The sequence below is a fragment of the Syzygium oleosum genome, unplaced genomic scaffold, assembly GCF_021117445.2.
Source record: "Syzygium oleosum isolate NSW1041296 unplaced genomic scaffold, Sole_v2.1 Sole_v2.16, whole genome shotgun sequence".
Lineage (NCBI taxonomy): Eukaryota > Viridiplantae > Streptophyta > Magnoliopsida > Myrtales > Myrtaceae > Syzygium > Syzygium oleosum.
Genome location: NW_026607500.1, coordinates 888,774 through 955,558, shown reverse-complemented (window position 1 = coordinate 955,558; position 66,785 = coordinate 888,774). Strand labels below are relative to the sequence as shown.

General features: G+C 40.9%; 3 protein-coding genes and 1 long non-coding RNA gene across 5 annotated transcripts; 1 reads left to right on the top strand and 3 right to left on the bottom strand.

Moving 5' to 3' along the window:
* Window positions 1–13,957: 13,957 nt before the first annotated feature.
* Window positions 13,958–15,276, top strand: LOC130140111 (extensin-like). The gene is made up of 2 exons (XM_056318648.1): window positions 13,958–14,072; window positions 14,648–15,276. The coding sequence occupies exons 1-2, from the start codon at window positions 13,958–13,960 to the stop codon at window positions 15,274–15,276; spliced, it is 744 nt and encodes a 247-aa protein (XP_056174623.1).
* Window positions 15,277–16,083: 807 nt separating this feature from the next.
* Window positions 16,084–19,830, bottom strand: LOC115686937 (uncharacterized). Its single transcript, XM_030612370.2, has 3 exons — window positions 19,593–19,830; window positions 19,194–19,485; window positions 16,084–16,797 (listed from the first exon to the last, which is right to left on the bottom strand). The coding sequence occupies exons 1-3, from the start codon at window positions 19,704–19,706 to the stop codon at window positions 16,430–16,432; spliced, it is 774 nt and encodes a 257-aa protein (XP_030468230.1). The 5' UTR covers window positions 19,707–19,830; the 3' UTR covers window positions 16,084–16,429.
* A 5,959-nt stretch (window positions 19,831–25,789) lies between these two features.
* LOC115686926 (isoamylase 1, chloroplastic) lies at window positions 25,790–39,924 on the bottom strand. 2 transcript variants are annotated; one of them, XM_030612349.2, is made up of 18 exons: window positions 39,375–39,924; window positions 38,425–38,607; window positions 38,042–38,134; window positions 37,558–37,710; window positions 36,439–36,530; window positions 35,296–35,437; window positions 35,111–35,218; window positions 34,129–34,214; window positions 33,332–33,403; window positions 33,094–33,220; window positions 31,924–32,010; window positions 30,595–30,687; window positions 30,282–30,440; window positions 28,496–28,579; window positions 27,286–27,366; window positions 27,127–27,209; window positions 26,924–27,041; window positions 25,790–26,207 (listed from the first exon to the last, which is right to left on the bottom strand). In XM_030612349.2, exons 1-18 carry the CDS (start codon window positions 39,837–39,839, stop codon window positions 25,944–25,946), a joined length of 2,490 nt encoding a protein of 829 aa, XP_030468209.1. In that variant the 5' UTR covers window positions 39,840–39,924; the 3' UTR covers window positions 25,790–25,943. The 2 variants fall into 2 exon arrangements, with proteins under 2 accessions (XP_030468209.1, XP_056174749.1); XM_056318774.1 differs by lacking the exons at window positions 25,790–26,207; window positions 26,924–27,041; window positions 27,127–27,209 and adding an exon at window positions 28,331–28,415 and having other exon boundaries at window positions 27,322–27,366; window positions 28,497–28,579.
* A 20,554-nt stretch (window positions 39,925–60,478) lies between these two features.
* LOC130140189 (uncharacterized) lies at window positions 60,479–61,876 on the bottom strand. The gene is made up of 2 exons (XR_008818202.1): window positions 61,654–61,876; window positions 60,479–60,699 (listed from the first exon to the last, which is right to left on the bottom strand). It is a non-coding gene; the product is annotated as an uncharacterized LOC130140189 (long non-coding RNA).
* Window positions 61,877–66,785: the final 4,909 nt, after the last annotated feature.

The window sequence follows — 66,785 nt, the reverse complement described above, 5'->3', positions numbered from 1 at the left end:
TGTGCAACGGCGACGTCATCCTCCTCCTCCTCTCCCCCAACTCCCATCTCCTTTCCTGTCGTCTACCTCGCCGTCATGTCCCTCGGCTCCATCATCACTACTAACAACTAGTTGTCCCTCGTTCTCTTAATCTGAACATATTCTTGCTATAATTCTTTTTCTCAGCATTTGAACCTTTATCATAGCTCTTTGCTACTATCCATCCTCAAAATTCCACTGTAAAAATCGCAATTCTGGTGACACAAAATCACACAAAATAAGTAGTAGCTGACCTCTATTGCAAGTTTCATTTACTAATTTTGCCCCATATCAATGGTTGGGAGATTAAGTTTTGAGGAAGAGGCTGAATTTTTCCACAAATCATCCATCGTGAGGTTAGGGTTTGAAAAAGAGGCTAAATTTGGGGCAATCATGCGTTAAACGGTGTTGTTTTTTTTTTTTTTTGGGTAACCGAGGTATCCGGGCCAGCTTGCGTGCACCTCGACTATTCATTGGGGGAGACTAGCACAGCAACCCACCGCCATGGCCCCCACTTAAATCACAAGTGCTCAACTGGGGAATCAAACCTGGGACCAGTGCGTTTAACCACACAATCCCAAGTACGGCCTAACCAACTGAACTACCCATGGATGGGTTGTTAAACGGTGTTGTTTATGTCAATTAATGCTGACTCACGTCGGTCGGAAGAAATGTTAGAATATTATCACGTTGGATTTTTGGCATCCCAAATCGAAGTCGACACTTAAAGTGATCATTCTTTTTTCCAAACTGGCACTGAAATAATCCGTCGAAAAGTTTTGATATTGAAGGGAGTGCCGTACGAAAGTTATAATACTTCTAGTGTCCTTTTCCCCCGCCACGTCTTCCCCTCTCCACCACAGGTGCTATCGTTGCTCCTTTGTAGGTCGTCGCCATCCTCAAATTCGAGGCTGTTGATGGATGCCGTGCTAGCTCAAAGGCAGATTGTGGTGGAAAACCTCTGAGCTTTGCTACAGATCTTGCGCAGCTCGCTAGTCTATCACAGAAGACTCGCAGCTGGCCACGACCCTCATTAGTTCGAGCCCAACCTTGTACGACCTTGGCGACCATGAGCTGCGGGCTTAGGTCGAGCTCGTGTGGCCTTTACCGTCGTGAGTCGCGAACCATCTTACCACAGATAGAGACAAGGATGCGAGTGTAGGGTTCATTAACAGTAACAACGCAGCGGAATATAGAACCCTAGACAGAATCCATGCGTATATTGAAATCGAAAAGGAATTTCGGTACGTACCTTTTGCAGATCAAAGAGAAATCAGCAACCGATTGTGTCTGGATGAACGCCCTAAGTGTTGCGCCTCTACCGGTATCCACACACACGAACGGAATTCTCCAACGATCCACGTGCTAGCGAAAGATCTTGAAGTTCCTTTTCTTGAACGCCTTTTGATTTTCGATACTCTATCGAAAAACCCTAAACAGAGAACGATTCTCTATCTATTTATACAGCCTCATTATCTAGCGGAATTAAAAGAAGTGGGCCGGGCTATTTAGGCCCGCCAAACTGTCCACCTTCAATCGTACGTTTAATCGTTATCTCATAGCGCGTACGACCGCATAGATAATTTAAATAGGAGAATAAATTAAAATCTACTTCTTAAGTAGATCAAGGCGCATAGACAATATTAAGTCCGTTCGCTATTGTGTGCGACCCTGTAGGTTCACTAAACATTAGCAGTGTGCCCAAAACTCTTTTGGCTCACAAGTCATAAGCGGTCTCTAGCAATACATTATGACTACCTAAGTATAGTGAAGATCGGTTTTCCGACACAACCTAATCCACAACTAATATTAGAGTATCAACCTTGATTGATTTTTAGGGCAGACCACTAACAATCTCCCACTTGCACTAGAACCAATCATATAAACTAAGTCTCTTTTGTCACTTGATTTCCGAGTTAAGCATAAGACAGGACAAGTGTCATCCTTGTATAGCTTAAACTCATTTTCCCGATACCGCAGTTAGACTGTCAAAACAAGTAGTTGACTCTTCAACTCACTTGAGCATGGCCATGCATTTCACAGTCTCAACTCTACGAGAGGCCAGGAAATCATACCCTCGTTATATGAGAGGGACAAATCCCATCTTGTCTACTCACATCACTCAGCACGCTTCATAACATACCCAGCCATTACCTTTATAATCACCTGTTACGGCTGACGTTTGGCAACGTTAAAGCACGCCAATCCACGTCTAGGAAACCATGATAGACTCAGGTCAAAGGACTATACTCTGTAGCTGTGATGAGAAATACTGATGACATTATATAACAATCCTACAGTATTCTCATAGCAGGTCAGTCCAATACAATGTTCTCCAACATGTATTCCATGTGATCAACTTTATATCTCTATATTCATGACCCGTGAAACTTGGTCATCAGTTGACTCACATACTAGTCTCAAATGCCATTTGCGTCCCAATGCACAATGGCAAATTGACTAGGGACATTTAGAACATTAATATCCACTCTATCAATAGAATTTCACGATCAAATCACATATTTGATTATCTATTAAGGATATTCAATATTCAGGGGATAAAGATTTCCCATTCAACTATATACTCAAATTAAATCGAAATCAAATATAATATATATTTTATTAATGAACAATGAAAATGTATATCACATATACTCCCACTCACATCAAGACCAATCACTAATGTGTCTAAGGCCTAAAGCGTTACAATGACGCTCATGCTTAGGTTGTGGAAGAGCCTTCGTCAACGGATCGGCTGTATTCAACTCCGTTGCAACTTTACACAACTTGACATCACCTCTTTCAATGAATTCTCGAATGAGATGATACTTCCTGAGTATGTGTTTGGTCTTTTGGTGAGACCTAGGCTCTTTACCCAAAGCTATGGCCCCATTGCTGTCACAATAGAGGTCCACTGGAATCGAACTAGTGGGACTGATTCCCAGTTCTTCTATGAACTTTCGAATCCAAACAGACTTCCTTTGATGCTTCGAGCGAAGAATATACTCGGCTACTTGTCGTAGAATCGCAAGAGTTTCCCGCTTGGAACTTTTCCAGCACACCGCTCCACCATTCACGCAAAAGACAAAACCTGACTGCGATCGTAGGTCGTCTTTGTCGGTTTGGAAACTATCATAAGTGTAACCATTTACAGTGATATGTTCCTCACCTCCATAGACTAAGAATAAATCCTTAGTTCTTCTCAAGTACTTAAGGATATTCTTGACAGCAATCTAGTGAGGTTCCCCTGGATCTGACTGGTATCTACTTGTCATGCTCAATGCATAAGCAACGTCAGGACGAGTGCATAACATAGCATACATGATGGATCCCACAGCTGATGCATAAGGAATCCTACTCATGCGGTCTCGCTCATCTTGTGTTGAAGGACACTGAGTCTTGCTAAGACTTATGCCATGTGTCATTGGGAGAAAACCTTTCTTGGAATCTTGCATATTAAACCTATTGATGACTTTGTCAACATATGTACTTTGACTCAGTCCAATAAGTCTCTTAGATCTATCTCTATAGATCCTGATCCCCAAGATATAGTTTGCTTCTCCCATGTCCTTCATGGAGAAAAATTTTCCTAACGATGTCTTAACTGACTGAAGCATAGGAATGTCGTTTCCAATGAGTAGTATGTCATCCACATACAACACTAGAAACACAATTGCACTCCCACTAGACTTCTTGTATACACAAGCTTCTTCTTTGTTTCTGATGAAGCCAAACTCTTTGACAGTTTCATCGAAACGAATATTCCAGCTCCGTGATGCCTGCTTCAAGCCATAAATAGAACGTTGAAGCTTGCATATCTTCCCAGTGTTATCTGATGATGTAAAGCCTTTAGGTTGTGTCATGTACACATCCTCTTCAAGATTTCCGTTAAGGAAAGCTGTCTTTACATCCATTTGCCATATTTCATAGTCATAATATGCAGCAAACGCTAGGATAATCCGAATGGACTTAAGCATGGCCACTGGCGAAAAGGTCTCGTCATAGTCAATACCATGAGTTTGTTTGAAACCTTTAGCTACTAGCCGTGCTTTATAGATGTGAACATTCTCATCCATATCAGTTTTCTTCTTGAAAACCCACTTGCACCCTATAGGTTTGACACCTTCGGGTGGATCAATCAAAGTCCAAACTTTGTTTTGATACATTGAGTCCATTTCGGATTTCATGGCCTGAAGCCATTTATCGGAGTCTGGGCCCATCATAGCTTCTGTATAGGTCGTAGGTTCATCATTTTCTATTAACAATAGATGACGATGTTCTGTCACGTGAAAACCATATCTCATAGGCTCACGATGTGTTCTTTCAGACCTACGAACTATAGGTGCCCTTTGGAGTAGACTCTACAACTCTTTGTAGATCTAATTGAGGTTCCTCATGAACTGGAACACCCTCTTGCGGCACAATAACTTCTTCGAGGTTTACCTTACTCCCACTTGGTTCCTTTAGTAAGAAACTCTTTCTCTAAAAAGACACCATTTCGAGCAACAAACACTTTGTTCTCTGATGGATTGTAAAAGTAATATCCTTTCGTTTCTTTAGGATATCCGACAAAGAAGCATTTATCAGATTTGGGTCCAAGCTTATCAGAAAGTAAACGTTTTACATAAGCTTCGCAACCCCAAATCTTTAGAAAAGACATACTAGGAACTTTTCTTGTCCACATCTCATATGGTGTCTTCTCTACAGCTTTTGATGGACTTCTATTTAGTGTAAACGCAGCTGTCTCGAGTGCATATCCCCAGAAAGATAATGGAAGATCTGAATGACTCATCATTGATCGAATCATGTCTAACAAAGTTCGATTTCTCCTCTCAGAGACACCATTCCACTGTGGTGTTCCAGGGGGAGTGAGCTGTGAAATAATTCCACACTCTTTGAGATGGTCATTGAACTCTTGGCTTAAATATTCTCCTCCTCGATCAGATCGAAGAGCCTTGATATTCTTGCCAAGTTGATTTTGTACTTCATTCTGAAATTCCTTGAACTTTTCAAAGGAGTCAGATTTATGTTTCATCAAGTAAACATATCCATATCTACTAAAATCATCAGTAAATGTAATGAAGTTCTGATAACCTCCTCTGGCTGTAGAACTTAGTGGCCCACACACATCAGTATGTATAAGGGCCAATAATTCTTTTGTCCTCTCACTTTGATTAGTAAAAGGAGCTTTTGTCATTTTTCCAACTAAACAAGATTCACATGTATCAAATGATTCAAAATCAAATGAATTTAATAGTCCATCGCTAAGAAGCTTGTGAATTCGTTTCTCGTTTATGTGACCTAATCGACAATGCCATACGTAGGTTGGATTCAAATCATTAGATTTAAACCTTTTTGTATTTATATTATAGATTGGCACATCAAGACTTAGAACATATATCCCATCCACAATATGGGCGCTACCATAAAATAATCCATTAAGATAAAACGAACAACTATTGTTCTTTATATCAAAATAGAAACCTTCCTTGTCCAAACAAAAAAAAGAAATAATATTCCTGCGTATAGCAGGTATATAGTAGCAATTATTCAGTTCTAAAAATATGCCAGAAGGTAAAGCTACATCATATGTTCCTACGGCTAATGCAGCAACTCTTGCTCCATTCCCAACACGTAGCTCCACTTCACCTTTTGTAAGTGTTCTACTTCGTTTTAGTCCCTGCTCATTCATACAAATGTGAGTACCACAACCGGTATCCAATACCCATGAAGTAGAACTAGTAGTAACATTTACTTCTATAACATAAATACCTGAATCGGAAGTCTCACTTCCCTTTTTTCTTCAGATTCTCCAAATATTTCTTACAATTCCTCTTCCAATGTCCATTCTCCCCACAATGGAAGCATACAGCATCAGCAGTCGGACCCGGTTTGGTCTTGGATTTGGGTTTAGGCTTAGTGCCCTTGCCCTTACCCTTGACCTTACCTGGCTTCTTAAAGCCTTTCCCCTTTTGAACCATAAGAACATTAGGGGTAGGGTCCTTCTTGATATTCTGCTCAGCGAGTTTGAGCATCCCATGCAGTTCAGTCAAAGACTTGTTCAGATTATGCATGTTATAGTTCATAACAAACGTGTCATAATCTTGTGGCAATGACTGAAGAATAATGTCAGTAGCCAACTCTTGGCTAATGGGAGAGCCCAGTCGCTCCAGGTTTTCAATATAACCTATCATCTTTATGACATGTGGGCTAACTGAGCTCCCACTTGCTAGCTTGCACTCAATTAAGGTCTTTACCGTTTGGTACCTTTCAGTGCGTGCCTGCTCCTGAAACAAATTTTTCAGGTTCATGATCATATCATAGGCATCCACGTTCTCAAATTGCTTCTGAAGGTCTGAGTTCATGGTAGCTAACATTAGACATGATGCATCCAATGCATCATCTTTATGCTTCTGATAAGTATTCCTTTCAGCATGGGGAGCGTTGGAAGGAGGTGCCTTCTGAGGGAGTGGTTTCTCCAGGACATAATCCTTTTTCTCCTGCTTGAGAACAATTCTCAAGCTTCTATACCAGTCCAAGAAGTTTGAACCATTCAATTTGTCCTTCTCAAGGACAGATTGCAGTGAAAAGTGTGATGCAGAGCTATTTGCCATTATCTACAATAAATATGCAAAGTGAATTGTTCATTAATATTACTTATAATAAACTCCCACTATACTTTTATAATATGTGTCCCAATAAGTATAGTGGACCAAGACCCATATTTTACCAAGACTCGAGTAAACTTTGGCTTACCGCTCAAGACTAAGTTATTTAGCTAGACAACCCTTTGTCAATTGTATCGAATACAACTCTTGGTTGTTGGGGTTGATATCTCATATCATATCCCCAAACACTATGCCTCAAGGCCAAAAACCGTTTTGATAGCCTCGTTAAGTAAACCAATCTTAACATATGGATAACCATTATCCATCCTATTTTACTCAAATAGTTAAAGACACCCTGCTTTGGCAGGCCCATCTTTTGACGATTCGAGTCTTAATAGGTGTATGATTGGAAAGGCATCATATTATTACTTAATTTTATTAGGGACTCTTAATGTTTATTTAGCGATGAATGCATGCATGTTATAAACATAAACGAAACATCACTTATAATAACAAAGGTACATCAATCATACGGGAACGACCAATTCCATGCAGGGGTCAAGGGGGCTGCGCCCCTCGCGGGGTCAAGGGGCAGAGCCCCTCGGGGGGTCAAGGGGCAGAGCCCCTTGCGGTGGTCTCGCTGACCGATCAGCGAGCGGGGTTCGAAGGGGCAGCGCCCCTCGCGGGGGCTCGGGGGCAGCGCCCCCGAAACCTAGACAGAATTCACAATTCTGTTTCCCAGGAGAGTCCCGAAAACATAAACAGAAGTCTCAATTCTGTGTTCTCGGGAGACTATCCGTCGTTGCCGCCTCCCGCGCCCTCACCGTACGCAACTGGCCGAACGCCTCGAGTCCTCGACGCGCCGGAAGACTAGGCGCGCTGTCGTCTCCGCCTCGGGCAACAGACCCAGACGCGCCCCCGTCTCCGACCGCCGTCTCAGCCTCGCGCAACAGCCCAGACGCGCCGCCATCTCCGCCCGCCGTCTCCGCCCGCGCGTCCCCGCCTCGGGCAATAGCCCGGGCGCGCGCCGTTTCCGCCCGCCGTCTTCGCTTCGCCGTCTCCGCCTCGGGCAACGGCCCGGGCGCGGCGCCGTCCTTTGCCTCGGACGCGAGCGGAACAGGATCGACATCGACCCATCCCTGCTTCGTTCCTTCTAAATTGATCATATCAATTCGTATTTCAAATTCTTCTAACCCTAATTTAGACTCACTTCAGGCATACATCATATGTATCAACAATTAGGGTTTCCAATTCAACTTCAATATATCACAAGCAGCTCTGATACCACTGTAGGGTTCATTAACAGTAACAACGCAGCGGAATATAGAACCCTAGACAGAATCCATGCGTATATTGAAATCGAAAAGGAATTTCGGTACGTACCTTTTGCAGATCAAAGAGAAATCAGCAACCGATTGTGTCTGGATGAGCGCCCCAAGTGTTGCGCCTCTACCGGTATCCACACACACGAACGGAATTCTCCAACAATCCACGTGCTAGCGAAAGATCTTGAAGTTCCTTTTCTTGAACGCCTTTTGATTTTCGATACTCTATCGAAAAACCCTAAACAGAGAACGATTCTCTATCTATTTATACAGCCTCATTATCTAGCGGAATTAAAAGAAGTGGGCCGGGCTATTTGGGCCCGCCAAACTGTCCACCTTCAATCGTACGTTTAATCGTTATCTCATAACGCGTACGACCGCATAGATAATTTAAATAGGAGAATAAATTAAAATCTACTTCTTAAGTAGATCAAGGCGCATAGACAATATTAAGTCCGTTCGCTATTGTGTGCGACCCTGTAGGTTCACTAAACATTAGCAGTGTGCCCAAAACTCTTTTGGCTCACAAGTCATAAGCGGTCTCTAGCAATACATTATGACTACCTAAGTATAGTGAAGATCGGTTTTCCGACACAACCTAATCCACAACTAATATTAGAGTATCAACCTTGATTGATTCTTAGGGCAGACCACTAACAGCGAGGACAGGGGGTGCGGGCAAGGGACGAGGGCGGCGAGAGAGTAGTCGTCGGCATTCAGGTCAGCCTAAGGCATTAAGTGGCGGCTCAACGTAACGAGGATGGCTGTCGGTCGTTGTTGTGCTGTGCTCTTGCGTGTAAGGAGATGGAAAGAGCCGGGAAAGAGAGTGGGAGAGGAGCTTTTGAGTGTAGATTTTGAGGTCAACGAAGGATGACCAAGTCATTTGAGTTTGGTTATCTCTCGCTTTCTGTCTCTGTTTTCTTTTGTGCTAGTTTCATTATGCTTATGTTTTGGGTGGTGCGATTCGGCGAAAGGTGGCGATTGACTGTTGGGCCGAGGATGTTGGATGGCACGAAATAGCGTGCGTGGTCAATTTTCAACGTGCCCATCGAAGGGTGCATAGTATGATATATATATATAGTCCCTTACTTAATCCACTAAACAATCCTTAAATTTTGATTCAATCTTAATTTTGCATCGGATTTTTTTTATCCAAAAAAAATTATCAACTTTTACTTTTGTTCAAAATCTACTCCGCATCTAAAAATCGTCATTAGTTTCCTCAAAATTATCAAATATTAAAAAACTACTGTTGTCCATAGGAAGTTGAGAGTTTTGGTGAGGATGCAGGTTCCGATAGTGAACTTTTAACTAGCCCTGATGCTCATAAGTTTGAAGAAACTAATGGCGATTTTTGGACATGGGAATTGATTTAGGATTAAAGTGAAAGTTTGCGAGAATTTTAGACAAAAAAAATTCATGGAAAAATTGGAATTGATCTTAAAGTTGAGGATTTTTTTTTTTAAGGAATTAAGCCCTTATAAATGCCTCAGTTGTCAAAAGGAAAAGATTGGAAATTAGTATATAGAGAAAAAAAGTAGGTGTTGTTTTGGGAAAAAAGAACTACTGCTTCGGACAATACTATTTTATGGATGTAACTAAAAAGAACAGGAAAGACTAAATATAGGATGAGATCAAGTAGGATGTTAACTGCAAAAACTCATCAAAACCATTATGATCTTCTCTGTTCTGTTTGTTCAATAGATATGATATGTGAAGAAATTGTGTTTTTCTGTTTTTGTATTTCTCATCTTCTCGTGTATTGTATATATAGATATTACAAGAGCCCTAAATTAGGGATGATTGAGGATGATTAAGGTAAGTAGAGATTATGGGAGCAATATTCTTAAATTAGATACAAGAGATAAGATTGCTGACTAGGAACGTTATCACCCTCCCGCAAGCGAAGCACTGTCAACAATGTGAAGCTTGGACCGTAAAAGACGAACCCGTGCTGATGACAGTCCTTTGGTGAAGATGTCCGCGATTTGATCACAGGTGTTGATGTAACGGATGTCAAGTAACTGGCGACCCACTAATTCACGAACATAGTGATAATCTATTTCAATGTGTTTAGTGCGACTATGAAAAACGGGATTCCGAGTTAGGGCAATGGCAGAGATGTTGTCGCACCACAATACAGGAGCGCGGGGAAGCGAGATCCGTAGTTCTCGGAGAAGAGAGAGGAGCCATTGAATTTCAACAGTTGTTTGAGCAAGACAACGATACTCGGCCTCCGTAGAAGAATGGGCAACAGTAGGTTGCTTCTATGCACTCCAGGAAACAGGGTTGGCCCCGAGAAATAAACAATAGCCACTAGTAGAGCGGCGATCATCGGGACTGCCGGCCCAATCAGCGTCACAATAGGCATGTTAAGAAATAGGACCAGGCTAAAGTTGCATGCCATAAGAGATTGTGCCTTTCAGGTATCGAAGGATACGCTTTACAGCTCGCCAATTGTGTTCTTCGGGTGCTTTGAGAAATTGACAAGCCTGGTTAACAGCGTAGTTAAAGTCAGGACGACTGAGAGTAACATATTGAAGTGCTCCAACCACACTCCTGTATAGAGTAGGATCTGAGACAGGGTCAATGCGTGAATGACCGAGTTTATCCGAGGTAGCAGGGCTGGAAACAGGCTTGCAGTCCAGCATATTGGTGCGATATAAGAGGTCATGAATGTACTTTGCCTGATTAAGGAAGATGTGATGGGGCTTCGTCGAACGAGTTGAATGCCCAAGAAATAAGTCAAAGGGCCTAAGTCCTTTATCTTGAAAGAGTGGCGAAGTTCCTCAGTGATAGCAGAGATAGCGGTGGAATCATTTCCTGTTAAAATAATGTCGTCAACATATGATAATAGATAGATAATGGTAGAGCCATGATTGTAAATGAAGAGCGATGGATCCGAGATAGTGGTTGAAAAACCAATGTCTTCGAGCCGAGCTGTGAATTTTTCGAACCAAGCGCGAGGTGCTTGTCGGAGGCCATAGATGGATTTGTGCATTCAGCAAACAGAATGAGGAGCAGCAGGATCAACATAGCCCGATGGTTGAGCCATATATACAGTTTCCTAGAGATCGCCGTGTAAAAATGCACATTCGACATCAAGTTGTTGAATCACTCATCCATAAGTGATAGCCAGTGTGAGAACGACCCGAATAGTAGTATGCTTTACGACAGGACTAAAAGTGTCCACAAAGTCAATGCCAGGCTGTTGGTGAAATCCTTTCGCTACAAGGCGAGCTTTGTAGCGACTGATGGTGCTGTTTGGGTTATGTTTTGTCCAGTAAACCCATTTGCAGCCAACGACGTTCATGATTGGATTAAATGGCACAAGGGACCATGTGTGTTGTTTCTGTAAGGAATTAAATTCCTCATCCATAGCTTTTCGCCATTCAGGTGATTTGGAAGCTTGAGTGTAGCACATCGGCTCAAGGGAAGAGAAGAAGTAAGAGCAATGAGGCAACGAGCAGTAAAGGTTTTTGGTTTGAAAATACCATGTTGAGAATGTGTGATCATGGGATGAGTGCGGGTGGGAGGTGGTGGGGGAGGGGGTGGTTTGGTGGTATAGGGGAAGGTAAAGGGGGAGACGGGGGGTCATCTATGGTTGGCGGAGTGGAGGCGGCACCGTCGGCGGGGCTGATGGTGGGCTCAACCCATGCGGTATCTGTAGGGGCAGAGATTGATGGTAGCCAGATGGAGATAGGACCAAGTGAGGGCAAAGTGGTAGGAGATGGTGGAGAATTAGAGTTTGTGATAAACGGGTAAACAGATTCATCAAATTTGACGTGACGAGATATGTAAACCCGGTGACTTTGCATGTCATAGCAGCGATACCCTTTATGAAAGGTACTATAGCCTAGAAAACAACACGAAGAAGAGCGGAACTCCAATTTGTTAGAACAATAGGGACGGAGCCAGGGATAACAAAGGCATCCAAAGGCTCGTAAATGAGAATAATCGAGAATTTGTTGAAACAATTGTTGATATGGGGAAATTTGAGAAATAATAGGCATGCGGTTGATGAGATATATAGCCGTATTGAAAGCTTCAAACCAAAAGCGAGAGGGCATGCCAGCTTGAGCTAGAAGAGCGAGACCAGTTTCAACTACGTGGTGATGTTTCGCTCAACGACACCATTTTGTTCAGACGTATGTGGGCAGGAAAATTGATGACGAATGCCATGAGTATGAAAATAAGATTCAATTGCATCACTAGTGAATTCGCCACCAGCATCGGAGCGGAAAAATTTAATTCGATGGTTAAATTGATTTTCAACTTGCGGTTTGAAAGCCAGAAAAATTTCGTAAAAATCAGATTTATGGCGCATAGGAAATATCCAGCTGTGACGAGAGAAATCATCGACAAGCAGTACATAGTAGGAAAATTTTGAAATAGAAGATACTGGGGCTAGTCCCCATACATCACAATGAATCAGTTCAAGTGGAAATTGAGCGCGTGTGTGAGACAACGAAAAGGGTAACTTGCAACTTTTGCCTAACTGACATGCAGAACAAAGAGAGTTGTCACGCTTATTTGATATTCAAAGTTGTTTAAAAATAAGATTTTGAATAGCTGCAGAAGGGTGGCCGAGACGATGATGCGAGGTGGAGGAGTCAATGCGAGAAGAAAATGAAACTTGAGGCTTGAAGCAAGGTTTGGGGAACCGCATAGGATAAAGCCCATTCTTAGTCCAACTGTGGTGTAGAATTTGCCCCGTTATCTTGTCCTTCACAACAAATTGAGAATCATCAAATAGAAAATAGCAGTTGTTGTCTTTAGCAAAACGGCTAACTGAAATTAAATTGGTAGATGCTAGAGGACAACGAAGTATATTAGTTAATTGCATGGAAGAAACAGGATGTGAGAGAGAAGTGGAACGAACATGAGTAATAGACAAACCTTGGCCATTTCCAACCTGAACTTCATCAGAACCACTATAGGGAGCGGAGATGGAGAGATTACCCAGATCGCCTGTAATATGATGGCTAGCCCCAATATCAGTATACCAAGTGCCATCGTTAGTAGGTGGCGCAATAGCCATGGCAGCAAGTTTTTCAGGAGGATTATGATCGTGGTATGCATAGTTCATTCGATGATAGCAGTCAATGGCACTATGGCTGTGTTTGTTGTAGATCTGACAGATCAGGCGACCAGTATTCAGTTGACGACCTTGAGGTCGAAATGATGGAGTAGGGAGAAGTCCGGCTTGATTGGAATGACCCCTGCTGCGTCCCCTATAACCGGTGCCACCCCTATAGGGACGAGGTGTGAATGAGTGCTGCCCAAGAGAGAGAGTTCGAGGTTGCCGGTTTGCAACGAAGGCAGAAGTAGTTTTGAATATTGAATCATCAGTGATACTCAGTTCTTCAGAGAATAGGAGATTGTGTAAATCTTCAATGGTGATGGAAGTTTGATAAGCACGAACACGAACAGAGGATGCAAAGGAGCGGTACGCAGCAGGCAATCCATTAAGAATACAAATTAGGAGATCATCATCACTTACTAGGGATCCGTAAATTGCAAGTTTATCAGCTAAAGTTTTGAATTGTTGGAGATATTCTTGCATGGTGAGGTTGCCCTTCTTGAGGTGATGTAATTGTCTTTTGAGAGACATTACATGAGCAGGAGTGAGAGAGGCATAGTGACGAGCAAGGACATCCCACGCGGCTTTTGCAGAAGTAGCGCCAATGACATATGGAAGTACAGATTCAGAGAGAGTAGCGTTGATCCAGGAGAGTAGCATCTGATCTTTTTCGATCCATGTCTTGTAATTTTCATCAGTTGAAGCAGGCGCTTGGGAGGTTCCATCAATGTAAGACATGAGATTATGGCCTTTGAGAATTGGTTCGAAAAGTGAGCGCTAGAGAAGATAGTTCGAGCTGTTTAATTTGATGGGTATCAAGTTGGATATGTTTGAGATAACGAGTGAGGGAGATACGACAGATGAAGACGACTGAGATGATGGATTAGGGCTTGTCGACATTTTCTTTGGGAAGAAGGAAGACGATGAGGAATGAGACGAGAAAGAAACTTCAGGATCGCAAGGCGGATTATGCCAAATGCGGCTTTGATACCATGAAGAAATTGTGTTTTTCTGTTTTTGTATTTCTCATCTTCTCTTGTATTGTACAAGTGTATTGTATATATAGATATTACAAGAGCCCTAAATTAGGGATGATTGAGGATGATTAAGGTAAGTAGAGATTATGGGAGCAATATTCTTAAATTAGATACAAGGGATAAGATTGCTGACTAGGAACGTTATCAATATGGACGGGATCCGACTTACTTGATCTACATTTGGAATATTCGATTTAAGGTTCTAATAAAGCACCAATTGAGCGAGTTTTGTTGTCGAATAAATAATTAAATGAGATGGGAAAGCCCAAGCAATACAGCTAGGCCTAACTCATCTTTAGTAAACTAACCGAGATTTTTTTGAAACCGAGGGTAAATCGAAAATCGAACCTATAAGGTTGCGAATGATAACCATTATGTTTCTCTATTTTTGTTCCAGAAATAGGTTTGGAACAGAAATCCGTTTGGTAACGTAATTTAATTTTCTATTTCTGGAACAAATTTTTATTCCAGAAATAGGTTTGAAACAGAAATCAGAAGTTAAAATTTTTTGCTTTTCTATTTCTGAAACAGAAATGAAAAGTTAAAATTTTTCTCATCCCTCGTCCTCGTTACTAGCCAGTTGCCCACCCGCCGCTGGTCACCGCCCACTTGTCGGTCGCCGTTGGTCGCCGCCGTGGGCCGCTGTCTACCGTCTCTCGCCGCCCGCTGCCGTCTACCGTCCATCGTCTCCCGCCACCGGCCTCCCTCCTTCCGCCGCCGCTCGCCTCCCACTGTCGGCCATCGTCTCCCGCCATCGGCCACCCTCCTCCTGCCGTTGCCTACCATCGTCTCCCGCCGCCACCCGCCTTCGGCCGCCGCCCACCTCCCAACGCCAGCCGCCGCCCGCCATCCATCGGCCACCGCTCCTGCCTCCGGCCGCCCTCCTCCTGTCGCCGCCCACTGTAGCCCGCCGCCCGCCGTTCACCGGCCACCGTCTCCTACCACTGGTCGCCCTCCTCCTCCCGCCACCGCCCGCCTTCGGCCGCTGCCCACCTCCCGCTGCTGGCCGCCACCCACCGGCCATAGTCTCCCGCTGCCGGTCGCCCTCCTCTCGCCGCTACCCTCCTCTCGTCACCGGCCGCCATCCTCCGCATTGGTCTCATTGCTGTTTGCCGCCGCCTTCCCCCGCTATCCGCCGTTCGTTGCCACCGTCTGCCGTCCGTTGCCACCGTCTGTTGCCCGCCGTCCATTCTCCGACCATCTGAGAGAGAAATTTTGTATCCTTATCAAACAAATTTCTATTTCTGGAACATAAATTTTGTGTCGTTATCAAACGTGTTTTTTTACTCAGAAACTCCTCTAGGAACAGAAATAAAAAAATCAATTTCTGATCAGAAATTGATTTCTGAAATAGAATGGTTGTTATTCGCAGCCTAAATTTCTGCTTTCTAAAGTTCTTTTCTATGCCATGGTGGTGAAGGGAGAGTGACACTGAGATGTAAATTTAATCGATACGCACAGATAACGTTCTTTGACTATTCTGTTTCTTATATCATCATCTTATTTTATTACTGACACGATGCAACGCCTATATAGCACCATATAATTGCCATATAATTTGATCAGCATCAGGTTAGAACTTCATGGTACTAACATCTTATAATTTGTTTACCAACATCTATTTATTTGATTTGATAAAAAATTCTATCCAAGTAATATATTCACATGAAAAGCTTAAGGTGGATTAAATAAATTATATAATTTTCATAGGTTGATTAGACAAAATTGTGTTTATACTATGTATTGAGTCAAGTATAAATTGAAACCGGGCCGGATTAGATACGAATCACTAAAATCATATTGCATAAAATTAAGTGTTAAATTGATCAATTTGGATTAGACCATTCCCGGCTTCTTCCGCCTTAAACAAACAGGTCAACTCCCAAGCTTTTGTTGGGTCCAATTAAGAACCACCTACTACAGACTGGACCAGACACAAACAGGAGTCATCAACACCAAAAAATACATCCATTTGCGGAAAATGCAGAGTGCAGTTCATCCGCTGATGCGACTTTTGACAATGCTCCATCTCTCATTGCCATCGTGCTAAATAGACTTAACATCACTAGCTAGTGCTTGCCACAAAACATTGAAAGCCCCCTTCCAGAAGAGGAAGGAGCAGAATCTTGGGCACATCGGCAAAGGAGAAAACCTCCATCTACCCTCACACGTGAGTTCTCATAATACATACATCTTTACTCCTAACCCTCTGTACAAAATCTTTCATTTCCACTTCCCCGATCAAAAAGGAAAAGCTGCAAGAGTTGTCTCCTTGTAACTATCCGGTTGCATTCTGTTGCAGATCCTCTGAAGTTGTCGCCGGTTGGCATTCAAGGAAAACTTAACATCATAGACATGTTACCGATACCACACGAGTGGAGTAGAGACGCTCTGGGGTGGCTGAGGTGTCATACAGTGCGGTTGCTGCCACTGCTGAAATCCTTCACTCGTGCTCTGTCCGGCATAACCATGTGCTTGTTCTTGACCTACCGGGTAACTTTCATTTGCATCTTCAATCTCCATTGTCCCGTCGCCCATTTCCTCGGCCTCCATTGCCTCACTACCCTCGGTCTGGAGGAGTTCAATGCCTGGTGCAGGAGGAAACAGAGAAGGAATCCAAGGGACCACGGCCATACAGTTAGCACCTCCCTTATTTGTCACTGCATTGCCTGTCTCGTCTTCAATCAATTTCTCGTGGGCAGGCTCATTCGACCAGTAGAATTGATCTGGAGCATATGGAAAATACTGTCAATGATTTTGTCATGACACTGCCCAAGAAACACCCATATCATACTGAAGCAAGCTCAAGAAAGAAACTGCTATTCTCAAGGCCTTGAACTTCACATTTGCAACAAATCTAATTCATGAAGGCGAGGTTTTGTTCTTTCTCTCCGGTTGTCAATTATTATTTGCACTTAACAATTTGCTAGAATATCAGTCTTCCTTTTTCCCATTCCAAACTTTTTCCTAATTAGAAATAAACTTCCTCAGAGATTGTTTAATTAAGGATCCTTACTTGTCTAGAAGAAGTTTACCTTTCCACCTAAAACTATTGGAAAGGACCTCCAAAGGATCGATCACTGTAACTTGACCACTTTTACACTTAACATTCTAATGCAGCCAACAAAATAATAGCAAGATGATATTTGTTCAAAGATTGGTGTTCTTACTAAGCTTGACCGAAGATGGACCATCGTTGATTCACAATCAAAAGATGAGTTCCTAAAATGATTGGGACTCTCCTTCAAGTTTAATTAGAGAAGTCATCAACTGGGATTAAATATTATTAGGATCTTATTAAGTTTCCTTTTCTTATTTTATGCAGGATATAATATTTTACTTTTTAGAGGTTTTCCATTTTGATTATATATCTTGTTTTGAGATTTCCTATTTCCACTAGGAGTATTAACTTTTAGAGAGTCTATTTATCGTTGAGTTGAATCCCAAGGTTGGCGAGTTGACACCTGAGTCAGACACTTTAGGTAAAGATCATGAACTCTGTTTCGAGCAATAAATGACAAGATTGATGAACTAGCTGAGCATATAAGGAAGTTGTTTATTGTCCTGGGGATGCAACATATAGAAAGAACTGCTGATCAAGTCCCTCCACAACATGAAAACCGTAGGGGTGTTCATGTTTCAAGTATTGAAGAATGTGAACTCTAAAAAATAATAATAGATTAAGTAAGGAGGATGGCTTAAAAATTGTGTGAATCTGGAGTGGAGATTTCAGTCATGTGGCTTATCAATGTCCAGTGAAGGTGCATTGGGCAAGACAAGCAACATTCTGTTCGAGGTGGTTGTGAAGCATAGTTGAGGATATTGATCTCGTGATACCATCCAAGTTTATATCACATAAAAGTTAGATCAGGAGTTTTTTTCTCAAAACATGCTCCAATTTAATTTCTTTCTGCTCGAGGAACAGAACTAGTCATGGTGATGATGAAGCTAATCAATTCAATTGTTCCACACTTCAAAACTCGAAAATGAATTTTCTCCAACCAAGGAGAATGATGCAGCCAACAAAATCATACAAGATGATATTTGTTTAAAAATTGATGTTTTTACTAAGCTTGAGTGCAGATGTACCATTGTTGATTCACAGTCAAAAGAAGAGTTTCTAAAAGGATTAGGATACTCCTTCAAGTTTAACGGGTGAAGCTATAAACTAGGATTTGAATATTACTAAGATTTTACTGAGTCTCCTTTTCTTTTGGAGTAGGATATGATACTTCCTTTATAGAGGTTTCCCATTTTGACCACGTTTCCTGTTTTCAGATATCCTATTTCCACTAGGAGTAGAACTTTTCGAGAGCCTATTTGTATGGTGTAATTCTTTATTTTCAATAGAGTTGATGCTTATCTGAATTTTGCAAGCATTCGCTTTAGAAATTAAGAATGTTTGATGCAATTATTCTTAAGTGCGAACCCTAAAGAATTAGTCTTTGTGGTGAGACTGGCGCACCTATGTCAGATTGTCAACTACTTTTCAACTGTTCAGAAATTCCTTGAAATCCTTGACTACTTTCGTATTGATTCAAGCATTCCTGCGGCTTCTAATCGTGTTCCAGACAACAAAAGACATTCTCATCTCAAATTTTGGTTTTCGTTTACGCGATCTGCTTAGTTTTAAATCCTCAATCTAACTAACCAATAAGTTCAACAACCACAATGCTTGTATGTGAAGAATTTCTTTCACCATTTCTAGCCTTTTTTACCCGAAAACAAATTCATCTGCGCATTTTTAGCTTAGCAGCAGTTCAGCAATACACCAGGATAGAACACATAAGAGCACATAATTCTCTCAGGCTTCTACTCTAAACATAATAACACTCTACCAGAACCAATATAAAAATGGAGAACAAAATCAAACTTGATCTGCAAGTGACTGCCCAGTTCCAAACTAGAAATGAAACAAGGCCAAGCTCACTGACCACTTGCACAATGTTTACCAAGCAGAGTCTATTAAGCACACTAGATAAAACCATGTTCATGCCATCTCCATTTTCCTAAAAATTAATAGAGCTGACCAGTATCTCAGCCAAGACAAACGACAAATGGCTTTAACCATCCCACCGAGAACCTAAGAAAAAGAAGGAGCGAGGGGCTCGGGTTTACTTACTCTTAAACCCGGAGATGAAGCCAGGGTCCACGGAAACAGAGAAACTCGAAGGCGACTGCCCTCCCAGAAGACGGCCGTGCACGGGCTGCTTGAAGAGAACGATCGCCCTCTCCTCGTTCGCCGGTGCGGCGGCCGAGGAGGAGGACGACGCCGCGGCCGACTCCGCCCCCAATTCCTCGATCACCGGGCCGCCGCCGCCGCCGCCGCCGCGCAGGATCGCAGGGTCCGATCGGAGGCGGGGCGCCGCGATTTCGGGCTCGTCGTCCTCCATGATCGGCGGCAACTCCGCGTCCTGTCACATAAATCGAAGGCGATGTCAGAGACACAACAAGCGCGAACCACAACAGACGAAACCGACGGACCGACCGATCGAACGGCCGATCGATCGAGAGGGGGTACCAGGCGGCGAATCTTGCGGGCGGGGGAAGAGAGGGAGAAGTCGGAGAAGTCGTCGCTGACTTGGTCGAGGTCCTTGCGCTTCATCTTCGTCCTCGTCCTCGCGTACCCCTCCATAGCCTAGCCCAGCTGAGCTCGCTCCACAACAAGAAGAAGAAGAAGAAGAAGAAGCAGCAGCCGCAGCTTCGATCTCTCTCTCTCTCTCTCTCTCTGTAGCTCTGCGTGCGTGAAAGTTCGAGAAGATGAACGAAGTGCAGAGGAGCAACCGATTCAGCAAATGGCTTCTTCTTATACGAGCGAGAAGGTTGGCAGGAGAGCGAGTTTAGACTTCTCCAGAACGCGTGAGAGAAAACGGAGCACCCGACCCGACCCGACCCGACCCGACCTCCCCTTGGCTCCCCGGGCCAATGCCCGCTCGACACGTCATCGCGGGGACCCTCGCAGGGGGCGACAGCGGCTCACCGCTTCAGATGCGCCGCGGGGGAGCGGATAAAATTTGTTCATTAAAAATGGACAATGATGCGCATGGTTCCTGAAACTTTGATTTAACGTGTAATGTAATCTCCGAACTTTTAATTTATTTATTATGGTGCATAAATTTTAGCCCAATATTTATTTTGATCTCCGAACTTTCAATTTGTTCAATATGGTCCATGAATTTTTGGTTTGTGTTTAAACTTAATCTCTAAATCATATAAACAGGTTTCATGTTATCCTTTTATAAGTTCAATTTCAGGGACAACATTGAATATTTTCACGTGGTTCGGAGATTAAATTGAACATATAATAAAAGTTCAGATACCACAATATACATTGGGCTAAAATCATTTAAGAATTACACATTAAATCAAAATTAAGAGACAATTTATGTTATTTTCCCATTAAAAACGACATCTCGCGTGAAAGTGGGGACAGAGTCAAACAACAGAGTTAGAAGTCACGTAGAAAAAGTTTTGCATTTTGACCCAATCACGATACACGAATTGAGTTCATCACTTTTCCGATTGTGTCCGGCAGAACAATCTATTCAATTGAGCCTAGGCATCTGGCGGTCGTCTGTGCAGCGCTCAGATTCTTCAGGTGAAGCTTGGATTGATTAAAGAAGTATACGAAGTTTGGGGCACGTTTAATGAACGAACCTTCCTCAATAAACGAAACATCGTTAAACTCGTTCGAAAGGAAACCTTAAACATAGGGATGCCGACGACACAAAAAGAGATCACTCCTGGGTAGTTCCATCGAGGAAATCTTAACTACGTGCATCAAAAGGCAACACAGAACATAGGATAACTGAGTCTGCGAAATAGTTTCGTCTTTTAAGTAGCATTGGTTCCGGCTCGAGCACATAAAATGGATGGGCCGGGCGAAAACCGAGAGCAACGAGATGAGGCGGCAGAGGTCAAAAAGTCGCGTTCCGACGTTCTTCATGGTTAGGTTCTCCAGTATCCAAGGGATCCACAGTGAAAGGACACAAGGGTTCTCGCTCGAGATAACACGCCCGAAGAAACTCAGAACAACCAACTTTGATTATTTGAGAGTGTTTGAGGTTTTTTTTTTTGTCTGTCTTACTCTAACTCTCAACTCACTCTCAGACTTTTGTCCTGCCTCTTGCAGGGCGTGGGAGTCGAAATCCATATCTGAAACTACACGTCCCCACCCTAGCCCCCTTGAAAGGTGGGAATTCAAACTCTCTACTTTCCCCTTCCCAAGTAAGAATGGTGATTACTAGAGCAAATCCCAGTGGATGAGAGTGTTTGAGGTGAGTTGTGAAACTCAGTCAGTGAGAGGCTCCTTGAGACTTAAGTACAGAAGTTCCACTCCCATGCCAAAACCATTTAGGAGTGGGATTAGGTTCATTTCCTGCAATTAGATGACACGGACAACATTACAACAAAAGAGATAGCAAACATGGCAAGCATTTGATGGTCCTAACCCATTTATTCATAATGTAAATTTCTTGATTCATACCCGAGTTGACTCATACCGAACATATACTTGATCCAATTCATATTGCTAAAACACTTCAATATTTAATCATAAAAAATAAGGTGAGTGTGCATTGATATAATTCATGGAAAGTAAGCTAGAATTAGATTTGCTAGACGGATGGGTCGAATCGGATTTGGATCGGGTCATAAATGATACGACCCAAATTGACTCGTTAACCCGTTTTTGACCCATTTATCCATAATGTAAATTTCTCGATCCATACCCGAGCTGACTCATACCGAATTTATACTTGACTCGATTTATATTGCTAGAACACTTATATATTTAATAAAATATAGGAAAACTTATTTTTTATGATTTTTAAAAAAAATTGCATTGCTAAAACACTTTTATGCAATACAAATCATTTTTTAAAAAATTGAGGCTCCCTTTGTTTCACATAAACATGACATTTCTGGAAAATGTTTCTTAGACAGTTATTTTCCGGTATATGGCTGAAACATGAAAATGAATTGGAAAATATTTTCTGCTAGTTGGTATTGAATATTTTATTTAATTTTTCTCTGTGCACTCCTTTTAATAATTTTTATTTTCATTTTATATTTTAATATTTAAAAAAATTCAAAATTTGATTATTTTTTTCTTTTCTTTCCTTTTCTTTTTCCTTCTTCTTTGGTTGGAAGCTGGCCATGCTAGGCGAGCTTGAGGCCTCACCGACCTCTGCGTTGCCAAGACTCAAGCTTGTTGGCCTCGGCCTTTGGCGAGCTCATCCCATTCCTGTAGCTGGTTGCCAGCCATAGCCGTTTTTGGTCATCAGCCGAGGAAGAAAGAAAAAGGAAAGGGAAAATTACCAAAATAGTTTGAAATTTATTGCAATTGTGTCAATTCAGTCCTAAACCTTTTTTTTATGTCGATTTAGTTCTAAACCTTTTTGGATTTGTGCCAATTCAATCCATCTGGCCAATTTTGGTGGGCCAGCGCTAACGTGGACGCCGGTTGTCAGGCCAACATTGACGTGCAATTTTTAAATATTTTTTTAATTAATTTTTATATTTTTCCTTTTCTTTTCTTTTTCCTTTATTTTTCTTTTCTTTCCCTTTCTTTTTTTTCCCCTTGCTAGCGACCGGCTAGAGGTTGAAGATGAAGGGAGGAAAACAAAGGGAAGGGAAAGAAAAGGAAAAAAAGGAAAAAGAAAAGAAAAGAAAAGAAAAGAAAAATAATAAAATAATAAAAAAAGTGTTAGAAAAGTTCTAAACTTATTACATTTCTGCCAATTTAGTCCTAAACTTTTTTTTTTTGTTATCAATTTAGTCCTAAACCTTTTGTTTTTGTGCCAATTTAGTCATTCCGGCTAATTTTGGTCGGATATTGCTGACATGAATGCTGGCCAGCTTACGTGGCACTGTTGACGATGATGTGATCAACCTTTAATAATATTTTAATATTTTTAAATTATTTATTTAATTTTTAAATTTTTTCTTTTCTTTTTCTTTTTTTCCCCTTCCCTTTCTTCTTCCTCTAGCAGACTAGAGGCCAAGGCCAGCGAGGTCAACCACGCTAGCCACTGGGGAGGCTCAAGGCTGCAGCCTTCAACCTCGTAGCCTTTGGCAAGGGCACGAGCCTCGCCAGGGCGAGGCTCGAGCCCTCGTCAGAGGCGACCTTGCAGGAGGCCGCGAGGTCGTAGCCTTGGACCTCGCCATATGGCCTCTAGGGCAGCCTTGCACTGGGCCGGATCTGGTGAGGGCAAGCCTCGCTAGTGGCTGGCAGGGTTCGTTGGCCTCCAGCCAATCGCCGGTTGGAGGAAGAAGAAAGGGAAGGGAAAAAAAAAGAAAATCTTAAAAAAATTATTAAAATTTGTCCACGTCATCGCTGGCGGTGCCATGTAGGCCAACCGGCATCCACATCAATAATATTTAGCCAAAATTAGTTGGAAGGATTGAATTGACACAGAAAAAAGGTTTATGACTGAATTGATAAAAAAAATGTTTAGAACTAAATTGGCACAAATGCAATAAGTTTAGGACTTTTTTGACACTTTTCCTTGGGTACATATGACACTAACTCAGAGAGTAAAAGGAAATAATTTGTAATAGGGTTAATATCACGAAAAACCCCAAACTGGTACACCTATGATAATTTTACCCCAAACTATTTTTTTGACCACAAAAAAACCCAAAACTGTTACATCTGTGATAAATTTATTCCGAATTATTTTTTTGATCACCAAAAACTCAAACTAATACACTTGTGATAATTTTATCCTGAACTAATTTTTTGACCATAAAAAATCCCAAACTGGTATATCTATGATAATTTTACTCAAAACTAATTTTTTGACTACTAAAAACTCTAAACTGGTACATTTGTGACAAATTTACCCTTCGTTAGTATCCGTTAAATTGGATTAATATCAAGAAAAATCACAAATTGGTAAACTTATGATAAACAGATGGGTAAAATCCAAAATCGGTACACCTGTCAATTATCACGTGTCATTAAACTTAGCAATTTGACAGTAAAATTTAATGAAAATTAACAGAAGGTAAATTTGCCATAGGTGTACCAGTTTGGAGTTTTTGATGGTCAAAAAATTAGTTCGGGGGTAAAATTGTCACAAGTGTACCAGTGTGGGGTTTTTTGTGGTAAAAAAAATAGTTCAGGTAAAATTGTCACAAGTGTACTAGTTTGGATTTTTTGTGGTACAAAAAATAGTTTGGGGTAAATTTATCACAGGTGCACTAGTTTGGGATTTTTCGTGATATTAACCTTTTGTAATAATATATTTAGGGTCACGCTTTTTCCACTCCCTCTATGACTAAAACATTCCTTAACACAGTATTATGACAATATTGCCCTTTGTATATCCCACTTTTTGGCATCCATTTATCCCTTCTTCTTTTTTTATTGATTTGCTATTTCTTTTCTTATATGTCTCACATCTACTTTCCTTGATTTTCTTCCTTCTCTCTATTCTCTTTTTTTTTTTTAGGTTGTGCTTTTTCCACTCCATATTGGGCTAAAACACTCGTCAACATAATAATCTGACTATATTTCCCTTTGTGGGTTCCACTTTTTAACATCCATCTTTTGCCAATGTTTTAATGGAGACTTCCACGTTGTGGCTGGTGGCAACTGAACTGGTTCTCATGACTCACAACAACAGCACATTCTCGAGTCATCTGAGAGAAGGCTTTGCGCCACATGCGGCAGCAAGGGGATGGTATTCACAAATAGTGATGCATATTGACGGGGCATGAGGAGGTTGTGCACTCTGCATTTGATAAGCCCGACGAAGGTGAAGTAATTCGTGCCGATGAGGAGGAGTTTGGGAAGGATGAGAAGGAGGCTAAGGTCAACGGCCTTGAGGCATACTCTTCGCAATTTAAAACACTTTATCGAAAAACTCTTCTCTTCGCAAAAACAGCATTGCTCACAAGCAAATTTTCTTGGCATTTCGTTACCTCCCAGAGTTGGAAAATCAATTTCCTCGCATTCTTCCCATCTAGCCGTCGAAAATACCTATCGACCAATTTGCTAAATTTCCCTCACAAAAAGCATAATTTACATTGAGGTTGAGCGAGTCAGATTGGTAGCCGCGAAGACGGAGGTGGTCAAGGAGGGAGGGCTTTGTCAATGTCTCGATGGCGGGTTGATGTGGTCCTATCTAGGATATATGAGTACAAGGACGTGACCTTCATGATTCTCTAGTTCTTTGTCTCTTGAGAGAGAACAGAGTTCGAAAAAAAATAAAACGAGAGAACAGAGAGAATGAAGAAAATTGAGTTGAAATCAATAAAAAAAGGACAAAGGGATCCTAAAGTAGAACCTACAAGGGGCAATATTATCATAGCACCGTATTAAGGAGTGTTTTAGCCATAGATAGAATGAAAAAAGCGTGACCCTATATTTATATCGATATTAATAAATACAAAGACAGACTTACTCTACCTTCAGGTACAGAAGTCCTTAAAGTCCATGTGCTTCCTTCAGTTGCAGAATAGTCCTGGAGTTCGTTAATGTCTTCCATTTCTGTCCATGCTCAACGTTGATGATAGAATCTCTTTTCATCAATTTTTCTCTTTCCCGCTTTAATGCATGTTGCATGCTCCGATTCTCATCCTTCTCAAGCACTACCCACGTTCCAACTTTACAAAGGACATAGATTGCTCGGAGATTTTACGTGTTGGGGTCGTGCGTGACTGGGTTTCACAAATCAAAAAATAGACTGTTTCGGCATGATTTGACAAAGATTGCACCGTAATGATTTCGAGTAGTTTTCTATACACTACTGAACTTTTTGTTCATTGCAGCATGTTTTCCCTACTGGGCAGATAATTTACAAAGTGAAGATCGTGTTGAGCATTAGAAGATTTACCAGCATTGACTAACATTCAAATGTGGTAGCTAAGCGCTAGTGTCGGGTGAAAGCATGAGGATGATGGATGAGTAACTAAGCATCGGGTACAAGTCAGAATCGAGAAATTGCGCGTACTGTTTAACCGCAACCTCTCTTTCTGGAATGTCGTTGGAGAGGAAGTCAAAAGGTGCGGGTTTGCTGGTGTCTACCAATGGCTCCCATCGGTATCCAGGCCGCTCTGGCAGTACAACGGTCACCGGCAGATGGCTTGCGTTGAAGGCGATGTAGATCTCTCGCTTAACTGAGTCAACCTGCGTACAACATACAATATAGCAAGGATCAATCCCTTATATCCGGAGCAAATACATACCAAAAGAATGGATTAGTAGTGTCATTTTAAACTAATACCGGAGACAAAACAGCCATAAGTCCAGCGATTAGGTAAAATATCTCATATCAGGCTTAACCAAAGAAAAGAAGATCACCAAGATGCACTTCTCGATGGCACAAATTCCTCGCAGAAACTTACAAGCATCAGGTTGCTTCAACTTCATTAAAGAAAAAGTTTTGTTTGTCTTATAGAATCCCTCTGTCGAATTCTTACAGTGTGGTCTATATAGTACCTTAAGATTTTTTGTGAGAATTTCAGTGGATGAAATGCCAAAAGGTGGCAATCCATAGACTCTCGACTTAATCCCTTTTGGACAGATCATGCAAATGCGGCCCATCCACCACGGCAAACTATCAATCTCATCCAAGCAGTTGCTTGACAGTTCACAGTAGTGTCGAAATTCAACCACGTGTAATGATGCAACTACAAGTATCTAGGGAAGACAGCAATCTAGATGAAGCCTCCCCCAGCTAAATTTACCCTTCAATGTCTTATGTAGGTACTTAGATGACAGGGCAGTGCTATTATTTCGAAAGCATGTCTTTCAGTTCTAATCCAGAGCTTATTATGAACATCGGACACAGAGCATTGTTCCAAGGAGTTTGCACATTAAAAAAGAAGCTAAAAATGGTATACCATAGTATAAGCGACAAAACGGCTGGTTTCTGACCAATCTGGTTTGCCAGGAAGGTGACCATGCCATTGCAGCCTTTCTGCAGTTGGAAAGTCACTTAAGCCAAGTGACTCACATTCACTGCAAAGTATTTTAAGTAAGAGATGGCTCAAAATGGTCGATCATTTAAGGCACAAAATAAAACAAGGAGAGTGCTATCATATACTGGCGAAACTTTGTCACAAGGGAACAGAATCTATAGAAGTCTGATGCTGACTCCTCTTTTTTATCCCATCGGAAGTAGTTGATCTGAAGTAGAGAGAAGAAAAAATTAGAACCTAGCAATGAGTCGGATGTAGAAAACTGGCAGAGAGTAGATGATCACATAGTTATCATGGCAGTATGAATTGTTGTTTCCTCCTTTTGTATGACCATATTCGTCCCCCATATATATCATCGGGATGCCCTGGTTAAACATACTAACACAAATTAGCAAATCTGGAACAGATAAAAAACAACTAAACTTTACCAACGTCATTTTACAAAAAAAAAAAAAAAACCAAACTTTGCCGACATCATTTAACTGTTCTGTGGCTGCTTTTGCTTTAAGGCGGTTGTGGCAGGTTGTGCTGCTGTCATCTGTATATCTTATTGACATCTATCAAATAGGATGATTTGGACAAATGTTCACTTCAGTGTTCAAGTTTCACAAAGAAAAATGATGTGCATAACAAAAACCTTTGTTTCTATTTTAACTGTATCTTTTTTGGATAAGGAAACACTAGGTAAGCAGGCTCTCTGTGAGGAAATGAGAAATCTCCTAGTTTGGTGTCTCACTCTTGAAGTTAGTGAAAGATGAAATCTTTTCCTGTGAAGTTAGTTATGTTAGAGTAATTAAATATTAAACCACGTTTTCATCTAATAGCTTAAGCTTTTAGAACAGTTGGCAGTGGTCCCACCAAATCTCACATGGTATCAGAGCTGGAGGTCCTGAGTTTAAATCTTTTCAGGGCCCATTTGCCTCCCAAATTAATATGTCCATGCTTAATACTAGGCCAATAGACCAGACTAAGCGTGAGGGGGAGTGTTAGAGTAATTAAATATTAAATCACGCTTTCATCTAATAGCTTAAGCTTTTAGAATAGTTGGCAGTGGTCCCACAAAATCTCACAAGTTACATTAAGGGCATCCGGGCATGTGGAAATAGCATGTCTATTGGGACAAGGACTAGAGCACTAAGGACAGTTTAGAGGACATTAAAAATGCCTAAGAAGATTTTTCCATAAAGCTCCAGGCTCATTGTTTTAATCAAACTTGTCTTTCCACAGTCACATGGGAAAGGGGCAAGACATGGCAAATAATTCACACGGAAAAGGGGCAAGACATGGCAAATAATTAACTCTTGGAGTGTTGAATTATACAGAGCATACTGTAAAGGATAAAGTTCCAGCAAGCTAGCTGGCAACTGTCAATGAAGGAACATCAGGGAAAATCTGCTGCTGATTAAAGTAAAGCCGGAAAAGTAAATTTCATCATAATTAATCATTACAACCAAAACTATAACAGTCTACCATCAAATGTACAGTAATCCTTACCTGAGAAACCATGAGACAGACAAAGAAATTTCGCATTTGTCTCTTCCTTAATCTCTTTACTGAAATGCCTGCAAACTCCCCTTCCTATGTGTTGTTTGGGACAAAGTCAAATGAAAATCAATCACTGATGCCATAGTCAATAGAAGTTATCATACCTATAAAAGTTGTCTATCACAAAGTTTGCGTTAAAGGTTAATTACTTGGTTTTGGAATTATTGCAAGGATACCTCCAGTATTATAGATAAAATACATCGACAACCCCTCTCCCCCCTCCCCCCCCAAATCAGATACTGTTGCTTCCATCAATGAGGTAAAATATGATCACATAACTTGCGTTTGCATTTTTTTCTTGATCCAATCCACATAGACTTGAAAGCTGACTTGAAGGTAGAAAATCCATGTGACGAGACATTGTGGAAAATGATGGCACAAATTGAAGCCTTCCAAGTCAGCTTTAAAGTCTACTTTGATAAGAACAGATCACAGCAGAGCTATCTCACCATATTTTACTAATTTGGTGGATCCAACAAGTTATGACATAGAAAGTCTATACAATTTTCAAAACGCAGCAATTGTCCCTTGAAATGAGAACATGGGGGTGCCAGAGTGATTGATCCTTGCCATCGTTCAACAGGCAGAGTGTAACAAGAAAGCAGACTCATAAAATTTAAGACCACCCTAACTGCAATTTTTCGGAGATTATGATGTCTAAAGATACAGGAGAGTGAATTTTCTCCAGAAATAGGCAACGGATAAATACATTCATTTATGTCTTTTCAGGTACAATGATTAAACTGTAGATTAATGTTAAACAACTTCATATTATGATCTGTTGTCTTTGGTAGCCTACTGCAATCTCAAAATGATTCCACAAACTAATTATCTAGGTTAATTATACAGGGAAAATTCTCCTAGACAACTCTGTGGTGAGAAAAGATTAACTCCGCTAGAGTAGATGCTTCTTTCTGCTTTGGACTTTGGCCAAACTTATATTAAAGAGTCAGACCAACAGACTAAGACAAATCTTTCTTCTGATTTGAAATGAAGTTCGAACTAGAAATTACCATTAGTAGCACCTTTTAGACATTGAACCATAATAATTTTTTGTTTTAAAGTTCCCGTAAAAAGTAACATGAACAGCAAGGACAGATCTAGAGAAAACACTTTCATAGGCCAAACACCAAGCAAATAAAATATCTCTACGTGCAGAAAAGAACAAGAATATCCTTCCTCACAATGTGTACTAAGCAAGACCCCATGACACATTTAAATCAACCCTTAATTTCAGCATTACTAACAGACATGTCTCAAAGAGTACTGCATTAACCTCAAATCTGATTATATTCAACTGCAAACATGTATTCACCTTTGAGTTAGTAAAACTGGAAAAGTTATGGTTATCTTGACCATCTATTCTAAAGTTCCTTCGTTAAAGGTCTTGGTTCTTTGGAAAAAATCTTTACCAAAGTCTAACATGTGGCTCTTAACATTCCAACCTTAATGGCACAGTAAATAGTTCTTATAAATTTTTGTGCTGAGACCTTTTTCTGTTAACATAAGCACAGTTACAAATTAAACTATCAATTCGATTTTTGGACTTCACACATGATTATAAACTTAGTACAGATGTTTTAAAAGGCAAACTCTTTAATCCCTCCCACTCTCCATTTGTGCTAAATGAAGAAAACAAGAATAAGTTCACTCGCAACAGACAAAAAACCCATGTAATTGTTGGCTTTTCACAGAGTAAAGCAATCCTGTTGATATCACAGGCATCTATCCTTACCTGTCCACAGTTCCAGCTATTGTTGTGATTCTCTCCATCATTGCTGTCCTCTCCATTCGCCAAATTGTGTTTGTCATTGTAAGAAACCAGATCAGCCAATGTGAATCCATCATGTGCACAGACAAAATTGACACTATTACATGGTCTTCTTCCTCCTGCCTGGCATACAAATCAGGTGACAGATGCTACTAGAGAGCCCAAAAAGCAGCAAGCAGAGTAACAAACTACAAAATATTCACTTTAAGAAGACTCTAGACTGACAGAATCAGTTGGATGGCAAAAGAATATTTGAGACCAAAAAGTAAATTATTACCTGGTATAAGTTTGGGCTTCCGCAAAGAGACTCAGCAAAAGCTCCAGAAAAGCCATCTGTACCCTTTATAAACTGACGAACCACATCTCTATACTGAAACAAAAGAAGCAACTTAATCTATCATATATTCTTGTAGAGAATAGAACATACAAAGATAAAGATATCATCTCCTGATTTGCTAGAGAGTGTATATTTGTCTCCACCAGCTCAAGATTAAGTACAATCTTTAACACAATTAATGTCAAGTGAAAATTACACAAACCCAGAAAAAAAGTGAAAATCACACTGAGTGCATCTTTTAAGAATCTCCACGAGTGTGGGGCTAGATCACATAACAGAGTTTTGGTGAACTTACACCACATCATCTTTCGACGAGTTAAGAAAAAAAACCAAATTTGGTCCCTTTCAGCCTAGTGTTTGCTTTGAAGGACAAAAGAAGACAAAAAACAACTTCTGCATTCAAACCATACAAGAATCAGTAAACTCATCAAATCAACTTGCACTTTAATTGAAGTGTTTACTCTCATAATAACTAAGTACATCGTTCCTGCTAGCTCTCAGCTATCCATGGATTTTACTATAGCAACTCTTTAATGACTTATTCACAGCCAATGTCAGAGCAGTACATGGTTGAGATTTTTGTCTACCCATCATTCTGACAAAAATCTACTTGGACTGCAGCCCCCACCCCCTTGTTATGACCATTCAACCCATTAAAGACCTTTCATATCGCACATCCCCTGTATACCAGTGTTTTTTAGACCTTTTATATATATGCAATCGCCTTCCTCATAATAGCTAAAGCTTTTGGATTAGACTTTCCAAGCTGATATTAAACAAATATTAATTTACCTATGCTCCCATTAATACTTCCAATCTTGTATGGTTAGTCTATCCCGTTCAATTCCATGTGCTGCTCTTCCTCTGATTTTGCACGTGAAAGGGGTGAAGTATATCCTATATGTCTTGCCTACAGGGTTTGTTTGGGTCTCATATACATGTAGTCTCGCACCACCTAGCAGTTTCGACTTTTAGTTCGACTTCCAATCTTTTAGTGTGAATATGCATAAGACATTTCACAACTAGCTATTTGTGTAGAGAATTTGGTCTTGTTCAGAATTCCAGGTATCAACCAAATGTTTTTGGGTGGAAGATCAAAATTGAGAAGTTTTGATTCATACATCTCTTTTCTTATAAAGTATAAGGTTAATAAGAATAGACTAATAATTATTCAATCATGAGTGGTTATTTCATACTATTTTGCCTGCAATTACATTGTTGACCAAAGAAATGACACGATTGTCACTGCAAGGAAACATCTGGACTGACCTTGCCATTCCACTCAGACCAAATGCCCCAGTGAGGAAATGTGCCAACTTGGTAAAGGCCTCCAGTATCCCATGCTTCAGCTATGAGCTTTTCAAATGAGAACAAGTCTTTCAGTTTCAATGATAGTACATGATAGTCAAGTATGTACATATGAAGAAAACTCTTTCTCTCATAAATTATCAACTAAGCACAGCAAAAGCAACATAATTGAGAAAAACATTTTAGAATAGCCACACATAAATCATTGCAGTGAGCATGTGGGACTTCCCCACAAAGAGGGCATCATTTTAGTTAAATTTGTAGCAATAGTCGATGCCAACAATTTTAAGATAGTTCATCCATATGTATAGTAAAGATGTACTTAAAAAATAAGATCCTGAAATTAGAACACTTTTATCGTGTAGGACAATCTACAACAAGCTCCTAATGCACATTTTCAGTGGCACGGGTATTTTCTTTCCAATCTGCTTAACTGCACCTACAAGGGGAAATTATTTAGACTATAAAAAAATATTAATTCATGTCTTTCAGTTTCATCAAAGCACGTGAAATTGCTAGGTTCAATAGCTTCAAGTGTGTTCATGGGAATTTTTCTACAATCGATCAAGTTTTTGAATTAGACATCAGCATTAAATTTTGCTGTAGCAAACAAGTCTGGTAGCGACATTTTCATAATAGTTGTCTCATACCATAGAGGCAAGGGTCACGACTTAACTTTCAGCAAATTTACTCCATGAATTGGCATCGCCAATGTTGTAGCAGTTAAGAGGAGATATGAAACAGAATAGGATGTAGAATGGAGATCGCAGGGTTTTATATATCAAAATTACTTCAAGTCAGAAGCAAGCCAACAAAATATCATGGCTGTGGAAATTGATAACAAATAAAATTTCTAGGTCAAGCTCGGACTATGCAGGGAGAGAGGATGATAAAACTTATTACTCAGACAGCCATGAACTTTCAAGTGTGATAGAATCTGTCTAAAACTTGTTCAAGATGTCCTTGTGGTGCTTAATAGTTGTTTCATATACTGCTGCAAATGTGCTCAATCAAAATCAAGTTGTCCAAATAGAAGTTAAAGACCACCAGTCTAAGGGTAAAAATAAATTGTCCATGGGGTCAAAACAATAAACTATGTTACATAAAACATGAAGGACTTAAAGTAAACACCTTGACTCCTCGAAGTATTGGATCATTGCTTATCATATCTATCAATGGAGGACTGCTTAAAGGCGTCCCTGTAGTCAATAAGTCCTCTCCAATTGGCTTTCCAAATACATTATCCGCATCCCAAAGACTTGACATAGTAAAAAAAGAAAATCGAAAAACAAAATGCAAAGGAAGCGTTAGTCCAATGCTCACGAATAGAGAAATGCACTGGGAATGTTTGAACAAAGTTTATGCAAACCTGCTACTCCTGGTCAAGATAGAAGCAAGATCAAAACGAAAGCCATCCACATGCATTTCTGTTACCCAATATCTGTCACATCAGAAAGATAACGAGATTAATTATGCTCTTATTGTCCAAAAATCTCATGTTGGTAATGCTGGAATGATTAAACAATGCTCCATCGTGCAGGAAGACACCAGCCATTTGCCTAGACTTTCCATCTTGTGTGAAGAACCACTGCCCACCAAGAGTACATGTATGTAAAAGATGCCAGGTCCCTACTAATTGACACTGAGGCTTGAAACTTGAGAAATAAATAGAATATAGAATCTAAAAATTTTCAAATTACCTGAATGAGTTTTAAAATCCTCTTTTTCTTTAGCATGTTCAAGAATCAAATCATGATGTCTTGAATGGTGCACATAATTTATCAGTGCAGAGTTAACTACCTGAGATAATCCACTAGCAAAGAGCATTTCAATCACATTGATACTCTAGAAATAAAATGAAGGGATATTTAAGGACTCAATCATCATCTCAATGAGTTTTAAGTTTTCAGAACAACCATCAGAAAAATGCTTGGTTCCTGATAACCTTTTTTCTCCCATGGAGCTTCCTTAATTTATACTAGTGTTACCTCAAGACAGTATTAATTGTTCTATACACCTAAACTCATCCAAGATTATCAGACTAGGAGCAGTAAACTGTTGTTACTTACAAAATTTGAGGAAATACCACAGAACTCTCCCGCCAACTTTTAATATAACAGAAAGACGTTTCAGCAAAAAATATTCAGAAGCAGATGATAAATTTACCTCAAGCAGTCCACAATAAATTGACGCACTGCTGGGTGATTGCAGTTTAATGTGTTCCCACAACCTGAATAGTTATAGAATTCACCCTGTGACATGCAAGAAGTTCATATTACCTACAAAATGGAGGGCTGTAAAATCAAGAACATGCATTTCTATGATTCGAGAGTCTAGATCATTAGACTTGGTGGCTTGGTCCGAATTTTTCTCTTTCTAAGAAATGTTTGAGGCACATAGTATCTGTTTGCTCAACTACCGTCCAAACTGAGACAAACTGAACTGTTTAGTGCAAATCATTTTGTAAATCATGAGGCTTCACTATTGGCTTTATTTCATAAATATATTTTCCGCCCACAATGTACAGGCCAGTCATTATTTCCCTTGAAAAGGATTGGGGGGAGGGGGGGGCATGTGGGGTGTTGTTGGGGTGGGGCTGAACAACCTATTTTCACCCCTATCTGCATAGTTACTCCAACTTAACATACTCCAAAAGATTACAGAAATTCATAGTATAAGAATTATTTGCATCTCCTTTCCTTTTTATACATCCTTAATTTTATAATTAATATAACTACAAGAATGATCACAAAAACCATAACCTAATTCTTTCAACAAGTAAAATAGATCCGCTAACAGATTTTCAGCAAGGGACCAGTTGCTTCTTTCCATTGGCCCGTATGATATACCACCAATACACTAGGCAACTTAACTACCACCACCAAGATATGACTGTAGATATAGTCAACCTATGCCCTTTAGATGAGCAATGAAATGACACTGCGAATGCGTGTGTGCATGCACGCTTGTGTAAGTGCGTGAGAGTCAGAATTGGGAAGTGCTGTTCGCCAGATTTAGCAATTACTGATGAAGTTCAGGAATTACCTAAAAGATACGACAAAACAATGAGATTCAAGAGCATCATGTGGATGTTACCCTTCCAATCTAGGACTTAAGAGCATAATAAAGTTAACTACTCATTCTCTACCTTTGGTGCTAGCATGTAATACACGCTGTTGTCGATGCCTCTAAAGGACAAAACAGGGCCATTTTCATTCCCTTCAGCTGTGTGATTGAAAACTACATCCATAAGGACCTGCTCAAACAAACTTACAGATGAACACTACGAAAAGTAATGAATAGTTCGAATAAAAATCAAACCCACCAGCTTACCTCAATTCCTCGTTTATGCGTTTCTTTAATGAGAGTTTTGAATTCATTTATTGCATCTTGACCACAGCTATTTAGGCCAGCGGATGAATATCTTACCATTGGAGAAAAATAATTGATAGTCGAATATCCCCAGAAATTCATCCTGAAGAATACATGGCAGTGGGATTATCCACAATACTGCTAATCATTCACTAAAAGGTAATCAAAGAAAAAATAGAAACTAAAGGTGTGCAAGGTAAGAATACTCATTATATTTATTGCTAGACTAAACGCTACTCAGGTGCTCTCAATCAGTTTAATCGGAGCAACACGGCTATTGGACAGGTAGAACAACAATCTGATTTGACTTGTCTGGCACATGTTCCACACCTGAATGCAAATCGCTTCTTGTGGACACAGGTTGTTCAGCCTCAAGTGCCCATCCCAAGTGAAGCAGAGGCAGAGTTGCCGAGAAGCTTACAACCGTTGTTCTATCAGTCGATGTGATAGCTACTACAGTTTCATTATGCATAATGATATTTATTTGAAACAATATCTACAATACCTGGCCTCATGTCTGCTAAAGGTATAGCAGTAGCTATTTTAAGACCCACATGCAATAGCTATCATGTCTCTATTACAACATAAAGTAATATGTCTTTCCTCCCTCTCCCTTAACCAGTGGTGAGACACTACTAATCAGCATTAATAATTAATTACATGGTAATTGACATAACTAAATATTATGGAATGATTGTTAATGTTACCATTGCAAACTATTGCTCATGAGTATAACAATATAATGGATATAAATCAATAATTATACTATATCATTGCGTAATAGTACATTATTATAGTTTACAATTAACCAAAAATTTTGATTTAAAAAATAATTTATATTATAACTAAACTATGAGATAATTTATCCCTAATGTAACAATCCAGATTCCAATTAAGATTACCAAACATGCTATAAAGAAGTTGAAGTGCTAAAACGTGATAACCTTATTTTTACGCCATTCGCAATTGGCAATATACATGGCTCAGCACAAGAAGAGGTGAGGAAAATTGGTACTTGTCCTTATAGTGCTTGGCAAGTTATTGAATAACGGAATGACACTAATCATCACCCAGGATAAATAAAGAAAATGAAGAATGTCATACTTGTAATCACCCAGGACAGAGTTGTAGCTGAAGTACTCGAGCTCATTAAACTCATGACATGGCATTAACTCTATGCAATTGACGCCAAGCTCCTACAAAAGCAATTCTCACTAAAAATTACATGAAGCCATCACTTATGTAAAAGAGAGAACGATTTCCTCAACCCTCCAGCAGTTTCATTAGTCAAGTGTCTAAGTTATTAGAAGTGTTCTATCCTTAGGTATATTGCTGTGAATGCCTTGTTCTTGAAACTTGAGCACATAAAAGAAGAAAATGTTCTAGATTAATGCCTATGTCACTTACGAGAACATAGACGTGAATAAATTGAATTGAGACGGCAATGTCAGAGTGGCTCTTTTGAAACAAAAGCTAGAGGCAAACAGACAAATATTCTCCATCAGATAACGTTTATTTAACCAACAATAGACCAAGAAATAAGATCTGAAGTCATCCAAGTGAAACAACTGATATTCCCCTTTATTATAACTGTTAATTATTTATTTAGCTTGCCTCTCCGTCACTTTTTTCCCCAAATAGGGGAATGGGGAGTTCGCACTCTTCCAATTGGTGGTTTAAGCAGATTCCATTGACTCCCAGAAATTTTATTTGGCTTAACACTTCTCCATTTGCCTTAATGTGCATTGGTTGTAATGAGCCCACTAAAAGTATTCAATATGGGCGACAAACATAATTATTTCTTATGGATCAACATTATAATTTCTCCCATCGAACCCAGCCATTCACAATTACATTCTAAGTTGGTGTAACTTATCAATAAAATTTTAATCTGTGTAGGATTCATGAAATCCAGATATTCCACAAGTTTGTAGGTTTCCCATTCTTCGATGAACTGCTCATTCATCTTCACATCCTTGCTAGATCAATATCTCTTCCTAAAATCATATTAAAATGGTGATGCTCTGATTCATGTTTTCTTCAAACATTATTGAGAAACTCAAACCCCAGCCACTTAGACTTTCAACCTCAAATTAATAGTTGTGGCAGAGATTTGTAAGGATGTATCATGTGCAATGTTTGTTGTGACAGTGAAAAGAAAAAAAGACAAAAAAGACCAACTAACAACTCTCTCTACATAGGAGAAGTTAATCTGCAAATTACCTTAAGATGATCAAGTTTTTCCACAACGCCACGGTAAGTTCCAGGAAAGTCTGTCTTGCTGGAATCATGCCTCGTAAAACCACGTACATGCATTTCATATATGATGAGATCTTTGTGATGGTATTTCAGTGGTAAATCTCCTTCCCAGTCAAACTAGAAAAAAGAAGGAAAAAACAAAAACAAAAAGAAGGATACATAGCATGTTTAAAGTAGCTTTAAACTGTCGATCAAGATAATGAATAACAAGAAGAACATGAAGTAAAGGTAGTCATTTCTCTTAATTCACAAATTCTGAACAATCCTGAAACCCATGCTTTGTTTTTCCTTTATTGCCACCCAACAATCAGTGCGCACTTAACATGCGAATTTTGCAAGTATATATCAAAATGAACATTTTTATTTGGAAGCCAGTAACCTTCTCATAAGATAACATGAAAAGCCACTTGCCAATTTTCCATGATCAAGTACAGCTATTGACAAGTACCTCATCACCATCAGAAGGCACCCTACAAGCCATTTGAGGCCAGCAGTCACCCTCAGGTCCCAAGATGCCATACTCTCCTCTACTTATCACTGCCTAGACAAACAAAAATAAGGTTAGTGAACTCATGGTTTATACCAAAACGATAGAAAATTATGTTTCTGGTTGGAAAGCAGGAAGAGCAAGGGGAAAGGTAGGACACATGGCCAGGGCAAGAGCCTGGAGTGACTATGGCCCTACCAACAGTCACCAATTAAGAACTATTTCAACATGGCAACCTACAAATGCTTTTCTACTCTAATGAAGGGTGAATAATGCCCCGATAATAATTCCAAACAACCATTTAGCACTGAGATGGAGAAAAGAAAAGTGCACAAAACACTAACTTTTGCGTATGGATCCACAAGGATACGAGTGGCATCATAGCGGTGTCCTTCTTCAGGAGAAAACTTCCCATCAAACTTGTAACCATACAAGACATCTGCGAAATCTCCTTTCAAAAACACATGCCAAACATCACCAGTTCTATTAATCATGGGATCCAGAGATATCTCCTCAGTGAGTCTGCTCTGCTTCAAATGATCAATAAAGAGTTAGACAAATTCTATCCCGTCTTGAATCTAAAATAACTCACAATCTCCACTTAACAGAAAGTGCCTCGAGTATTTTCACTTGTCTCAAAATTGTAATATCTCAATCTGTCGTGTAGGTAGATTAACATATCTCTTCACTGCAATATCAACAACGATGTAGTCTGGAAAAACGGAATATGCATATTCAACATGTCGAGCAAGAAAAAAGAATGGCTACCGATTATTGGTTAAAATGACGAGAATCACCCTCTCCATTTTCTGTAGGAGAGCTGAAATTAAATTACATCGAGCTTTCTTAAAGATGTAAAGAAAGGGGCATGAATGCACGGTTTGTGGCTATATCAATCCTCAACAGAGTAGTCACTACAAATAGAGAAGGGAAAATGTGTTCAATTCGTTTTTTACTGCCGAAAAAATCGAGCCTTGAACGTTACTAACATCCTATTCCGTACTGATAGTACTTTCCTCCGGAGATTCCAGTGGACTGCATGGACCAAAAAGGCCGAAAGAGCATCCGCATCATCCATAGAAACTTCAGATACAGCAGAAAAGAAAAAGATTCACAGAAATGCACTCATTGTAGCTACTTGGGAAAATCAGAATACGAGTCCAGTCGCGAATGCTGACATGAAGTAACAGAGTGCATTGTTAAGCAAGACTTCAACTGCATACTAAATATCATCGGCAAAGCCATGGACCAACCTCGAGTCAAGTATATTATCCAAAATCAAACTCAAAGTCACCTCGTTCAGATCGGCGAGGCTGATCAAGCAGAGAGTCGCCGAAGCCGCATTGCTCGCATAGACGGAGAAATTGACGCCGCCGTCGCGAGCGGTGGCGCCGAGGGGCGTCGGCCGGCCACGCGACACCTGGAAGCTGGACGGCCTGGGCCTCTCGACCACCGCGGTCTCCACCTCCCCGGACGCCGCGCCGCCGTCTCTCGCCCTCACCGTCAAAGCCGGCCGCGCTCTCTCCAGCTCCGTCCTCCGCGTCATCGAACGAGAGAGGTTGCTGCTCCTCCACCTCCTCCGTCTCTGAAGGAGCCTCGACGGCGTCCTGGTGCACAGCAGCGGACGCGCATCGGGAGAGCACAGCGAGGAGGAAGGAGGAGGAGGAGGAGCAGGAGCGAGGTGGCTGCTGCTCATCATCATCTTCGCCGCGCTTGGAGGAGGAGGAGGAGAAGAAGCGGCGACCCGGACGGCGAACATCAGGCGAGACGAGAGCTTGTGCGAAGTGGAAGGAGGAGAAAACAATCTGACCTTGATCTGAAAATCTGTGGACTTATAGATTTTTGAAGAATGTCGCGAGAGCCGAGGCTTCGGTAAAAGGCGTAGCTCCAGTTGTCCGTTAGTAGTGCCACGTCACACGTCATTGATTTCTATAAATTCTAAAAATCACTTTTAGAAGGATTTCGTTACTTCATTTCAAAATAACCTTTCAAATTTTTTTTTGATCGAAATAGAGATATCATTTCGTTAAATCCGAACCCACCTATAAGAGTAAGAGGTATCAAAATACAGGATTTCTCAAAGAGGGAAAAGGGGGGGTTAGAAACCCAGTTTCGGGAGAGGATCTTATACCTTGACACCTTTACAATCCAGTTTACTAGTCTATTTGAGTCATGGCTCTAGATGACCAATTCTAGACTCTCAAAAAAAAGCCAAGAGGGCAATACAATCAGTGATAAGTGACTTAACATCCCAAGGACAGAGGGAAGAATCTTTCAAACAGCTTATCAAAGTTGAACAATCAGACTCTAGAGTTAGTTTTAGATGAGGCCGATTAGCAAAGTGTTAGAAAGCATAGAGACAGGCGAGGGCTTCGGCTTGAAGGGCGGAAGATGCTCGGACTGGTTGCGCTAGGCCTTCCATCAATCTTCCTTCTGAATCGCGACATACGCTTGAAATTGTCCCTTCCGTGGTCCTTGAGAGGTGAGATCCATCGATGTTTATCTTCAGCAAACTAGGGTCTAGTGGTCTCCATCTCGGTTGTAAGTTCAGCGGTACTACTTCGCGCTTTAAGTTGCTTCTATTCCACTTCGCGTAATTACAATGCATGTCCGGAGATTGACAAAACGGGGAAGTACTTAGGAATCCGCTCCGATCGGGGCCAAACAAAAAAAAATGTTCGCATAAATTTTGGCAAGAGTAAAAATGAAGTTGGAAGGGTGGAAAGAAAGTTTTATTTCCAAAGTGGGTAAAGAGATCTTAATAAAAGCGGTGGTACAGGCTTTACCACAATATGCGATGTCCATATTCAAAATTCCAGTGTCCATTTGCAAGGCCATAGAGAGGAAGATAGCTTTATTCAGGTGGAAAACACATACATCAAAAGCCGGCCTTCATTGGAGAAGGTGAGAGATACTGAAGCAAAGAAAAGACATAGGAGGTTTGGGCTTCAAAGACCTCATCACGTTTAACAAAGCGATGCTAGGAAAATAAGCTTGGAGAGTCTCTCAAACTTCAGATGCATTATGGTGCAAAGTTCTAAAAGGATTTTACTTTCCAAACTTCGATTTCTGGCATGCAGCTAAGGGTTCTCGCTCATCGTGGGGATGGTAGAGCCTTCTCATGGGAAGAGATGCCATTTCGAAGGAGGTGAGGTGGAAAATGGGTAATGGGCAGCATATTAGAATCAGGAAAGATAGATGGTTATAAAGGGGTGAATTAGGAGGACCAAAAAACCAACTTGAACCCAACGTGGTAGCAGAATTGATCGCCTCAGTGGAACCTCTCTGGAATGAGCAACTTTTACACAACTTGTTCGATGAATAAGTTGTGAATGAAATCCTAGCTACTCCACTACCATCTATCCTGAAGGAAGACTCGCTAGTGTGGCCACCAAATCGGTTTGGTTGTAATTCCGTCAAAAGCGGATACAATGAGCTACAAAAGAATGAGACCACACATGGCTCTGGGCAGCCCTCTTCGTCCTACAAAACCCCCAATGATCTCTGAAGCAAAATTTAGAGGCTAAAAACACTTCCAAAAGTCAGACTTTTCCTATGGAGCGTCTGCCAAGATGCATTACCTACAACGGTAAACTTATTCAAGAGAAGGGTATTATCTGAACCATTTTGCCCCTTGTGTCGAAAAAAGCTCGAGATAGTCGAGCATCTATCCCTCTTCTGTGACAAGACAAAGCAGGTTTGGTCAAATCCCAAATTCAACATCCACTTTTTTCACCAACAAGTCACTAGATTTGAGTAGTGGTTACTAAACTATAATAATATGACCCAGAAGAACATACCGTTCGAAATCATTGCAATCACCCTCTGGAAAATCTGGTTAGCGTGTAACTCCCTTATCTTCCAAATAACCTTTTAACTTGATCGAGCAAGATTGTGGATGGATTCGCTAAATTGGTGACGGCAAGTTCAGCTATAAACATGGAAATCCTTACTTACCTTGAAATTCTGAAGTTACTTCATGCACGGAAGGAAGAAGACAAGTGAAGCACGTGCTAGAATCCGACAACTTGACTTTGGTTAATTGTCTTTTAGGCTTGGATGTTTCCCCCTCGGAAGCCACTCCATTCTGCTAGCCCATTTACCTTATGTTCTTTTAGCCCACTGTAATAGGGAAGTAAATTAGATGGCAGACTGAATTGTTAAGATTCAAAGGTACAAATCTTTGCCGTATAATTGGGTCTTTAACCTTCCCGACATCCTTTGGAATCTTGTATGTGCTCAAGCTCATCTTGATGAAATGAAATGATATTGTTTCGACAAAAAAAAAAAACCTTCAACTTGATCGATTTGATTCAATAACCTATTGAGCTTATCGATGGCGAAAATAGTTGCTGGCGGTGAACATGTACTCATCGTGTGTAGGGTTGTGCATAAAGAACCGCCTTGACCAAACCAAACTAATGTGTGTGGGCGAGTAATTCCAGAAATGGGATTTTTTGGGTTGTGTAGGGGTCAATGGGTCAGGTCGGGTCGGGTTTTCATGATTCCCGACCCGACCCGAAACAATGCATATGTTTACTTGGCCCAACCCGAAACAAGACCCGAACATGATATAGCTGCGCGATCGGGTCGGGTCGTGTTCGGGTCGGGTTCTGGTCGGGTTAGTGTTTTAGATTTTTGCTTGACCACCTACATCTTCTCTTAAGAAGGAAACAGAACACCCCATAAACAGAACTTAGGTTGTCTTGTTCGCCTGTTCAAACAAAGAAGTACAGAAGTAGATGATGACGGCACGAGAAATTCCTATTTACACAGGTTAACAACCCATTTTAACACCAGCTTTCAACCGGAATGAAACAAAAAGAGAGAAGTTACATGAGGCTAGATCAATAATGTTTAAACAAAGTTAAAGGGCTAGTCAAGATCATGTACTCTTGCATCTACCCATGCCCAATAGAGAAAAAATGACAAACCAGTGATCTCAAGGGAAAATGTCTCTAATGTCCAATCAAATAACTATACAAACATTTCATTTGAATTCAATTGGATGTTTAACACTAGCCGGATGCCAGCATTATGTTGATAGTCGTAGTGATCTAAAGAGAAACCAAAGCAACTCCACCAAAAGTGAATCAAATCTACTCCAAAGCAAACCAAACCAAAGCAACTCCATCAAGGCAACTCCACCAAAGCAGCTCCAATGTTATACAACCTGCAAGTAAGAAATGAAGAAGACAACAATTGTTAAATGCCTAATCTGAATATGAAAAAGTAAATTTGCAATAAGAATACAAAAAATTGGTTTAGCAAGTACCAATTTCCAACTTTGTCAATCATCAAGAGAGACCGATATCGAATTCGGCTCCATAATTGTAGTTGAACACTCTGCATTAACTTCAAAATCAAAATGAGAACTTAAGTATCCATTGTAATAGAGAAAAGAATAAATATTCCACAATTATGTTTTCTGACCTGACTCAAAATTTTCTTGTTCTTCTAAGTCCTCAATTGAAAGTGAAAGTGGCGAGGATCGTAGCCAATCTTGAGCACATATAAGACCCTCCACCATTCTTGGGGTCAAGGAGCTACGAAAGACATCGAGTACACGACCTCCCGTGCTGAATGCGGCCTCTGATGCTACAGTTGATACGAGTACGACCAAAATATCTCGAGCAATGGAAGAGAGGATAGGATATCTCGAAGAATTAACTTTCCACCAAATTAAGATATCAAAGTCGGGGCTATAACGTTCACATCCTTTCTCCAAATATTTATCCAATTCAGATTTTTTTTCCAAAATTTGTTGTCCCGTTTGGCTAAGATACTTTGCAGTCATAAAGTCCGCACCAACCACGGGAGACTTTGACACATTTACTGTCCTTGTATCCTTTAATCTCAAGTTGCCTTGGGGGTATTTACCAGTGCGGTATTGCTCGTACAATGATGTTAGCAATGATGTTACTTTATCATGTAAAATTTTTGCTAGCTTGCTCTCATAACCATCATTAATCAACCATTTCACATATTCCCACTTATGTCGAGGGTCAAGTATGCAAGCAATGAACAAATTAAGATTGATGTTGTTCACGTTACCATAATTACTGAATTTGGTCTTCATTCTTTTAGCCATTTCCTGCAAAATTTTATCCTCATTCTCACAATATTCATTAATCATCCCAAAAAGCCCACAGACATCCTTTGCCAAATCATTACCAGTGACATAAGAAGAACCCGAAACTTTTGAAGTCGTATCAAAGAATAACTAAAGGAAGAAGGTGACGGGCATAATCCCAATCATAAGTAGTAGGCAACCCTTTCGCCTTGAACAGTTCTTCAACAAATTTGCTATCTTGAATTTCCAATAAGAAAAAAGCTTTTTGAAACTTTAAAGCCGCCTGCAACATCATATATGTCGAGTTCCAACGAGTCTCCACATCCAAACATACAAAACTCTTGGACTCAATATTCTCTAGTGCAACACAATCCTTAAACTGCCTCAACCTCCAAGGAGAAGACCTCACATAACGTACAGCCGAACGTATTCTAACAATGGCATCATTTATGTCTTTTAACCCCTCTCTCACAATCAAACTCAATATATGAGCAAAACACCTCATGTGGAGTAACTCACCTCTCAATACCAGAGTGTTCCAAGAGTTAAGTCTTCTTTTCAAGTATTGAATTTCTAAATCATTAGAACTTACGTTATCCACGGTGATGGAAAAAATACTTTGAATCCCCCAACCAGTCAAACATTTCTCAATCGCCTTTCCTATTATCTCGGCAGAATGACCCAGGATTTGACAAAAATTTAGGATTTTCTTCTGCAATTTCCAATCAGCATCAACAAAATGAGCAGTGAAAGACATATAAGTCAAATTTTGACAAGAGGTCCATGTGTCGGTCGTCAAACAAACTCTAGGACATGTGTCGGCAAAATATTTCATCAATTTTCTTCTTTCCTTCGCATATAACGCGTAACAATCACTCCTTAATGTGTTACGCGTAGGGATTGAGAACTTTGGCTGGATTCTATACACAAATCGCCGAAAACCCTCATTTTCTACAAACTTAAAGGGCAATTCACCAAGAATGAACATGGTCGCTAGTTCTTTTCTACTAGCATCTTGATCAAATTTCCATGGTGAACTACCAACCCCAACAGGTTGACCCGAGGCGTTTTTTTGCCTTTTCTTGATGTTTGCATATGGATATTCCTTACATCTATCTAAATGATGATGCATTGGACTAGTCCCTTGAGTACTAGAACAACCAATGTGGACCCCGCAATATAAACATTCGGCCTTTTCTTGGTTCTTGTTTGTACATGGAAGCCTTTTAAAGTGATCCCACATAATGGATCTCTTCCTTCTATTTGTGTGGCTAGAATCCGTCGACGAAGACATCTAGCAATCAGCAAAAATAATTAACATTCTAGAATCAACAAAAGCCATCATTGCCCAATAATTGCTGTATGCTATCAACAAAACTATGCAACGAAACCATCATCTATGCAACGACAGATGACTAAACAAGGCCTTTGCATCGTTGTACAAACATACTAGGTTGAATTAAGAAAAGAACACAGTAATGGGACTACTCTGCGGTTCAAAAACATGTTTGCAGAGTTAGGTAGAAACAGACTGACAAACAGCTAAAGTGCACACTGTTATTATAAAGACATGACAAATGCAAAGGTTACACAGGCTAACCTGGCAATTTCTTGTCAATGAAGAAGACCACCAAATTGACAGTATACCTACAGGTCAAACACAATATGAGCTTTAGCCAAAAATGCATCAGTAGTGCCGAAGAGAGATACTAACAAAAAAAAAAGGATTTTACCATGCAACAACGACGTCAACTGTGTAATGTTTCCTTGATGCAACAATGAAGAATCTCTGTACCACAGCAATCAACCATTCCAAAGTACTATTCACAATGATCAGTATGCATAACAAAGATCTAATAATCTTTACCAGGAGAAATTGCTGCACTAATTTGCTTAGAGGCTGAGTATATATGCTTAACGAATGGTATTTGCTTGATAAACTACTCTCCAATCCAGAAGACAGTGGAACCTAGCCATGATGAAAAAAAACCCCAACAAGGAATACAAACATCAGAGATGTGACAAAGCCCAGCCCTGCAAGATAAAAGATTCAGAGCTTTGTAAATCATTATGTTACAAGTAAGAGAACAGGTTATCAATAAGAGGATGGCTTCATCAGACTAAGTTGAAAAGGTCACAACATAAAGTATATGAGAGTACTTTGTATCTACATAAGCGTAGAATAGATAGTTCAAGATTCATGCCTTCAAAAAACCACATTTAAGTCAAGCTGCCAATTGTGAATCAGGGCCTTATTAAGAAGTTTGGGAAGGGAGTGAGAGTACATAGAGAAAGAAGTTTCCAAGCAGAAAAGGGGTCACCAGAGATTAAGATATGTAGAGGAAGAAGAGGATAGATCCCACTTCTTATTAAGTTATCACGGAAAGTTAATATTCTGTTTACTGGAATAACAAAGACAAAAATCAGGTCATTGATGTGCCCAAATATCTAAAATGAAAATTGATAGGAAAGATCCAAGGAAAGGGGAATGCAAAAGCCTAAGGTTTCCTACATGAATCAAGTGGAAACAGTCAACAAATATTCGCAAAATATGACAAAAGAACATGTTTTTCACTAAGCGCTCGCTCCTTACCAAATATGTTTATCCCTAGCTGGGTATAGAGGGGACTGAAAAAACCATCAACAAATTCAATAAACCACCGTGTGATAAAAAATGTGACCGCAACCGGGAACAGAACAACACTGCAAATAAACATCAATTATATCAGTCATCCAGAAGTAGTAAGCAACCAATCATTGCATATGAACAAGTAGCTAATCATGTTACCATCCAGTCATAAACTTCTTTGAGATCCAACTCTGGAGCACAAAACAGCAAGCCTGCCAAAATAAGTGAAAAAATATATAAGCCTTGCGAATAGATTGCATTCATTTGTCACAACCTTCACTTGACAGATTTCCTACTATAATAGAATCTCCTTTACTTCACTTAACAAGGTCGTTGCAGGTCATCGTCATCACTTGACCCAGTAATTTTATCGAACAGTTGGTATGACACGCAAAATCGGCTAATGCAAAATGAGATGAACACGCATACACCAAACACCTCGAAAAGCACAGTGAGTCAACAGATAGGTTCCCCATTCTTTGACAAACAAAAGCACTCATGGCATCATCTCTAGACCAACCCCACCTGCTATAAGCATCGAATTTCGTCAGGTCTCTCCGAGGTTTTGAAGGCAACGCGTTTGGAAATGAACAACGCCGATTCCGGAGACAACCCACATGAATTCACGAGATAAGAGACCGCGAAAGAAGGTAGACCCGAGGTGGTGGCGGTGGAGATCGACCCGAGAGTGGTGGTGGGCAAGGACAGGCACGGTGAAGTAGGGTTCTAGAGAGCGAACTGAACATGGGACTTATAGACTGACATACAACGACGAGTACAATCACAATCTCAAGGCACACGTTCGATTCGACTGACCTCTCTCTTCTTCCTTTGCTCCCTCCCTCGTAGATTCACTTTCGTTGAACAAAGAACTTCTGGTCACGAACCCATGAGAATATTTCTAGAACACTGCAGAACCCTACTTTACCGACTTGGTGATGCCAGCCGCAATCAGGGTGGCGCCGGCGGCGAAGACGCCGATCGTCGCCGCCAGTTGCCTTTGCGTCGCACTACTCGATCGCTAGTTGCAGATTCGGAGCTCTGGAAGAAGATGATAGGGTTTGGGGTGGGCTTGGAGCAAGAAGAACAAATGGCTCTTGTTTGTTTTGGGTGGGCTTGTTTCGGGCGGGCTCGGATAGATCCAAAACAAGCTTAAGCCTTGTTTGTACTGTTACCCAAACAAGTTAAGGCCAACCCGACCCAATACGATAATTTCCTGTTTGGGTCGGGTCGGTTCGGGTCGGGTCATGTTTGAGCGGGTATTTTTGACACCCCTAGTTATGTGTATGGATGGGTGTGTGTTTGTGGGATGTATGTTGAAGCGTAAAATTAGAACAAATGATAGAATACGATCACCATCAAGGTACAAAGGACGTGCCACCAATCGAGGATGAAAGGATGAAAATCGGGATCGACAAAGTTCATCACAAAGGCCTAAAGGACAAGCCACCCATCAAGGTTAAGGGACTTTGGGATAAAATAAGTTCACCACCAAGGCCTAAAGGAAAACCATCAGCCGAGGACCACCGAGGAGTAATCCAATCTCCAAGGATAAAGAAACCAGAATATGAGTTATCTACTCTCCAAAGATATTCGCTCGCACAGAGGAAAATCTCATGTGTTTCGTTCATCAAAGTCGTCTGCATTACAATTGTGGACTCCCCTCTATTCACTCACCGAAGCAAGTTATGACCGAATTCTACCTTAACTTGAATGAACATCGATGGTGCCGATTTTGTCAAAAGAGTTAAGTCGGATGTTCCTGCATCACAAACTAGCCAGTTCTAGGTGGTTCCCGAGGGTGGCGTTGTGACATCCTGAAATTTCATATAATTGATTTGTGATATTATGTGAAGTAAGATTAGTAATGGCCAAAGTTTGATTATACAATTGTCGAAACAACTATGAAATTTCGGTAAATAAGTACCTAACACTTATTTGATCCGAAAATTGTGAAAATTCATTGAATGATTTCGTAGGTTTATGTACAGCCATATAAGTGTGAAATATGTGAATGTAGTGATTATGTATGATGATTTGGGACAATGGCCACTAAGGTAGGTCTTATGTGGACATGTTGTATGTTACACCCCGGTCCCACGAGAACGCGAACATCGCTTCATGGTCGTTAAGTTGCGACGTCCCAGGACGCGTCGTCGATCCATTCTATTATCTTTTATTAGACTCAAGCAGAAGCGTATAGACTCCTAAACACATAATAGTAAGGAAAATAGCTAGAAAAACTCATTAACATAAAAACCAGCGAGCCATATTATAAACATCAGTTAGCCTTGAGAAGCTACACTTTACAAGCCTATCTAGGGCAGCATTCTCAATGACCGATCAAACAAAAAGGGGCGATCGGTCAAGTCAACCTAGGCTTCTCTATCCAAAAAGGGTAAAAAAGGTGGGGCATCCTAAGCCCATCACCAAAGCTGGTGGTACTCAGGAGGACACTCTGGATCGAACTCCTCGGCATCGAGATCAGTTTGCGGATCAGAGACAGCTCCATCAGGAGGGTCGAGGTCCATCAGGTCCTAGACCTCCTCGCCAATACCTCCACCAAGGGGCTCGTCGAATCCCCTAATAGGATCAAAGAGCTCATTTCCCTTCCTAACAAACTAGGCTATGAACTTATGCGGCACCCACATAGCCAACCCTTCGTCGACCCAGACGATCATCAAATGTCTCTGAAAGGCTCTTTCCGGTTTGATCGGATGCTCAGTTACTACCGTGCCTATATCCATGGGCACCCCGAACCGCAAAAGATGCTGACTCATAATTGGGGGTCTGAAAATAGTTAACTAATAATAATAATGAGATAAACTTAGCAAGTAAGCTCCCTAAACCTTATTTAGGAGAGTACGTTGCCTCTGGATCGCCCTAAACGTGCAAATCACTATCGATGGTAGATTAATAGCAAAGCCCCTACTTTGCTTAAACTATATACATGAGGCGGTTATCTCACCCTTTTACTACCATCCCAACATGACAATCGCTTTAACGAGCACATAACTGGATCACAATAATGAGTATATTCAATAGGCATATTTCAGCATATTTCATTGCATAACCATGTACAACAACAATTTAATACTCTAGACATAATCAATCATCATTCTCAAGCACGTCGCACTCATCGATGCACATTGCACTCATGATAGTCCAGATTATTAAACGACCCCTCGGGTCACGGCACATCCCAAAGGAAGGCGGTCTTCAGCATTAACCGGGCATCATCCCGCTTTGTCGAGCACGGCAACATCTGGAACCCTCGCCATTGAGGTATTAGACAGCATTCCAAAAGGAGCATCGGTCCGGCCTCCACCGCGACTTGGCATCGTCTGGAACCCCCATCACATGCGGCATCATACGGCATCCGAAATCCATCACGCATTGTCCCCCGGAAACTACCGGGTATAGACAGAACCTTTATGTGACCATGCATGCACAGCAACCACTCAAGCCCATTTCTTATCTTTGGAAATTAGTTAATGTCAAGTGTTTATGACGTGCAATTCTTTACACATAAAGCTGCCATGAAAACGCACTCATATATCAATACCAATAACATTGTCTATTCAATTTCCAATTAAACTTAAGCATATCAAAGATTGCCATTTAATCAAGGCATTCTTCAACATAAACTTATCCTTTTTCTCATGGCAATTTAAACCTTATAACACCCATCAATGATCATTAATCAAGACACGTTATTAATTAAATCATGATAAGTAGTATACTCAATGTGATAAGCTGTCTACTTATTTCAAGATAAGCTATCACAATTTTCTTGATAAGCTATCACTATTTCCTTGATAAGCTATCACCGTTTTCTTGATAAGTTATCACATAAGTCTAGATAAGTTATCAACTACATTATATAGGCTATCACCTAAAGCATGAGATAAGTTATCAATTATCAAGATAAGCTATCAACTAATCTTAAGATAACTATTTACTAAACCACCTAATTAGCTCTAAACTAAACTATTAGCAAACCTAATGCCCTAATCAAGGTTTAGAGAGTAAACTTACTCTTAAACCAAAGGGAAACAAGGGAAAGGGTGGCTTAGCTTGGGCGGACGCACGACGACGGCGGTGGACAGCTCGGCTCATGGCGATGTAAGAGGGCGGCGAGTGGACGGCGGCGAGGTGGGGACACACAGCGGTGATGGCGTGCGGTGGTGGCCGGTGATGAGGTGACCGAAATTGGAGAGAGTGAGAGAGAATGAGGGTGTGAGAGAGAGAGAGAGAGAGAGAGAGAGAGAGAGAGAGAGAGAGAGAGAGAGAGAGAGAGAGAGAGAGAGAGAGAGAGAGTAAGGGAGAGAGTGACCAAATGAGCAAAATGAAAGAAATGAGAGAGAGAGAGAGTTGTCTTGCAAGCTACCCCAAGGATGGATGGCCAAGATCATCCCTTGCTCAACAAGCTTGAATCAATGGCTAGGATTTGTTCTTGCAATTAAAGTTTCACAAATATCCAAGGATAAGAATGGAATAAAGACAAGATGAGAGGGGTATTCTAGTCATTTTACCCTCCCATGTGGCCGGTCAACTCTTAAGGGGTAGAAAGACCATTTTTCCCTACAACAAACTAACGGAATCCAAAAAGGCTTGGGAGGTAAAAATGTCTTTTCACTCAATGACACTATTCATGCCCTAAAAGTCAATTCTTTTTATAGAAGGCTTATATGGGCTCACAAATGGGCGAAGCCCATTTTCTCTCTCCTTATGGTCGAATTCCTCTTGGGCCTTATCCTTGGGCTTAATTCCTTGTGGGCTTCTCACCTTGGGCTCTTTTCGCACAATTTTTCCAAAACTATTCAAATTGGGCCTAAAAGGGAAAAGCCGTAATTTCCATTATCTAGGTCCTTGGTGGCCGAATTTGATGTTCATGGGGCCCATTGGGCCTTTCCAAATTCGTGGGTCCCCTTGTAGCTCCCAATTTCAGGCTTGAATTTCACTTCTCCAAACTTTTACGGTTTACTAATAAATAGGCGATCCCTCTGAGATTATCCAATAGTCGTCTTTTAATCCTCTAAAGTCCGATACCCTCAACTGGATTAGAATTCGTGATTAAAATCTTTGAAATGCGTTTTTCACATAATTAGAACAATTGGCGGCTTTTAGGGGTTTCGTGCGTTTAACTCGAAGTTGACTCTAAATCAATCCATGTTTAAGCCTTCTCAATTCATGGATGACCTTTGGTTGTCATGTAATCGAGAGGGGTTAATAGCCCGTTTCGAAGTGTACAATCATTAGGGATTGGTCTAGTGTCGTTAGGGACTAATATAGTAATCGTGCGGAACCACCCGCAAACTGATTCTGTACTATTGTCGAATTGAGCTATAACCGTTCTTGGATCGACTTGAAGTGGCTCATGATTATCCCTCATTGATCCTTATGGCCGAATTGTCAATCCATGATTGAGTCCTTTGGTCGTGCGCATCGAAGTCCTAAATTGCCTTTCCCAAAGCTTGGAATACTCTTGAATGATTCTGGAATCAATTCAGAACCTAATTCTATTCATTGCGCATTGACGAAATAACCATTTATTATATCTAGAATAAGGTCGAAATTTGAGGATATCACATTGTACACTTAAATTGGACATGTTAGGACACAGGTTTGTGCCCTATGAAGCCCACGTATGGCCGGCCATGCAAGGAGCAATTTGGGGCATGCAAAATTAGAGAAATTGGGTTTAAATTAGTCATCATGGCCATCTAAGATGACCAATCATATTTCATGCAAGCAAAAAGCTTGCTTAGCACACTTCAAATTGCAATGATGAGACATCATTGCCCCCTCACTTTTTCATTTTTCAGGACACTACAAAGCCAACTCTCTATTTTCTCTCCTCCTCTCTCTCGCCGCTCACTCTCCCTCTTGGCCACCCTCTCTCCCGCGCTTCACCACCATTTCCAGCATCGTTCTAGCCTATTTTTCTTTTGTTCTTGTGCTGTGAAGGCATGGCCAACACCCAAGAGGAAGAGCTCTGGCCTTGGATAGTTCAAGGCAAGGAGAGAGGGCTTGTTTCTAATCCAATCAATCTCTCTACACCCTCAGTTTTGCTCGTTTGTTGATGTGGATGGTTGTTTGATCTTGCATGCGTGATTTATGGTGTTAGAAGGATGTCCACGAAGCTATCCAGACCTGGGTTGAGTGTGCATGTGTGACCTTAAGTCTCTAATGGCTTTGAATGCAGGTGTTCTAGCTTCTAATGGCCTTGCATGTGAGTTTCAATCATTTAATTTGACTTGCATGTGAGAAGGATGGGTTTGGCTTGTTGAATGAAGGTGATAGTGGTTGTTGCATGTCCACTTAAGCTTCTGGAATTGAGTTAGATGAGCCAAAATTTCATGGGTATTCATTTGGACTTGAATCTTTGATGTTTGTATCACAGAAGATTTGCTGAAGATTTACATTCTATTTTTTTTAATATTTAGTGTATCTCTAATTATTAGTTAGGATTTACTTTTGCTTTTAGTTAGCATAATATTTAGTATATCTTTTATAATTAGTTAGAGATATTTGGTAGATCTTTTCTTTCTCTTTTCTATTAAGCAATATGTTGTATAAATATTTGTATTGTCCGTTGAGCAATACAAGAAAATTACGAGTTTTCACATGGTATCAGAGCCATAGAGCTTAAACACACCGAACAATTCGACTCGCATCATTTGTGGTATGGCTCCGGAAGCGTCTACCAAGAAGGTGATTGACCCTTCCTCACCATATTATGTCAACACCTCCGAAAATCCTTGAAGCGCACTTGTTTCGTGCGTGCTGACTTGGGATAACTATGCAACATGGTCGAAGGCGACGAGACGCGCATTGCGGGTGAAAAATAAACTCAGGTTTATTGATGGATCGCTAGAGAAGCCGAATCCAAATGCACCCGAATTTAATGCCTTGGATATTTGTAATTCCATGATAGTTTCATGGATTTTCAATTCCCTTGACAGGAGTCTACAGGGAAGCGTGGCATATGCAAAAGAAGCAAATGTAATGTGGGATGAGTTGAAGGAGAGATTCGCTCAAGGTAATGGACCTCGTATCCACGAGATCAAAATCGAGATTGGGCTCCTACAGCAAGGAGGACTCTCAGTGGTGGAATACTACACCAAATTGAAGGTCTTATGGGATGCACTCGATGACTATGATGACATGCCAGAGTGTACCTATGCTGCAGCCACAGTGTATGTGAAGAAGAAGGAAGTGGAGAAGATCCACCAGTTTCTTATGGGCCTTCATGCTGAGACTTATGGGAATGTTCGCTCTCAAATTCTCAACATTGAGCCACTCCCGTCCTTCGGTAAGGTTTATTCTATGATCGCGCAGGAGGAACACCAATGGTTAATTGCTCGAGAGAGGGAAGAGAAGACCGAGGGTGTTGCTTTCTCGGTTGGAAGAGTGGGCCCAAGGAAAACACTATTCGGAAAACCTAAATGTGACCATTGTGGGAAGGTTGGGCATGAGAAGAGTCATTGTTGGGAGTTGAATGGATATCCTCCGAATTGGGAGTCAAGGCGAGGTGGAAAGGCACACAAAGGGAATCCTTCCATAACAGCTATACATTTCGCACAGGCTAGCATCGGCAGTTCTGACACCATTGCAGATACCAGTCAAGGAGGTCCAAAGGGGATAGAGACAACAACAATAATTAGCAATGATCGATATCAGCATTTGGTTAATTTGTTCACGGCAATGAAACCGCCTACTTCGAAGGACCAACTCACAGGTAATGTCTATTGGTCTAACGATGTTTTCACAAATTGGATTATCGATAATGGCGCCTCCGAACATATGACAGGGCAACTTTTGCTTCTAAATCGGCCGAAGAATATCACGTACGCATATCCTATACGAACTCCTGATTGGAAAAGTGACTCACGCCATCAAAAGAGGTAATGTTTATTTAAGCCCTAATTTTATTTTGCACGATGTACTGTATGTCCCTAACTTTAAGTGCAATTTTATTTCTATTGGAAAGTTAAGTTCAAATTTGAATTGCTCAGTAACGTTCTTCTCTTCTCGATGTATCATACAGGATCTACACTCGAAAAGATCAATTGGAGTGGGTAATCCTCGAGAAGGGATATATTATCTTGGACATATAGGCACTCATTTGGTTTTTCTAGCGGTAAAGGGACAGAATATTGACATTTTTCATCAATGATTGGGGCACCCATCACGGCAAGCTTTAAATTTAATCACCGGTATTGAAGTAAATAAAGATAGGGATGATTTGTGTGATATATATTGTCATGCAAAACAAACCCGTTCCTCATTTCCTTTAAGTAATAATAAAGCCGGTGGATGTTTTGATTTGTTACATTGTGATGTTTAGGGGCCATATCAGATAGGGTCTCTCTCTGGTGCACATTATTTTTTAACCATCGTCGATGATTATAGTCGAGCAGATTGGGTCTATTTGATGAAGGAAAAATAAGAGACATTCAAAGTCTTTGTTAATTTTTGTCATATGGTAAAGACCCAGTTTGGTCGAGTAGTTAAAATGGTGCTTAATGGCCGTGAATTTCTTTCTAATTCCATGAAAGATTTTTTTTTCAAAAGTGGAGTGATACATCAGACATCATGTTCCTACACGCCAGAGCAGAATGGGCGAGTTGAAAGAAAACATCGGCATATCCTCAATGTAGCACGGGCACTTTGTTTTCAAGTGAATTTACCAATTCGTTTTTGGGGTGAATGTGTATTAACGGCTGCTTATTTAGTCAATTATACTCCAACTCCGTCATTATTTGGAAAAACGCCGTTCGAGCTTTTGTTTGGAAAACCGCAAGATTATAATCATTTGCGAGTTTTCGGTGCACTGTGCTATGCTCACAAACCATCAAAAGGCAAAGATAAATTTGAAGAAAGGGCAAGAAAATATATATTTTTGGGATATCCATACGGCACGAAGGGTTGGAAGGTTTTTGATTTGGAAACCGAAGAATTATTGGTATCTCGTGATATTATTTTCTATGAAGAGAATTTTCCATTTGCTCAGCAACCTGCACATGAGGATGAAGACTCTCTTCCTCTTTTGACACCGGCTCAAGAGCTGGGTCCTATTGATTAATGGTGGAATCAACCTCAGGGGGAGGAAGAGGGGGTTCCAAGCCAAGCTAGTGAAGAAAATGGATAGACGGTGATGCAAGATTGTGATAATACAGTCCAAGTTGAAGAGCAACCCAGCGAGCAGCCCGATGACCAAATTCCACTCCCAATTCACCCTGTACGACAAAAAAGAAAGCCAACTCATATGCGAGATTATGTGTGCCATACGGTCCAAACGAAGACCCAAACTCTTCAGCCCACTCCATCGATATCTTCAGGTACAATCTATCCAATCGAGAAGTTTATTTCTTATGAACAATTTACAGAGCCTCACATTGCTTTTTTAGCTACTTTTGATTCTGATATTGAGCCTAGGAATTACACTGAGGCTATTAAAAATCCTTTGTGGAGAGAAGTGATGGCGGCGAAAATTAAAGCACTAGAAGATAATAAGATGTGGACTTTAGCAACTTTGCTGGAGGATAAGAAACCCATAGGGTGCAAGTGGGTTTACAAAATCAAGCGTCGAACTGACGGTAGTATTGAGCGATATAAAGCTCGTCTTGTTGCAAAGGGATTCACCCATATAGAGGGTGTGGCCTTCCATGAAACTTTTGCACCAATGGCTAAACTAGTCACTATGCAGTGTCTTCTCGCAGTTGCATTGGCTCGTAATTGGGAGTTACATCATATGGACGTAAACAATCATTTCTACATGGTGACTTAGATGAGGAAGTTTATATGAAACTTCCACCAAGTTTCACGACAACTGGCTTAAATCGTGTATGTCAACTGCAAAAGTCCTTATATGGCCTTCGGCAGGCATCTCGAAATTGGTTTTCAAAATTCTCTAATGCATTGAGGGAGTATGGTTTTGATCAATCATTAGTAAATTGCTCGTTGTTCACGTATTCTCTTGGCGATACTTTTCTAGCCGTGTTAGTATATGTTCATGATGTTATCTTGGCAGACAATAATTCAAAACAGTGCGTAGCGTTCAAATGGTACCTTGACGAGAGCTTTCATATCAAAGACCTTGGCCACTTAAAGTATTTCTCGGGAATTGAAGTAACGCGGACGACTTCAGGGTTATTTCTGTGTCAGAGAAAATATGTACTTGACATCCTATCGGAATGCGGCATGCTAGCAGCTAAACCAGTAACTTCTCCAATGGAGCAATGATACGGGTTACCTACAGCAAGTGGACCTGCTATGACAGACCCAAGTCGCTATCGTCGATTAATGGGACATCTACTTTATTTATTATCACTCGGCCTGAATTATGTTATTCTGTCCACATACTTTCCTAGTTCATGCAGGAACCGAAGGAGCAGCACTGGGAAGCAACGATACGAGTTCTTCGATATCTCAAGAAAAACCCAAGACAAGGGATTCTACTATCCATCCTAACTTCACTTCACTTGACTGCCTTTTGTGACTCCGATTGGGCAAGTTGCCCGATCACTCGACGATACTGGTTACTTTGTCCTGCTTGGTGATTGTCTCGTGTCTTGGAGAACCAAGAAGCAAACCACAGTTTCTCGGTCTTCTGCTGAAGATGAATATCGTGCTATGGCAATTGCCACTAGTGAACTGATTTGGTTGCGCACTTTACTTGCCTCTCTCGAGGTATTGTACGACAAACCAATGGGTCTTTATTGTGACAACCAAGTTGCCTTACATATTGCGGCAAACCCGGTATTTCACGAACGAACAAAGCACATCGAGATTGATTGCCACTTTGTTCATGAACATGTACGATCGAGCGCCATTACAACTATGCATGTACCCACCAGACTTCAACTGGCAGATATAATTACCGAGGCATTGGGCCGAGATCAATTTGCATTTCTCATTAGCAAGTTGGGCATTCGTGACCTCCATGCGCCAACTTGAGGGGGAGTATTACGGAAGATTTGCTTAAGATTTACATTCTGTTTTTTTAATATTTAGTGTATCTCTTATTATTAGTTAGGATTTACTTTTGCTTTTAGTTAGCATAATATTTAGTATATCTTTTATAATTAGTTAGAGATATTTGGTAGATCTTTTCTTTCTCTTTTCTGTTAAGCAATATGTTGTATAAATATTTGTATTGTCCGTTGAGCAATACAAGAAAATTACGAGTTTTCACAGTTTGTTTTGAAACCCAAAACTCAGAACTACAATATCTCTTTTGTTTGTTATTTTTGTACATGTCTTTGTGGGTCGAATTTGGGGTTATGTTCTCCACAAAAGTTGTTCACCACATCTTGATGTTTAACATATTTTAAATCTGGAATTTTTGGAGCAAATTTGGATTGTACGAAAGCTCATTTTCAACCGTGTTTAAACTGCCCAGAAATATAGTTTTTGTGATCTTCACGTCTTTTTCGATATTTTTATTAATTTTTTCAGATCTATTTTCAACAAAATTCTTTCATAAAAGTTGTTAAGAACTTTTCTGTCTATGACATATAAAAATTTCGAGGCTTTTGAAGGTGATTTGGGTGCTAAAAGAGATATATTTCGAGGATCGAGCAGCCTGTTTTGATGAGCTGATTTCGGGTTTGACTTTGAGTGACAAAAAAAACATGATTACAGATTGAACTGGGTTTTGTGCTCTCATAAGAAATGTTTACCAAGCTGTGTTCTGTGACATTGCCAAAATTTAGAATTTTTGGAGTTCATTTACTATTTATTTTGAAGAGATTTTTGTTACTGTGCAAAACTGCCCAGATTTACCCAATTTCAAAGATGCACTATTTTTCACATGAAAATGTTTGAATCGTGGCTTGATGTCTTCTGGAGATAAAACCTACACACTCTAAGCTTTCCAATGAGATATGATTGACCTTGATGTGATGTCAAATGATGAGGCACATGAGATCATTTATGTGACGACAGACTATGGAATATGGTGTGAAAGTTGCCATGAATTAGAAGGGTATCACATTATAGTGGCATGGTGTCATGTGCACGTGGATAATTGTGTTTGCATGTCATGTCATGTGCATGGTATGCATGAGACACATGAGACTGTGATGTGAAGCCTACGGCCAGTGAATCGTAGATGCCCTGATGTTGGATGTTTGGTTATCGGGAGGAGAATGCCTTGGCTAAAAATCAAGATGCTCGGAGTGTGGGATGCCTACTGTCTACGTGTTGCGAAAGTCCGGTTAGCAAACCGAAGTGAAACCCCGACAGTGGATGGTTGGTTATTGGGAGGAGAATGCCTTGGCTAAAAACCAAGATGCCCCAGAGTGTGGGATGCCTGTGGTCTGCATGCCATGGAAGTTCGGATAGCAAACCGGAAGTGACTCGCACGGGCCGGCTTGTCCCCGGTTGAATCGTGAGATGGGGGTGGACCCAATGACATGACAATAATGCGATATGATGCGTGTGGTACATGTGATACATGCTCGTTTGATACATATGGTTTTCGAATGTGATATCGATCATATTTGTTTACCTAAGATGCATTTTATGTAGGTGTATTCTAGGAATCGATAGTACGTTAGATAGGTCGGTTTATGAACTTGCTTTATCTCTTGTTGAGCTATTGCTCACTCCTGTTGTCTTACATTTTTCATATAGCTAGGATGAACATTCCTCTGTTGGCTCGTTACGGATCCCCTTTTTATTTTGAGTGTACTTGGGATGATGTTACAATTCCAGGGCGAACCTACTATACACTCGACAGGTCTTGGTGTTGTGGGTTGATGTTGGACATGCACCGATGGTGTCGTACCGTTTTGTGGCGGGGTATGTCAACCGAGGTGGTGAACTGTTGGGTCCCCTACGATTCATGGACGATATCAATGATGGTGGTAGCGAGAGTAGTGGTCCGAGCGAGTACAGTGATCCGGAGAAACTTAGCGATCTTTAGATGGGTGGTGGTAGCGTATGCTAGATGGGGAGCCATTTTGGAATTCCACAGTTGTCATTTTTTTTGTTTAGATTGCAACGATGGACGTTGATGGTAGTGGTGACATATGTATAGGGTCACTTGGTAGTGAAGCGGAGCTTATATTTTTTTGGTTCTCCTTGTGTTAGTCTTTTGGATGTATTGCCCGTGTATGTAAATAATGAAAAGATATGGAAGAATGATATCCCCGTTCAGTCATATTGATTATGTTGTTTGGGCCTAATCCATGTTATAGGTGCTAACCTAAATGTTAGCTTCTTCTTGTATAATAACACTAAAGAAGATTAAAGAACTGCTCTAGCAATTGGCGTGCTTGGGGCGTCCCAAGCGGTCCGATTCTCGATTCTATTTTTATGGAACCGGTGATTTTTGGTCCTATTCTCGATTCCAAGAGGGATAGAACCGCCCGGACCAAACCGATTTATTTATTTTTTAACTTTTTTAATTTCTTAAAAAACACTTTACCAAATAAAACCCTAATCCATTCTCTGCCTCCTCTTTCCCTCTCGCGTCTTGCCCCTTAGTGCTCTCACGCCTCTCTCTTTCCTTGTTTCTCTCTCGATTCTCATAGTCTCTGGTGAAGATACTATTGCTGCTAATTGATCCTGTCAAAGATACCGTCTGCATTTATTGATCTTAATTGATCTCGACTGTTGTATTGTTGAAAAATTAGAATATTGTATTAGGGAATCATCTTTTTCCTTTATTTTGCATATTCCCTTCCCTAATCATCTAGACCTCATGTACTATAAATAGGACTATAATTACATGATAGAAGTATGAAAAGCAATACAATTTTTCCCCATTCCTGGGTAGCTTTCCATCACCTAATTCTCTGACATGGTATCAGAGCCTTCCACATTCATCTAGCTTATGCTAAAACACCTTCTTTTCATCTTTTTTTTCATCTTCCTTGTTCAGCAACACCACCAATGCAAAACCTGTGGAGAAACTTCAGTCAATAGAGAGAATGGAAGATTCATCTTTGAATCAACAAACAATTTTTGAAGGAGAAAACCAGACGGAGGAACAAAGGCAGACACGGACCGATGAGGAGCAATAGGGCCCTGTTCAGCCCAATTCAGGGCATTTCTATCCGGGCCCATATGTCCAATGGTTCTCGGTCCAAGTTATTCCAGGCCAGCCAAATCAAATGATTTCAGCCTCTACTGAGAATAATGGGCTAGGAGGAGGCCCATCGCTTAATGCTGAGCCCAACTCGGGATTTGGATATGGTTGGACTTTTTCGAACCAAGGCGGTTCGGGTCCACCCAATTTCGAGGTGAACACATACCTTGCCTACGGACCCGGGTATTTTCCTTTCACAGGAATCACCGGCGGTAGACCCGCGCTGGGAGATCTACTGTACACGTTCGTCGTCGACGAACCTGAGCTTCGTCTCATCACACAACAACTCTTGGGGCCGGAAAATTACTCAGTTTGGTCACGAGAGCTCCGGCGAGCACTAATAACAAAGGATAAGGAGGGTTTCATTGACGGCATAATTCCAATCCCGTCCAACGAGCGATTCGAATGCCACTGGAGGAAGTGTAATCAACTCGTTCGGATGTAGATCGGAAATTGTCTCACCATGGAGGTCGCGGCCGGATTACCCCCGGTCGAAGACACGAAGATTTTTTGGTATAATTCACGAGAAATGTATGGAAAACTTGATCGGACGAAGATTTTCAGTATGATGCAGGCCCTATCTAAACTAAAACAAGGAAATCTTTCAATTTCTATAGTGCTCAACAAACTGTCGGCACTATGGAATGAACTTAAGGTAGCCAAAGAAAACTTGGAGGGAGTCGACTTAACCCTAGCACAATATCACGCGATAAAGGAGAAGGAAAAGGTAACTCGGTTCCTACTCATCTTGAATGAAAGTTACATACCTTTCCACAGCCAAATCCTTGCCATGGAGCCGGTCCCCTTGCTCGGCGGATCTACCAACTTGTGGTTCAGGAGGAATCGCAACGCCTGGCTTCCTCAGAGTACATGAAGGTTGGGGATCGAGTTATTCTTGCGGCCAAGGCGACGCTCGAACAAAAATTGCTCGCGACAAGGTCCGACCATGGCAGAACCAGACACTCGCTCACGGCATTAGGGTTATCGGGCAAAGAAACGAAGCCCTCGTATCTTTTGGAATGGATGGTTCTGATTTATTCGGACGATCAAATGGCCCAGGATTCACGCGGGCTTCAACTTGAGCGAATGGCTGGGATTTAATCATGGGATCATACGGCCGTGATGCATTCTCGCGATCAGACGGCTGTGATGCATTCATGATAAGACGACTCAGGGCTCATCCTTGCAGCGCCCATATCGGATGGTCCATAACACGCGTCCACTACACCGGCATGGAGGGGATCCAATAGCCACAATTTTGCTTCAAGTAAGTAACATGCTAAAAAATCCAACAAAGGGAAAGGTAAATATTGTGATTATTGCAAACGTCCCTACCATACTCGGGAAAATTGTTGGAAATTGCATAGAAAACCGGCAGATTAGGAAAGAAAAGAACAAGATATCTCTGTCGTAGCACATGCCAAGGCTCATCAACCCATCAATAGTGGCCAATTCCAATAAATCATAAGGGTTCTCAACCAATTGGGAATGCAAGATAAGGTGGCTAGTTATACAGGTATCTCTCATTGCTTGAGCTCCATTTCAACTAAAGCATAGATTATTGATTCAGGTGCTAGTGACCACAGTTTGCGATGAACGATTCTTTTATGAAATTCATGATTCATTCCCTCGTACTTCAGTACGTGTTCCAAATGGCAATGACACCTCCGTCACAAAAATTGGGAATGTCTCACTCAGTCCATCTATCATATTGAAAAATGTCTTGCTAATCCCCAATTTTCAATTTAATCTCATTTCTGTCTCCAAACTTTGTGAAGATAATTTCTGTCGGGTATTCTTCGATTCTAACATGTGCTCCTTTCAAGCTCTTTTGATTGGGAAACTGATAGGCTTGGGTAAAATTCGCGAGGGACTCTATTTTTGGACCACACTTCCCAAAAATCTTGATATTTCATCTCTTCTCTTGAATAAGGGCATTTTTTGTAATGCTAACATCAATAATAATATTTTCCTGTCTCATCAGCATTTAGACCATAGTGCTTCTTTTCCTCATCCAAAATATCCTATATGTCCATTAGCTAAACAAACGCGATTATCGTTTTCGCAAAGCACCTCACGTACTGATACAGCTTTTTCTCTTGTACACATGGACATCTGGGGACCATATCATACACCACATTGTGATGGGTCACGCTTTTTTCTCACAATAGTAGATGATCATACATGTGCGACTTGGGTTTTTTCTGATGCAATCCAAGGCTCAAGTTCTTTCCCATGTTCGAAACTTTCTTACATTGATTAAAAATATGTTCCACAAATCTGTGCAACGAATTCGAACCGATAATGCCTGTGAATTTTTTAATCATGAGTGTTCTTCCCTATATATTTCAAATGGCATTCTTCATTAAAGTTCCTGTATCTATACACCTCAACAAAATGGAGTCGTTGAGCGAAAACATCGTTATCTTCTGGAGGTTGCTTGTGCCCTCAAATATCAAGCTTTAATTCCATAAATCTTCTGGGGAGACTGTGTGGTCACGGTAGCATACTTGATCAATCAGATGCCATCTCAGATTCGCAATGGAAAGACTCTTTTCGAATTACTATTTGGGAAACATCTAGATATTCGCCATCTCCATGTTTCTGGATGCTTGTGCTACTTTTCCACTGTTGGCCCTAGGGACAAATTGGGTCCCCGAGCTCTTAAATGCATATTTATGGGATATCCTGCTCTACAAAAAGGATATTTAGTTTATGATCAATCCACCGAGCGATTCTTTGTCAGCGAAGACATTATTTTTCATGAGGATATTTTTCCCTTCTAGATGAGTTATCTTCACATCCGGCCACTAATCACCATTCCTTTTTAAGTGGAGAAGATATTCCACATCCACAATGAGTCTTGCTTCCTCACAATGCGCCACCCATGGCATCTAATGCACCTGCTGAAAATCTACAATCTTATTTAGATGTTCAGATTGTAGCCCTTGATGATCCACCAGAGGCTATATCAGAAGATCGTCCGACTTCGACCTCACCAATTAATAGCTCTTCTGCGCCAACTCCTCCTCAATGGTTAGGTCGTACAAAACGATCATCCACATGGACGGAAGATTACATTTGTCCCACCTTGGAATCATCTGGTACACACTATCCTGTCTCTTCTTATGTTGGCTTCACTCGTCTATCATCCAAACACATGTGCTGCATGAGTAAAATTTCTGAGGGACGGGAACCTGCCTCATGTGATGAGGCCTCAAAGGATCCTCGTTGGCAACAAGTAATGAAAGATGAATTAGGAGCCCTGATGGCGAACAAAACTTGGGATTTTGTTTCACTACCTCCTGATAGAAAACTCATCGGCTGCAAATGGGTATATAAGATCAAATACAACGCAGATGGTTCGATTGAAAGGTATAAAGCCAGACTAGTAGAAAAGGGGTTCACACAACGAGAAGGTTTTGCCTACATAGAAACTTTCTCACTGGTAGCGAAAGAAGTCACTGTACGGTCTTTTCTCTCTATTGCTGCTTTTCGTGATTAGCCCCTTCATCAAATGGATGTACACAATGCATTTATTCATAGAGATTTGGAAGAGAAAATTTACATGGAACTTCCACCGGGACTTCGTAGACAAGGGGAGAATCGTGTATGTCATCTTCGAAAGTCCCTATATGGGCTCAAACAAGCTTCTCGTCAATAGTATGCTAAATTCACTACAGCACTTATAGCTGCAAAATTCCAGCAATCTAGACACAATTATGCTTTATTTATATGGGGACAAAGTACATCATCAATCTACTTACTTATATATGTTGATGATATACTCATTATGGGAAATGATGCGTCAGCCATTGAGAAGTTTAAAAAGTACTTGCATTCTACTTTTTCACATTAAAAATTTGGGACCTCCCAAATACTTTCTTGGGATAGAAGTTGCGTGGTCAGATAAAGGAATTTGTCTTAGCCAATGCAAATTTGTATTGGAAATCATATCGGAAGCAGGACTATCAGGGTCTAAGCCAGTTATTATCCCAATTGAACAGAATGTCAAGTTGACAACAACTGAATATGACCAAGGGTTGTCACCCATGAACAAGGATTTTTTGCTTAAAGACCCTTCTACTTATCAAGGACTTGTTGGGAAACTTATTTATATGACTATGACTAGGCCCAACATATGCTATGTCGTGCAAATTCTTAACCAATTCATTCATGCTCCAAAACAATCTCACATGAATGCAACATTGAAGGTCGTAAAGTACTTGAAAGGATGTTCGGGATTGGAGATACTATTATCTTGGGAGAACAATATGGAGATGACAACATACTGTGACACATATTATGCTACTTGCCCTATGAGTAGAAAATCCGTTATAGGATTCTGTGTGAAATTGGGAGACTCATTACTGCGACAACGACGCCGCATTCAAGTTCGCCATGAACCTAGTTTTCCATGAAAGGACGAAGCATATAGAGGTTGATTGTCAGTTCATCAGAGAAAAGATTCAGATGGAGTGATCAAAATGAGGGGAATAAGAAAAATAGAACAGCTTGCAAACATCTTCACTAAGGCCTTATGTCAGAAGCAACATTCTTATCTATTGGGAAACTAGGCGTTCTTGATGTATATAGACCACCAGCTCAAGGGAGAGTGTTGAAGATACTATTGCTGCTAATTGATCCTCTGACATTCTGAATTTCGACCCTTTTCGGGATTTCTGAAGTGAATATCTTATCGATACACTTTCAGTTAAATCTCACTTTGAATTGATCTCTTATGAAAGGACTAACTGTTAAGGAAATGCCAGTTAGGAATTAAGTATGTGCGACTTAAGAACTCGGCCATGGATTGACCATTCGACCATAAGGATTGACGGGGGACAATTTTGGGCCATTATAGACCGATCCAAGGATGGTTATGGAATGATTTGCCAATGGTATACAATTGGATCTAGGGTGATTCCGCTTGACCATTGTATGGATTGCGAACCACCCTAAACCTATTCGGAACGATCGTATCATTCGGAACTAGTGATTGACCCATGCAATTACATAACAACCAAGGTCGCCATGACTTGAGTAAGCTTAAACGTGGCTCGATATCGAGTTGGCCACGGGTCGAACATGCGTAACTTCTAAAAGCCGCCCGTTAGTTTGAGATACACTAAAGTTGCAATTAATCGATTTTGGCAATGAATTAGAATTCGAACTTGGGTATCAAACTTTCAAGGGTTCCATGACTGAGTTGTTGGACGTCGCCTCATTTGGGTTGGCTAATCGTCGGACCGCTCGGAAATTATCGGAAGAGTGAAATTCGGACTGGAACTTGGAAATTACCATTTTACCCCTAAGATATTTTAGGTTCCTTTGAAGTATTGAAGGGCAAATTAGGCATGTTGGACTCCCCCTCTTGGCCGAAATTGATGGACCCCCTTGCCCCTCTCCTCTTTGCTTATTTACTAGTTTGCCACTAGGTAGAGTGATTTTGGACCCTTAGATCTTGGCTTGTTCTTCAAGATTGAATCTTGACCCTTGGTTCCTAGTGGGGTTGTTAGTGGGGTTTTGAGTGGGGTTTAGTAGACATCTCTCTCTCTCTCTTCATTTGATCAAGTCTTCCTCTCACTCCACCTCTCTCCCCCACACTTTGGCCGAACTCACCACCACCAGCCCAACTAGCCCTTGCCGACTGCCACTCCAGCCGCCGTGTTCGCCGCTGTCCTCAGCCGCGGTCGCTACTCACCCGCCACCACCTCCTTTTCCCTTCCCCTCATCCATCACCGTCACCACCATCATCACGACACCACTAAACCCCCCGAAGTTGCTGCCTTCCAGTCAACGCCGTTTGACCGCCGTGAGCATCGCCACTCATGGCCGTGATCACCACACCACCACCAACACCATTCTCTTTCTCCCTCTCCCTTGCTCATCCACGATC

Coding starts and splice junctions, on each gene's coding strand:
- LOC115686937 (XM_030612370.2), bottom strand. CDS start 19,706: ATGGAGGGGTACGCGAGGACGAGGACGAAGATGAAGCGCAAGGACCTC. Junction 19,486..19,592: donor CCCGCAAGATTCGCCGCCTG/GTACCCCCTCTC, acceptor TTTATGTGACAG/GACGCGGAGTTGCCGCCGAT. Junction 16,798..19,193: donor CTTCATCTCCGGGTTTAAGA/GTAAGTAAACCC, acceptor CATATGCTCCAG/ATCAATTCTACTGGTCGAAT.
- LOC115686926 (XM_030612349.2), bottom strand. CDS start 39,839: ATGTTCGCCGTCCGGGTCGCCGCTTCTTCTCCTCCTCCTCCTCCAAGC. Junction 37,711..38,041: donor TGCCTTCTGATGGTGATGAG/GTACTTGTCAAT, acceptor TCTTTTTTCTAG/TTTGACTGGGAAGGAGATTT. Junction 32,011..33,093: donor CAATACTTCGAGGAGTCAAG/GTGTTTACTTTA, acceptor TCATTTGAAAAG/CTCATAGCTGAAGCATGGGA.
- LOC130140111 (XM_056318648.1), top strand. CDS start 13,958: ATGAGGAATGAGACGAGAAAGAAACTTCAGGATCGCAAGGCGGATTAT. Junction 14,073..14,647: donor TGTATTTCTCATCTTCTCTT/GTATTGTACAAG, acceptor CCTCGTTACTAG/CCAGTTGCCCACCCGCCGCT.